We start from the raw sequence: 72,089 nt of genomic DNA on the forward strand, positions 1-72,089 counted from the left end.
CTACATGTTGCATGCAAAATACACACAGATAAGATAACAAAAGAAACTAATCTTGCTCTGACAGAATTCTTAGGTCTATTATTATATTTTTTTTGTTCCCTTGGTATCTTTTGTTAAAAAGCAGGGACATACACTTAGAAGCTTGTCTATTTCTGAACCATAATATGACAGCAGTTTTGCAAGAATGTTATCCATTTGCAAGAACTTTAGAGGGCAGCACTATTTACTGTCAGATAGTGCTCTAGATGCCTACCTAGGAATCTCTTAAACAAAGAATATCATCAACAGAATTTAATTGGAAACTTTTTAAATTTGTGTGCTCTCTCTGAATAACAAAATAACATTTTGGTGTTTCATTTCTCTTTAATGTTAAACTTTTTTCTAGTTGGGTCATTTATAATAATAATTTCAAGCTGACACCATGGAAACGTATTTGGAGTGAAAGCATTACATGCGAGACACATAATCATTTTTAAAGGTACAGCTGATATAAAGAATTTTCCTGATTATTTAAAAAACTGAATTACTACAAACATCAATTAGAATTACGTTGATGATACAAAAATATACTTTACATTTAGTTTGATTACTCTGGTAATGTAGGTTAAAGACAGTTATTATCACTGAATCAGTATTTGGTGGTTTTATATAGCTTTTCAAACATTTGACATTTTTCTAAGAATAATGTTAAACAGAATTCAGGAAAAGGGCGTATTCTTATTTTTGGACTTTGGGGACTTTTTTTATTTAGAGTTTGTTATTCTCTTGACAGAGTATGGTGACATATATGTTTATACTTTAAAGCAATTTAGATTAATAGATCTTTTTTTTTTTCTTTCCGACCGAATTGGTAGGCGAGTTTCTCAAGTGATTATATTGCTATATTGTTTTGTTTGTTAAAGTGACGGTAAACTTTCCCCTTTGTATAAACAGATCTGGAATGTTGGAAAACTTTTACATGGAGTTTAACTGATCAATTTTAGTAAAGATGCACTATAACTTATTTTTTGATGTAACACTGAAATTCAAATACCGTGAGCTCCGACCAACTGATTCAAAAGTTGTTGTTTTTTTTTGTGAGCTAATGGTTTGGACTGTTCTCCAATCGTCTCTCTCTCTCCTTACAAAACAAAAAGTAGTTTGAGTGCCGTATGGCTTGAGTTCCAGTTGGAGAACAGTTCACAAAGGTACCCATAGACATCCACATGCACACAAACACACAGGCATTGCTAGACATTGACACACACCTATCTATTTATTTTTTTAAACTATCAAGCTTGATTTCTTACTACTACATTCGATTTTGTGTGATCTGGTAGTATCGGATGTTAAGAAACCACTGTAACTCCATTGAAATATATTATTTTTAACCTGCAACGTTTCATTGCATAAGGGAAAAAAGTGAATATATATGAAGGAGGGAGAGGGAAGGTGGGATGGAGGGGTGAATAATAAATATTGGTCAAGTGATCTGTGGGGGTAGCTTTATATTTTAGTACTGGTAGACTTTCTACCAGTACTTAAGATGGTTGGGACAATTGTGGGGTTGGGGAGGGAAGAAAGCAAATTGGGAGGGATCAAGGGGTGGGATGTGTCAGGTGGGAGGCTGATCTCTACACTAAAGCTAAAATTAACCATACAAACTCCCTACAAACTACCTAATTAACCCCTTTACTGCTGGGCAAAATAAAAGTGTGGTGCGCAGCGGCATTTAGCGGCCTTCTAATTACCAAAAAGCAATGCCAAAGCAGGGGATCCCAGAGAAGTATTTACAACCATTTGTGCTTGTAAATAATTTCAGTGAGAAACCTAAAATTGTGAAAAAGTTAGCGATTTCTTTTTATTTGATCGCATTTGGCAGTGAAATGGTGGCATGAAATATACCAAAATGGGCCTATATCAATACTTTGGGTTGTCTACTATACTACACTAAAGCTAAAATGAACCCTACAAGCTCTCTAATTAACCCCTTAACTGCTGGGCATAATACATGTGTGGTGCACAGCGGAATTTAGCGGCCTTCTAATTACCAAAAAGCAAGGCCAAAGTCATATAAGTCTACTATTTCTGAACAAAGGGGATCCCAGAGGAGCATTTACAACCATTTGTGCTATAATTGCACAAGCTGTTTGTAAATAATTTCAGTGAGAAACCTAAAGTTTGTGAAAACGTTTCTGAAAAATTAACAATTTTATTTATTTGATCGCATTTGGCAGTGAAATGGTGGCATGAAATATACCAAAATAAGCCTAGATCAATACTTTGGGTTGTCTACTAAAAAAATATATACATGTGAAGGGTTATTCAGGGATTCCTGACAGATATTCGTGTTCCAATGTAACTATTGCTAATTTTGAAAATAAATGGTTTGGAAATAGCAAAGCGCTACTTGTATTTATTGCCCTATAACTTGCAAAGAAAAGCAAAGAACATTTAAACATTAGGTATTTCTAAACTCAGGTTGACATTTTTAAACTATTTAGCATGGTTGTTTTTTGGTGGTTGTAGATGTGTAACAGATTTTGGGGGTCAAAGTTAGAAAAAATTTGTTTTTTTTTTCATTTTTTTCATTATATGTTATATATTTTTTTTATAGTAAATTATAAGATATGATGAAAATAATGGTATCTTTAGAAAGTACATTTAATGGCGAGAACAACGGTATATAATATGTGTGGGAACAGTAAATGAGTAAGAGGAAAATTACAGCTAAACACAAACACTGCAGAAATGTAAAAATAGCCATTCAGAAAATTGAAAAGTGCTATGGTCACTAAGGGGTTAAAGGAATGTTTCCATTTTGGCATGTATTAAAAACAAGATGGCGACTTCTGAATTCTATTGAAAGGACTTATAATCTCTTCGTATTACTAAAACTGTAAAGCTTGAATCTGCTGCCTTGCAACATTGTATCTACCAAAGGACCCTTAAAGGGACACTGTACCCAAATATTTTCTTTCATGGTTCAGATAGAGGCCTCTAGTTATCAAGCCGTGAACCGCAAATACACTGGAATTCCGCAGTGTATTTGTGGCGAATCTGATTCGCCATAGTTATCAAGCCCTACAGCCCGGCAAAAGTAGAATCTAGTGACGTAACATACGATCCGCCAGACTCAGTCCAACACAGATCGATGGTTACGTCAATACAGATGTTCCGAACGCAAGTTCGGCACAATCTGACTACTTTTGGTAGTTATCAAATACCTACCAGGTACGCTCGCCACTATTCCGGGCCAGCGTACCTGGTTTTCAATTGGCGGGGGATCCCATAGGAATCAATGGGAGTCTGACAGCAGCGAGAGCTCATGTTCGCTGCTGCCCTATATCCCATTGATTCCTATGGGAAGTGTCTACACCTAACACCCTAACATATACACCTCTAATCTGCCCCCTGGACCCCGCCGCACCTAAATAAACTTATTACCCCCTAAACCGCCGCTCCCGGACCCCGCCGTCACTATAATAAACTTATTAACCCCTAAACCGCCGCTCCCGGACCCTGCCGCCACCTACATTATACCTATTAACCCCTAATCTGCCACCCCCTATACCGCCGCCACCTACATAAAGTTATTAACCCCTATCCTGCCGATCCCAGACCCCGCCGCAAATAAATTAATTGTTTAACCCATAAACCGCCGCACCCGGAGCCCTCCGCCACCTACATTATACCTATTAACCCCTAATCTGCCACCCCCTATACCGCCGCCACCTACATAAAGTTATTAACCCCTATCCTGCCGATCCCAGACCCCGCCGCAAATAAATTAATTGTTTAACCCATAAACCGCCGCACCCGGAGCCCTCCGCCACCTACATTACATTGATTAACCCCTATCCTGCCCCCCTACACTGCCGCCACTATATTAAATGAATTAACTTCAAAACCTAAGTCTAACCCTAACCCTAACACCCCCCTAACTTAAATATTATTTAAATTTATCTATAAAAATATTCCTATCATAAAATAAATTAATCGTATTTAAAACTAAATACTTACCTATAAAATAAACCCTAAGATAGCTACAATAAAATTAATAATTACATTGTAGCTATTTTAGGACTTATATTTATTTTACAGGCAACTTTGTATTTATTTTAACTAGGTACAATAACTATTAAATAGTTAATAACTACTTAATAGCTACCTAGTTAAAATAATTACAAACTTACCTGTAAAATAAATCCTAACCTAAGTTACAAATACAGCTAACACTACACTATCAATAAATAAATTAAATTAATTAACTACAATTATCTAAACTAAAATACAATTAAATAAACTAAACTATATTACAAAAAACCCCCACTAAATTACAAAAAAAATATTACAAGAATTTTAATCTAATTACACCTAATCTAAGCCCCCTAATAAAATAAAATAGCCCCCCAAAGAAATAAAATTCCCTATCCTAAACTAAATTATAAAAGTAATCAGCTCTTTTACCAGCCCTTAAAAGGGATTTTTCCTACCTTAATTCCGATTGGCTGATAGAATCCTATCAGCCAATCGGAATTCGAGGGACGCCATCTTGGATGACGTCATTTAAAGGACCAGTCATTCGTCGGGTAGTCGTCGGCAGAGATGGATGTTCCGCGCCGGAGGTCTTCAAGATGGAGCCGCTCATCGCCGGAAGGATGAAGATAGAAGATGCCGCTTGGATGAAGACGTCTGCCGGTCCGGATGTCCTCTTCTGCCCAGATAGGATGAAGACTTCTGCCCCTACTGGAGGAACACTTGTGCCCGCATCGGATGAAGAGTTCGGCCCGGTTGGGTGAAGACGGCTCAAGGTAGGGTGATCTTCAATGGGGTAGTGTTAGGTTTATTTAAGGGGGGATCGGGTGGGTTTTAGAGTAGGGGTGTGTGGGTGGTGGGTTGTAATGTTGGGGGGGTATTGTATTGCTGTTTTTTTACATGTAAAAGAGCTGATTACTTTGGGGCAATGCCCCGCAAAAAGCCCTTTTAAGGGCTGGTAAAAGAGCTGATTACTTTTGTAATTTAGTTTAGGGTAGGGAATTTTATTTTTTGGGGGGGCTTTTTATTTTATTAGGGGGCTTAGATTAGGTGTAATTAGATTAAAATCCTTGTAAAAAAAAAATTATTTTTTGTAATTTAGTGTTTTTTTTTTTTTTTGTAATATAGTTTAGTTTATTTAATTGTATTTTAGTTTAGATAATTGTAGTTAATTAATTTAATTTATTTATGTTAGGTGTATTTGTATCTTAGGTTAGGATTTATTTTACAGGTAATTTTGTAATTATTTTAACTAGGTAGCTATTAAATAGTTATTAACTATTTATTAGCTATTGTACCCAGTTAAAATAAATACAAAGTTGCCTGTAAAATAAATATAAATCCTAAAATAGCTACAATGTAATTATTAATTATATTGTAGCTATCTTAGGATTTATTTTATAGGTAAGTATTTAGTTTTAAATAGGATTAATTTATTTAATGATAGGAATATTTTTATAGATAAATTTAAATAATATTTAAGTTAGGGGGGTGTTAGGGTTAGGGTTAGACTTAGGTTTTGGGTTAATTAATTTAATATAGTGGCGGCGGTGTAGGGGGGTAGATTAGGGGTTAATCAATGTACTGTAGGTGGCGGCGGTGTGGGGGGGCAGGATAGGGGTTAATAAATGTAATGTAGGTGGCGGAAGGCTCCAGGTGTGGCGGTTTAGGGGTTAGACAATTTATTTGCGGCGGGGTCCGGGATCGGCAGGATAGGGGTTAATAACTTTATGTAGGTGGCGGCGGTATAGGGGGCGGTAGATTAAGGGTTAATAGGTATAATGTAGGTGGTGGTGGGGTCTGGGAGCGGCAGTTTAGGGGTTCATATATTTATTATATTTGCGGTGGGGTCCGGGAGCGGCAGTTTAGGGGTTAATATATTTATTATAGTTGCGGCGGGGTCCGGGAGCGGCGGTTTAGGGGGTAATAAGTTTATTTAGGTGCGGGGGGCTCCGGGAGTGGCGGTTTAGGGGGGAAACTGTATAGTATAGTGTGGGTGCTTAGTGACAGGCTAGCAAGAAAGCTGCAAAGAAGCCGATGAGCAGTGAGATCGATGAATGTCAGTTAACAACAGTCCATTGCTCATCACACCGTACTTGGTGCGCGGCTTCTTGACAGCTTTCTTGATAACTTTGGCGATCATATTCAGGTCCGCGGCGGCGATGTAAGGCGAGCTTAGGCGAGCGTATTGGGCCGGCGAATGCAGGTAAGTAGACAGCTTGATAACTAGAGGCCAGAGCATGCAATTTTAAGCAACTTTCTACTTTACTCATATTATAATTTTTTCTTCATTCTCTTGCTATGTTTATTTGAAAAGTAAGAATGTAACTTCTTGTTCTTGCTAATTGGCTGACATTTAGCCACCACCAATAAACAGGTACTGTCCAAGGTGCTGAATCTAAAATTGGCTGGCTCTTTAGCTTAGATGCCTTCTTTTTCAAATAAAGATAGCAAGAGAACAAAGAAAATTTGATAATAGGAGTAAATTAGAAAGTTGCTTAAAATTGTATGCTCTATCTGAATCATGAAAGAAAAAAAAAATGGGTTTAGTATCCCTTTAAACAACCACGTCTTTTTGACCGGGTTTTATAAGTCAAAACTCATTAACGAGAGTGCTTTTCAAAGTGCTTGCACCTACATAAATTCAATAATGTAGCTGTGCCTAGCTGTGTTCATTTTAAAGCAAATGATAAAGATCTTATTCTTCTATGTTTTTACATTGATCAGACTGGGAGCTTATTGCATTATGACTGGTATTATTTCTTATGATTTAACCAGCCCTGATGATCAGTATCTGAGTTAAATTAGATTCTGATAGCGAATACACTTGGGTGCTTTATTTGCATTTGCACAACTGAAAGCAACATATAAGAATTTTGCAACTACTGTGTGTATTGAAGCTAGATATTAATCTGGAAGGATCCAGATGTTTTTTCACCTAAAAAAAATAAAAGTGCAGGGTCTGGAAAAATAAATTATTATTATTATTATTGTTTTATGTAAAACTGGATCCAGAAATGTCTTGATGTGTTTCTGTTTCTGTGTGTCTGTCTAAATAAGATATGGATTTAGCTGTTTGTCTGTTCAGATGTTTTTGTGAAAAACGACATTGGATTTGTGTAAACTAGAGTTATATCTATCAATGTCTGTATGTGTTTGTGTTTAAGATACTTTGATTTTTGTGTGTCTGTCTAAATTACAAACTGATCTCTTCTGATTTTTTTCTGTAAAAAAGAGATAGTTCTGGCAGAATTCAAATGTTTCTGTGAAAAACAACATTGGATCCAGTCAGGTCTGGATGTTTTTGTGTGGGAAACACTTGGATTTGTGTGTATCTGATTTTATTGGACATGGATCTAGCTGTTTTTCAGAAAAAAAAAAAAAAAGGTTTTGGTAAGATCCATAGCGCTAAATCCAGCAGTGACTTGATATGTTTGTATGGAAAACATTTGCATTTGTGTGTGTCTTAATTAGAAAAGAGTAGGTTCTGTCAGGATCCAGTTGTTTATGTTTTTGTAAAAGTACATTGGATACCGCAATGTCTGGAAGTGATTGTACTGGAAAAAAAACTTGGATTTGTATGTCTAATATAGATTTGGATCCAGCAGGATCTGGGTGATTTTTCTGTAAAAAGAGTTTGTTCAGACAGGATCCAGATGTATAAAATGTATAAAACTTTAAAGATGAAAATTCTTAAAATTGAACAAAAAAACTTTTACAAAATGTACAACTATAAGGCAGAAACAGCAGTAATTCCTAACTGTTTTAATTAGCAGTCACAGCCTGAAGAATCTTGTGTTTGTAGTGTGCATGTGTGTCTTGCAGTGACTCCAGAACAATCCTACTCCCCTCCTGTGCACCCCACTCTCATTGTCTGTGTTGGGAGCCTCAATTAATTGGAGCATGTAGCAATGAGGTACCTAATCATTGTACAACGTTCAAATCCTTTCTTGAGTAGTGAAATGTTTGTGGCCCCAGCTGGCTACCTTCTCAACTTGTCAGCGATACTACAATTCAGGATTTTATGACAGAGATATTTGGGTAGCGCAGCCTGAGCACAATGATAGAACAACTGGTAAAAATAGTAAAACTTGGGTGGCTAGAAGTTATTCAGGAAGATGGTGCCCCCCCCACCTTGCCCCCTGCATACTGACAGTGAAGGGGCTTGACAAAAATTATTTCTATACAAAGAGGGGTTATTTAGAAATCTGATCCTAAATAGTCTAAAGCATTTCAGTTTAGAAACCCTTGAACAAAGACCTTAAATCAACCTGGGGGACTCATAGCAGTCAGTCTATACATAGGTGTGTGCAGAATATGTACAAACCTAATGCATGATAGTCTTTTATGTATCTATCTATCTATCATCTATCTATCTATTCAAATCATTATACAGAGCTGCATGCATAGTATCATTATTGCTTAATACTGAGTTACCTTTAAGGGGCCCTAAAATAAATGTGCACAAGGGCCCTCTGTTGAGTAGGTCCACTACTGCCTTACATATTACTCTAGCATCAACAAATGATGAAAACTACTGTTCCTTCTCAACCTAGTGCCCGGGAAATCTCCTGGATCAAGGTATACCAACCCTTGGCTGCCAAGAAGCAAGTTAAAACTGTAAAAACCGTCTGGTGCGGTGGTGTGTTTTCTACCGCCACGTTGTAATTAATTACATTCCACCTCAGCAATGGAAATGCTCAAGACTAAAGAACCATGCACTAATACCCGCATTCTAACTGAACTAAGGACCATGCTTCTGCCTAGGCTAGACCAACTCTTATTGTCCTGCACGGACCTATGCACCTTGGTAAAGTTAGAGGATCAGCCCTTCCGACCAAAGAACCCTGTGTCTAATCGACATGACTCTACAGTGCAGACCATGGCATGCAATAACACATCCTATGCATGGGAGACGGACAGCAGCCCCATGACTCTAACTCCTCCATTAAAAAAAAAACAACGATATTGGAGGCCAGCAAATTTCCCTGCTGCCTGAACCTGACAGAATGTAACACAGCATCTCTTCTAGATTTAAAGGAGTGCTCATTGATACCTTCATTGTCTCCTCCAGCGATTACTCCAGCCCTAGACACAGATCCTGGATCAAGATGGGAAGAGAGGGCCGCCTACAACACCTCTAATCCCGCAGTGGTGGCAAAAGTTTTTTTTGTCTAGCAGTGTACGCACACCACTACAAGTGGGGACCTGCATAACCACTGTAAAAATAAATTTGGATACATGCCTGCAAGATTAGTCAACAATTCTGAAACTGACATGATTGTTAATGTGGATATGGGACTAGCACAAAAGAAGAAGCAAGATGCAGAGTTGCAGACACCATTTTGTTACTGTCCCCAAGTAAAGAGAAATTCAGAATTTTATGATACCGGAACCCCACACACGTTTCCAACATAGATCTGCAGTGTGCACATCATTCTACCCCTCGAGGAGACTGATCAATGCTCTATCTGGTGTATCCAATCGCAGCAATATTACAGGGATTACCACTTCCAACAGGTATTGGATGAACATTTGCCTTAGCAGTTTATTTGCCTTCACCCACAATCAGTCATCATATCAGGTGTATAAGATATATTGAATAGATCTGGAGGTACAGAGAAAATTCATGAACCGTTCCCCCCTCCATATTCTTGATCATATAACCGCCACGTTAAGCCACTACTTGCATATCTAAGGCTGTGAATCTATTACATTTCTACCCTTAAAAATGCTGTTTTGGACTGCATGAGACTTTCCTTACATTTAGTGGGAAAAGATAACTTGTTAAAATTTCTAACCTGACTAATTTTTAGTTTTGATATGTTTTCATTTTTTTCATTTCATTGAATTATAGTATATGATTAGGTTTAACCCACTCAGATCACAATACTTCTAATATGGTTTCAATCTCGAATAGCATTATAGGATTAAGTAGATAACACAGTAGTCCTACCTAGAAAGGATGGGAAATGTTTATAACGTATCCTTAGTCTAGTTTAGTTTATTTTTTATATTTTTGTTTTATATTTATTTTTAAGTTAATCGTTTAAAATCATTATAATTCTTGGCACTACTATTAAATACAGTGGTGGCTCTACTGTTGACCCTGTTGGGGGGTAAGGTAATCACACAGAAGTCAAACCTGATGTATACTTTCCTCTCCAGCATGTGGGTTACCATGCAAACTCATGTCATAAATTAAATAACCTCTCAATCCACAGACATGTTTATTTACATACCCGATACATCATAAAGTGTTGCCCAATGCACGAATTGCTATGTTATATCGCTGAAGCTGCATAATGTATTGTTTACTACTAAAATCAATGCTATATCGTATAATAACTAGACTGATTCAGGATGCAGGAAAGATTAGTTTCATACGCACCCTAACTACCAATACTGGGCCAGCACATACTTTTAACACCCGCGTAAAATTATATTCTAACAGGCGTAGTCATTTCCTTTTACCCACTTTACTTTACTGTTGGAACCCTACAAATCCCACAGTAAACCAAAACCATTATTATCATCTACTGTACCCTAAGCCCACTCCTGTGTGCTTGGCTATGCGCCCTTTTTGCTATATTCTTATAATCACCTAGCACACTAATTCCGCCACTCTAAATACAGAGCAAAACATAAAACCTATAAGATCCACTACTCTTTTTCCAATATCTCTGTGCACAATTGAGCATATAAAAAGCAACATAATACTCATTTTGCCACTACACATCTAGTTATCCCGTTTAATTTAATTTAATTTAGTTTATATAGGTGTTTAGTTTAGTTATAATTATAATAATAAAATCCCAATAGTGAGTACACAAATCATATACATTAATTGTTATTTTTATCTGTAATAAAGCTCTGAGTTGTATAAACATCATTGTACTATCAACTGTTTGAACTATCTCTACTTATGTGCCTCTCTGCTCTGACTTTAACCACCCTGTGTGGTGGAATGATGTCCACATTGTGTAACTGTACTCATTGTTGGAAATAAATAAAAGTTTAAAAAAAAATCCAGTTTAACATTTTGTGTCTCTTCAAAAACTGTTAAACGTTCATGCTCTATCTATTTTGACCAGTTGAAAGATATCTTTGGTGTTCATAAAACTGATTGATCATCAGTGGTGTCTGTTTTATTGGTATATCCACTGTCTGGATGCAAAGGAAAAGAATTGTGAAATATTTTATGTACACTCCTATGTACATTGTCTGAACATTACACTCATCGGCGCTTTTACTTCAAGTAAAAAGAAATGTTATTTTATTTAGTTATTTATATTTTTATGGTGTTTAAACACTTCATGCCTTCAAGGAAAAAAAGCTCTTTATGACATGCAGTGGACAAGATTACTCAAGATGTAGAAGCCCAGCTGAAAACGTTAAATTCATTGTAAAAAACAAGACGGGCAAGCATAGTAGATTAAGGGAAAATATAAACAGTGCTTCACCTATACGTAAATATACGATAGCTAGGGGTGTTAATCAATTGGTCAATAATCAATGAATTAAATTAAATGAATGTAAAATACATATGAGTAAAATATCTTAGTATTTAATTTTCAAATCAACACATACATATGCATACTATATTAGTGTTATTTGTACATATAAAAACAATCAGAATAAAAATAATCAGAATAAAAACCATTCATAGATAAATCATTTGTAGGGAAAACATTCATAAATATAAATAACTTTCTAGGTAGAAACACAGAGGAGAGGACGTCTCCACCTCCTCAAACAATAAAAACCTTCAGAGAGCAGTATGCTATACTTGAGAATAGTAGCACTCCACCTTTACAAAGTTGCAAGTCACTTTTTTAATTGCAGTATACTTTACAATGTTGCAATGTGTATTGCTCGCTCCTTGGTGTTTTTTGCCCACCTTTTATCTTAATACAGCTTAGCAATCAATGATGTCAAATTTGTTTATCTTAAAATGTCTGCATTCATATGCATAAGAATAGTTCATGTGCTTAAAAAGAAAGTTAATAGTTGTTTGTAAACAGTTTCTGGTGGCAAGCGAGTAGAAGGGTAGCTCCAAAAAACATATCAATTGTGGTTCCGTGTACAAACTAGTTGCATTTGGAATATATACACTCTCAGTATTGCAAAGTTCAGTGCAGGATAGGTAATTACAAGCAGGTATACTTTACCGGTCACCCTCTGTTTACGATCTCCAGCGTGGATATTATGGTGTCCTTTTGGCCCTGTGTCGACCTGTTGGATAACGCTCTCACCTCTGACCTTGATATAGTAATGTCAACAATTTTCATCCACAACGGGCATTACCACTATGGTCTCTCCAGGTGTCCACTTCGCTGTAGGTGTACCGGTAGCCTGCTTGTATACTTCTTTCTTTAGATGCCGATATTGATCATCCGGATTCTGTTTCTCAAAACTCTGCGCAGGGTATCGAATGAGTTGTAGCCTGCACGGCTAGTAGCTAATATCTAATCCGGGTTCTTTCTTTTAGTAGCTCCTTCGAGGACACGTCTACGCGTTTCACCGTAGTGTAGGCTTTATCAAGACTGATCTTTCGAGGAGCTGTTTGTCAGGTTTAAATACCCCGCCTTTCATTTTAATTGGTTATCGGTTTTCTTCGTTGCATGAGTGTGTATAAGGAGTCGTGATCATTCACATTGTATCTTATTTTGTTTTTGTTTTGCTAGATATCATCATTCCTTCTTCTCTTTTTTCAGGTGAAGTGCATACTTAAGCATACAAATACTTATAACAAATTTGTAGATGGAGCGTGATGCTAATAAGGTAGTAATACAATCGAGTTATAAATTCATTTACGTGGGTTGGATATTTCATAGTTGATCTTGTTTACTGGAATAGTGAAATTATAAATATAATAAATATAAAAAAATATAAAAAATAAAAAATAATAGTAGATGCAAATAGGAGTAAATAGAAATAAATAATAAAAGTTACAGACTAAAAATAAAAATAGAAATAAGTATATGATATAAAATCATATTTTCTTATCTGCCATATATTTTCAATTTCACGATTATATTAGGAATTTAGTATATTTACACTATTTGCTTATATTAAGCTAGACAAGAACATCTATATATATATATAGACACATCAAGCTATATATCCATATATACACATAGATGTGGATGAATATGTTGATACTTATTTCTCATAATCCTATAGATAACCCAAGGAAATTCTACCATAAACAGATGTACATCTAATACGGAATCAAGAGTGTTGTGATTTACTAGTTATATCTTAGAAAATTGTAATGTTATCCTCATTTGGTTTATTTCCATGATTTAATAGTTATATTATCATCATTTTCAATATTTTCATTTCCAATATTTTATGTGTGTTCAGATAGACATAGATATACACCTATATGGTATATATCCATTTCACATAATTCTATTGGTCACCTGGATATCTTTATTCTACCATAAAAGGATTTACATCCAATTAGGAATTTAATCCTTTTGGATATAGAGTGTCCATGTTGTAAATATACTCAGCTTCTTTCTTTAGTATGACTTTTTCAAAGTTCCCTCCTCGCCAAGGTTTCTTCACTTTCTTTATGCCCCAATATAGTAGACCTTTGATACTGTTATTGTGTACTGTCCTAAAGTGTTCGTAGAGGTGTGTATCTAGATGGCCCTTCTCTATATTCCATATATGTTCTCGAATCCTTGTGCGGAGGCATCTAGTTGTCTCGCCTAAATATTGCAATTTGCAACTACATTGAAGTACGTATATAATATTATGGTCACTACATCTGATGGTCTCATTAATTTTTGCTATATAATCATTGTTTGTTGCTTTTACTTCTTTGGTCTTGTTACTATACTTGCATGCTTTGCAACTATAGCATGGAAAAAATCCTACTATTCGTTTCCCTTTTAGATCTCTGTCACCCTTTTTATTTCCTTGTGTGAACTCACTGGGAGCTAGTACACTTTTCATATTTTTCGCCTTCCTGTATATGAAGTTTGGGTTTGATGTTAGTTTCTCTCCTAGAATAGGATCATCCTGTATTAAATGCCAGTGTTTTTTTTACAATTTTTTCTATGGCTTTATGGTCACTGTTATAATTCGTAATGAATGGAACTTTGAGTTTCTCTCCCCCATCTCTCTTCCTTGCCGTACTGCTATTTGATTGTGTATTTGGCTCATTTTTTATGGTGTTTAAACTCTTCATGCCTTCATGGAAAAAAAGCTCTTTATGACATGCAGTGGACAAGATTACTCAAGATGTAGAAGCCCAGCTGAAAACGTTAAATTCATTGTAAAAAACAAGACGGGCAAGCATAGTAGAAGCAGGCCGAGTAGAGGCAGTGGCTGCTGTAAAACAAAATGACACCATAATTCTACAAGCTTTAGGAGAGATTACTTAAAGGGACACTAAACCTATTTTTTTTCTTTCGTGATTCAGACAGAACATGCAATTTTAAGCAACTTTCTAATTTACTCCTATTATCAAATTTTCTTCATTCTCTTGGTATCTTTATTTGAAATGCAAGAATGTAAGTTTAGATGCCGGCCCATTTTTGGTGAATAACCTGGGTTATTCTTGCTGATTGTTGGATAAATTCATCTACCAATAAAAAAGTGCTGTCCAGAGTTCTGAACCAAAAAAGAAGCTTAGATGCCTTTGTTTTCAAATAAAGATAACAAGTGAACGAAGAAAAATTGATAATAGGAGTAAATTAGAAAGTTGCTTAAAATGGCATGCTCTATCTAAATCAGGAAAGCAAAGAATTGGGGTCAGTGTCCCTTTAATCAACTATCATCTAGCTGATGCAAAAATAAAAGACAAGGGCCTCATTGGTGAACTAAATTCATTAAAGTTTGTCTTTGGCATTTAGATGCTGCACCCTATTCTCCAGATGGTTGTAAAAGTCAGTAAAAGGCTTCAGATTTCAACTCACTCACTGCAATGGCAGGTGTGAAGCGCTTTCTTAACTCATTGGCTGCACTGAGAACTGACCAAGAATGTGTTCTGGGATGTTTCCAGGGACAGTGCAAAAAGCTTTAAGGAGTATGATAAATTGATACCTCCTGTGAAGAAGAGAAAAACATCCAGTTGAATTCATGATACATTTGAGTCTTAGGGGTAGATTTATCAAGCAGTGGATGCTCCAATCCACCCCCGAAGTTTCCGGCTCACCGGAAACTTAAGTTAAGAAGCAGCAGTCGGAAGACCACTGCTGCCTAACTCGTCTGCCACCTCTGAAGTGGCGGACTTCAATCATCGCAATCCGATATGATCAGGTTGATTAACACCCTTGCTAGCGGCCAATTGGCCACAAATGTGCAGGGGGTGGCATTGCACAAGCATTTCACAAGAAATGCTTGTGCCATGATAAATGCCGACAGCGTATGCTGTCGGCATTTATCGATGTTGGGTGGACATGATTCTCTACAGCAAATCATGTCCGCCCACAAGTTGATAAATCGGCCCCTTAGTATAATTTTGATTCAAATGAGGAGCAAGTAAGAATAACCTAATTTTATCCACTTTATTAATAAAATATATTGACCAGAGATTAAAACAGGAGACTTGCAAAATTGTGACAGAAATGGGAAAACTGTTGATCTTAGACATTGGAAGGAATAATTTGAGAATAATTGTCAACAAATATACAGGGAGTGCAGAATTATTAGGCAAGTTGTATTTTTGAGGATTAATTTTATTATTGAACAACAAACATGTTCTCAATGAACCCAAAAAACTCATTAATATCAAAGCTGAATATGTTTGGAAGTAGTTTTTAGTTTGTTTTTAGTTTTAGCTATTTTAGGGGGGATATCTGTGTGTGCAGGTGACTATTACTGTGCATAATTATTAGGCAACTTAACAAAAAACAAATATATACCCATTTCAATTATTTATTTTTACCAGTGAAACCAATATAACATCTCAACATTCACAAATATACATTTCTGACATTCAAAAACAAAACAAAAACAAATCAGTGACCAATATAGCCACCTTTCTTTGCAAGGACACTCAAAAGCCTGCCATCCATGGATTCTGTCAGTGTTTTGATCTGTTCACCATCAACATTGCGTGCAGCAGCAACCACAGCCTCCCAGACACTGTTCAGAGAGGTGTACTGTTTTCCCTCCTTGTAAATCTCACATATGATGATGGACCACAGGTTCTCAATGGGGTTCAGATCAGGTGAACAAGGAGGCCATGTCATTAGATTTTCTTCTTTTATACCCTTTCTTGCCAGCCACGCTGTGGAGTACTTGGACGCGTGTGATGGAGCATTGTCCTGCATGAAAATAATGTTTTTCTTGAAGGATGCAGACTTCTTCCTGTACCACTGCTTGAAGAAGGTGTCTTCCAGAAACTGGCAGTAGGACTGGGAGTTGAGCTTGACTCCATCCTCAACCCGAAAAGGCCCCACAAGCTCATCTTTGATGATACCAGCCCAAACCAGTACTCCACCTCCACCTTGCTGGCGTCTGAGTCGGACTGGAGCTCTCTGCCCTTTACCAATCCAGCCACGGGCCCATCCATCTGGCCCATCAAGACTCACTCTCATTTCATCAGTCCATAAAACCTTAGAAAAATCAGTCTTGAGATATTTCTTGGCCCAGTCTTGACGTTTCATCTTGTGTGTCTTGTTCAGTGGTGGTGGTCTTTCAGCCTTTCTTACCTTGGCCATGTCTCTGAGTATTGCACACCTTGTGCTTTTGGGCACTCCAGTGATGTTGCAGCTCTGAAATATGGCCAAACTGGTGGCAAGTGGCATCTTGGCAGCTGCACGCTTGACTTTTCTCAGTTCATGGGCAGTTATTTTGCGCCTTGGTTTTTCCACACGCTTCTTGCGACCCTGTTGACTATTTTGAATGAAACGCTTGATTGTTCGATGATCACGCTTCAGAAGCTTTGCAATTTTAAGAGTGCTGCATCCCTCTGCAAGATATCTCACTATTTTTGACTTTTCTGAGCCTGTCAAGTCCTTCTTTTGACCCATTTTGCCAAAGGAAAGGAAGTTGCCTAATAATTATGCACACCTGATATAGGGTGTTGATGTCATTAGACCACACCCCTTCTCATTACAGAGATGCACATCACCTAATATGCTTAATTGGTAGTAGGCTTTCGAGCCTATACAGCTTGGAGTAAGACAACATGCATAAAGAGGATGATGTGGTCAAAATACTCATTTGCCTAATAATTCTGCACTCCCTGTAAATTGTCTTTGGATGATTTCTAAGCAGAAGTTCGATTAATTTAAGTTTATGATGGATTGGTTTCTAAAGATAGTTCTGCAAACACCATGGAGTGTCTTGCATGGCCAAAGGAATCAAATCAGTCTTCCATGTTCCAGGAATTTTATGAAAGATTCAGTGTTTAACAGTTTTACTTGTTAGAACTTGTTTGTGCAAAAGCGCTTTTTCAAATGGGAAAACTAAGTTAAAGTGAATGTCAAGTTTAGATGAATCAGTGCCCATTTTTTAAAAACCCTATAAAAAACAGGGGCTCTTTCATTCATCAAACTTTACATTTCACTCATTTTGTTAAAATACTTACTTTTTAATCTTGAAAGCCGCTCTAGCGCTTCCCCCGCCCGTTGCAAGCCTCTTCATATGTCAAAAATGACGAATCCGGCTTCCTCCTCTCATGGCGTTATCTCAGGGAATGATTCCCCTGGAGGGGAAGTCGTGATGGGAGTATGCCGTAATTGTCATTGCTGACGTATGAAGTGGCAAGCGGCAATAGGGGGAATCGCTGGAGCGGCTTTCAAGATTAAAAGGTAAGTGATTTAACAAAAACGAGTGAAATGTAAAGTTTGATGAATGAAAGTGTCCCTGTTTTTTATAGGGTTTTTAAAAACCGGGCACTGATTCATCAAACTTGACATTCACTTTAAAATGTTCAGTGTCCAAAGAGCCCATGATTCGTTGATGATTTTGTACAAGAATTGGAATTATCAGTTAGCTACAAGAAGATCATTGAGGTATGTAAGTTCAAGAGGTATCTCATTCCCTAGGGAAGTTGGAGAATTGTGTAAACTGTTTGCATCATTTTGAATTTTCTGGTTATAAATATATATATATATATACATTTTGTGTGCTTGGCTATCACTACTAAAAAATGTTGGTATTTGGTGTCCTATTTGTTGAGTATGTATTTTTTTAAAAATGTTCTTCATTTTAAACTTTGTTTTGTTTGGTTTAATTTTCCTTACGATGAATTCAAATGAATGTTCTTTACTTTCATGTATTTTGTCATGTAAAAAAATCCATGTGTGCAATTAAATCTGCAGCACACACACACCTATGATAAATGTATCATGTTTACTGATTTATCCAGAGTGTAATTGTCTTTTTTTCATTTTGTAATACTGGTTGTTGCTTTTTTTCTCTTACTCTCATTATACATATCACCCATTTACCAAATGTTCGGGTAGATTACGAGTTTTGTCGGTAAGGCTGTGCGGTGCTAACGAGCAGTTTATGCTCACCGCTCACCTACACACAACGCTGGTATTACAGTTTTTTTCAAACCCGGCGTTAGCCGCAGAAAAGTGAGCGGAGAGCAAAATTTTGCTCCACATCTCACCTCAATACCAGCGCTGCTTACGTTAGCGGTGAGCTGGCTAAACGTGCTCGTGCACGATTTCCCCATAGGAATCAATGGGGGAGAGACGGCTGAAAAAAATCCTAACACCTGCAAAAAAGCAGCATTCAGCTTCTAACGCAGCCCCATTGATTCCTATGGGGAAATACATTTTATGTCTACACCTAACACCCTAACATGAACCCTGAGTCTAAACACCCCTAATCTTACACTTATTAACCCCTAATCGCCGCACCTGCATTATATTATTAACCCCTAATCTGCCGCTCCGGACACAGCCGCCGCTTACATTATAGTTATGAACCCCTAATCTGCTGCCCCCAACATCGCTGACACCTACATTATATTTATTAACCCCTAATCTGCCGCCCCCAATGTCGCTGCCACCTACCTACACTTATTAACCCCTAATCTGCCGTCCCCAACGTCGCCGCCACTATATTAAAGTTGTTAATCCCTAAAACTAAGTCTAAACCTAACCCCCCTAACTTAAATATAATTTAAATAAATCTAAATAAAATTAATACAATTAACTAAATTATTCCTATTTAAAACTAAATACATACCTATAAAATAAACCCTAAGATAGCTACAATATAACTAATAGTTACATTGTAGCTATTTTAGGATTAATTTTTATTTTACAGGCAACTTTGTATTTATTTTAACTAGGTAGAATAGTTACTAAATAGTTATTAACTATTTAATAGCTACCTAGTTAAAATAAAGACAAATTTACCTGTAAAATAAGACCTAACCTAAGTTACAATTACACCTAACACTACACTATAATTAAATTAATTCCCTATATTAACTACAATTAAATACAATTAAAAACAATCTAAAGTACGAAAAAAACCCCACTAAATTACAGAAAATAATAAAATAATTACAAGTTTTTTAAACTAATTACACCTAATCTAATCCCCCTAATAAAATAAAAAAGCCCCCCAAATTAATAAAAAGCCCTACCCTACACTAAATTACAAATAGCCCCTAAAAGGGCCTTTTGCGGGGCATTGCCCCAAAGTAATCAGCTCTTTTACCTGAAAATAAAAGTACAATACCCCCCCAACATTAAAACCCACCACGCACACACCCAGCCCTACTCTAAAACCCACCCAATCCCCCCTTAATAAAACCTAACACTAACCCCTTGAAGATCACCCTACCTTGAGAAGTCTTCACCCAACTGGGCCGAAGTCCTCAACAAAGCCGGGCGAAGTGGTCCTCCAGACGGATAGAAGCCTTCATCCAAGCCGGGAAGAAGAGGTCCTCCAGACGGGCAGAAGTCTTCATCCAGACGGCATCTTCTATCTTCATCCATCCGGCGCAGAGCAGCCCTATCTTCAAGACATCCGACGCGGAGCATCCTCTTCATCCGATGGCTTCTTCAACAATGACGGGTCCTTTAAGTGACGTCATCCAAGATGGCGTCCCTTCAATTCCAATTGACTGATAGAATTCTATCAGCCAATTGGAATTAAGGTAGGAAAAATCCTATTGGCTGATTGCATCCGCCAATAGGATTTTTCCTACCTTAATTCCAATTGGCTGATAAAATTCTATCAGCCAATCGTAATTGAAGGGACGCCATATTGGATGACGTCACTTAAAGGACCCGTCATTGTTGAAGAAGCCATCAGATGAAGAGGATGCTCCGCGTCAGATGTCTTGAAGATGGAGCCGCTCTGCGCCGGATGGATGAAGATAGAAAATGCCGTCTGGATGAAGACTTCTGCCCGTCTGGAGGACCTCTTCTTCCCGGCTTGGATGAAGACTTCTGCCCGTCTGGAGGACCACTTCGCCCGGTTGGGTGAAGACTTCTCAAGGTAGGCTGATCTTCAAGGGGTTAGTGTTAGGTTTTATTAAGGGGGGATTGGATGGATTTTAGAGTAGGGTTGGGTGTGTGGGTGGTGGGTTTTAATGTTGGGGGGTATTGTACTTTTATTTTCAGGTAAAAGAGCTGATTACTTTGGGGCAATGCCCTGCAAAAGGCCCCTTTAAGGGCTATTTGTAATTTAGTATAGGGTAGGGCTTTTTATTATTTTGGGGGGATTTTTTATTTTATTAGGGGTTTAGATTAGGTGTAATTAGTTTAAAAAACTTGTAATTATTTGATTATTTTCTGTAATTTAGTGTTTTTTTTCGTACTTTAGATAATTGTATTTAATTGTATTTATTTGTAGTTAATGTAGGGAATTAATTTACTTATAGTGTAGTGTTAGGTGTAATTGTAACTAAGGTTAGGTTTTATTTTACAGGTAAATGTGTCTTTATTTTAAGTAGGTAGCTATTAAATAGTTAATAACTATTTAATAACTATTGTACCTAGTTAAAATAAATACAAAGTTGCCTGTAAAATAAAAATAAACCCTGAGATAGCTACAATGTAACTATTAGTTATATTGTAGCTATTTTAGGGTTTATTTTACAGGTATTACAAGTATTTAGTTTTAAATAGGAATAATTTAGTTAATTGTAGTAATTTTATTTAGATTTATTTAAATTATATTTAACCCCTTAATGACCACAGCACTTTTCCATTTTCTGTCCGTTTGGGACCAAGGCTATTTTTACATTTTTGTGGTGTTTGTGTTTAGCTGTAATTTTCCTGTTACTCATTTACTGTACCCACACATATTATATACCGTTTTTCTCGCCATTAAATGGACTTTCTAAAGATACCATTATTTTCATCATATCTTATAATTTACTATAAAAAAAATTATAAAATATGAGGAAAAAATTGAAAAAAACACACTTTTTCTAACTTTGACCCCCAAAATCTGTTACACATCTACAACCACCAAAAAACACCCATGCTAAATAGTTTCTAAATTTTGTCCTGAGTTTAGAAATACCCAATGTTTACATCTTCTTTGCTTTTTTTGTAAGTTATAGGGCCATAAATACAAGTTGCACTTTGCTATTTCCAAACCATTATTTTTCAAAATTAGCGCTAGTTACATTAGAACACTAATATCTTTCAGGAATCTCTGAATATCCATTGACATGTATATAATTTTTTTTAGTAGACATCCCAAAGTATTGATCTAGGCCCATTTTGGTATATTTCATGCAACCATTTCACCGCCAAATGCGATTAAATACAAAAAATCGTTCACTTTTTTACAAATTTTTTCACAAACTTTTGGTTTCTCACTGAAATTATTTACAAACAGCTTGTGCAATTATGGCTTAAATGGTTGTAAATTCTTCTCTGGGATCCCCTTTGTTCAGAAATAGCAGACATATATGGCTTTGGCGTTGCTTTTTAGTAATTAGAAGGCTGCTAAATGCCACTGCGCACTACACGTATATTATGCCCAGCAGTGAAGGGGTTAATTATGGAGCATGTAGGGAGCTTCTAGGGTTAATTTTAGATTTAGTGTAGTGTAGTAGACAACCCCAAGTATTGATCTAGGCCCATTTTGGTATATTTCATGCCACCATTTCACCGCCAAACGCGATCAAATTAAAAAAAACATTAAATTTTTCACAATTTTAGGTTTCTCACTGAAATCATTTACAAACAGCTTGTGCAATTATGGCACAAATGGTTGTAAATGCTTCTCTGGGATCCCCTTTGTTCAGAAATAGCAGACATATATGGCTTTGGCGTTGCTTTTTGGTAATTAGAAGGCCGCCAAATGCCGCTGCATTTCACACGTGTATTATGGCTAGCAGTGAAGGGGTTAATTATGTAGCTTGTAGGGAGCTTGCAGGGTTAATTTTAGCTTTAGTGTAGAGCTCAGCCTCCCACCTGAAACATGAGACCCCCTGATCTCTCCCAAACAGCTCTCTTCCCTCCCCCACCCCCCAATTGTCCCCGCCATCTTAAGTACTGGCAGAAACTCTGCCAGTACTAAAATAAAAGCTATATTTGGGTTTTTTTAAAAAATTTTTTTAGCATATTTACATATGCTGCTGTGTAGGATCCCCCCTTAGCCCCCAGCCTTACTGATCCCCCACCAAAGAGCTCTCTAACCCTCCCCCTCTGCCTTAATGGGCGCCATCTTGGGTACTGGCAGCTGTCTGCCAGTACCCAGTTTAGTGAATAATGTGCCTTTTTTTTTAAATAAAAACCCTTTTCTGCAGTGTAGCTTCCCCCCCCCCCCCCCCCCCCAAGATCAACCCCCCACCCCTTCCACATCTTTTAGCTGTTATTTACAGCTTTCAAAAAAGTTAATTCAAGTACTTTTTTCTGTAGTGTAGCGGTTCCCTCCCGCTCCCGCCCCGTGCACGCGCCCGCCCGCCGCCCCCCCCGTGCACGCGCGCGCTCCCGTGCGCGCTCCCGCCCCTCCCGCCCCCGATCCCGCCCCCCTCCACTCCACTGGGCACATCGATGGCCGCCCACCCGCCTCCCAGACTTGCTCCCACCCACCAACGATACCGGCCACCGATGTCCGGTGCAGAGAGGGCCACAGAGTGGCTCTCTCTGCATCGGATGGCCAAGGGGGGTTATTGCAGGATGCCTCCATATCGAGGCATCACTGCAATAACCGGAAAGCAGCTGGAAGCGAGCAGGATCGCTTCCAGCTGCTTTCCACACCGAGGACGTGCAGGGTACGTTCTCAGGCATTAACTGCCTTTTTTTTGAGGACGTACCCTGCACGTCCTCGGTCGTTAAGGGGTTAAGTTAGGGGGGTGTTAGGGTTAGATTTAAGGGTTAATACATTTAATATAGTTGCGGCGACATTGGGGGCGGCAGATTAGGGGTTAATAAATGTAGGTATTTGTCGGCGATGTTAGGGACGGCAGATTAGGGGTTAAAAAAATTTAACTAGTGTTTGCGATGCGGGAGTGTGGTGGTTTAGGGGTTAATATATTTATTATAGTGGCGGCAATGTCCGGTTCGGCAGATTAGGGGTTAAAAAATTTATTTTAGTGTTTGCGATGCGGGAGGACCTCGGTTTAGGGGTCAATATGTAGTTTATGGGTGTTAGTGTACTTTTTGCACTTTAGTTAAGAGTTTCATGCTACGGCGTTAGCCCATAAAACTCTTAACTACTGACTTTAAAATGCGGTACCAGGCTTGACAGGAGAGGCTGTTCCGCTCACTTTTTTGAAGACTCATAATACCGGCGTTAGGAAAATCCCATTGAAAATATAGGCTACGCAATTGACATAAGTGGATTTGCTGTATTTTCGAGTCTGCCAAAAAAAGTGAGTGGTGAGCCTATCATTTCAAGACTCGTAATACCAGCGGGCGTTAAAAAGCAGCGGGTCCCAACGCTGCTTTTTAAGGCTAATACAAGACTCATAATCTAGTTGTTTTTTCTGTAACAGCTTGTAAACATATTTTTTTTTTTACCTACTGCTGTTTTTATATATCTATTTGTCTTTAAAAAAAATTGCATTTTTATGCAATAGGGTAATAGGTAAATGTGCGCAAGAGGAAAAGTTAAAATATTGTACCAGCAAAATAAAGTATTACAAATGATAATAAAATGATATATTGTTAGATGCTAATAAATTGTATAGCAAGATACAACTCAAAATAGACAACTCTCTCTCTACTGAACCATAAATGCTCAATAATAAAGCAAAACATGTATAATTGAATTACCAAGTCCGAGTTCATATCAATGGTTATGATGATATACAGTCCTTGTGACTGCCAAAGGGTGCCACCTTTCTTGGATGTCAGCCAAAGTTTTGTAGTGCTGTTTTTTTTTATATTTTTCTGTTGCCCCCTTAAATGTTTCTATCCCATATTTACTTTTTTACCATCTCTCATGCTCCCTTATTTATCAACTCTTAGAACATTTTGTCCCTTATTTTGTACAACATGTAAAATCTGCATTTAAACAATTTAGGTTTAGATTAGGAGTGGCAAAACTGTGCTTACGCGAATGTGATACTAGCGCTCCACTCACAGTACGGCAGAGAACCTAGTGCAGCGAAGGGCAGCAAAGGTTAAATATATATGTATATATTCAAGAGAAAAAAAGGACTTTTATTTCTGTACTGAACAATGGGTTCCTCTATAATCTTTATTATATTTCCCAAAAACCCATATGGTCAATTGGTCATTTTCAGTATTATTTACTAAAATCTAAGAAAAAGTTATACATTTTTTTTTACAATTTTTGCCACTGCTATCTCATATGACATAAATTATAAATCTAATAGTGGTATATTGTGAATCTTCTGGGCCTGCTGAAACAAACAGTATATCATTTGTGTGGGCCACTCACTGAAATTTGACTTACAACAGGTTTTAAATGTAGGTAGCAAATAATCTCAAAACTGTCTCAGCAGTAGGGTGAAATTTGGCTTAGCAGCAAAAGGATTAATGTGTTTGCTCTTACTTTACTTTGAATGAGAAATAAAATGTATGGATTTACAGAGCGTTGTTGAATGTATTAAGATAGACTGTGTGAATGAAAATGATTTGTATGAAGAATTGTGTTGTACCAAACTGTATCAAATTGTAAAATAAAGTGTTTTTTAATTAACTACAGTATAATCTATTTCCGACATGAAATTTGTTGATTCTGTAGTCTCCCGTATTTTATTTATTTATTTTTAAAGTTGGCAACCCTATTGTGAATACATTTAATTTCACAATCAAACGTTTTTACCATATAAAATAAGTGTTTCAGGTTCTATAAATAAAGAATAACATTGTTACATTTTACTTGGGATTACTATTCTTATTTTTTTTTTCCAGTTGTTTTATGATTGTGTAATGTAAATGCTTTAAAATGCAAACAGTCATTTCTGAACAATTGCTGCAACTGCCACAGATAAAAATGAGTACTAACGCTACATGTGACTTACTGTATGTTGTTCTGAAATGTATTTTCAGTTTCCGATTGTGTATCTGTGGTTTTAAAACTTGCGCCTTTCTAGGAATTGTTAAAATAATTCTTACATTTGCTTTGCAAAAATATGTTTAACAAAACACATTATTTAAAGTGGCAGTAAACCTACAAAATAATGTTAAATAATTATGCACATAGTGCAGAATTATATAACATTATCTTAGCGCAAACTTTATGCAAAATAATATTGCAGCTAAAATTTGATTATTAAAGAGGATTTTTCAGACCGCCGCTCTTGCTCTACTGAGCGGGTCTGGTTTTCCCCCGAGCACATCTGGGCAGCTGTCTAGTCACATTTTGGCCTGATCGTGCCATTACACTCAATGTAGCTCGCTCCCGCTATCAGACAGAGCAGGAGAGAGCTACATTGAGTGTAACTGCACGATCGGGCCAGGCTGTGACTAGAAAGCTGCCCAGATGTGCTTGGGGGAAAACCAGACCCGCTCAGTAGAGCAAGAGCGGCGGTCTGAAAAATCCTCTTTTATAATAAATTTTTAGCTGCAATATTATGTTGCATAAAGTTTGTGCTAAGATAATGTTATATAATTCTGCACTATGTGCAGAGTTATATAACATTATTTTGTAGGTTTACTGCCCCTTTAAGAATGTTTAAAATAGTTTTAGATGTTTATACATCAGAGATGTGAATGGGTGAAATGTATTTCTTCGGAAAAAAATTGAGATTTGTTCCAATGTTTAGTTTAGGAACATTTTAATCATGTGGGCAATAGTTTTGATTGAATATTCATTTTAGATTTGTTACCATTATTTCCAACGTGAAAAACTAATATATACAACTAAATTTAACAAAAAATAGAATTCAAACAATCTTTTAAAGCTAATAGAACATACTGTATAACTGACTGACGGCTAGATTTAGAGTTTTGTCGGTAAGGACCCGCGTATCTAACGCTGGCTTTTTTCTGGCCGCACCTTTAAAATAACTCTGGTATTGAGAGTCCGCAGAATGGCTGCGTTAGGCTCCAAAAAAGGAGCGTAGAGCATATTTAACGCCACTGCAACTCTCTATACCACAGTTGCTTACGGACGCGGCCAGCCTCAAAAACGCGCTTGTGCACGATTCCCCCATAGGAAACAATGGGGCTGTTTGAGCTGAAAAAAAACCTAACACCTGCAAAAAAGCCGCGTTCAGCTCCTAACGCAGCCCCATTGTTTGCTATGGGGAAACACTTCCTACGTCTGCACCTAACACTCTAACATGTACCCCGAGTCTAAACACCCCTAGCCTTACACTTATTAACCCCTAATCTGCCGCCCCCGCTATCGCTGACCCCTGCATATTATTATTAACCCCTAATCTGCCGCTCCGTAAACCGTCGCTACTTACATTATCCCTATGTACCCCTAATCTGCTGCCCCTAACACCGCCGACCCCTATATTATATTTATTAACCCCTAATCTGCCCCCCACAACGTCGCCTCCACCTGCCTACACTTATTAACCCCTAATCTGCCGAGCGGACTGCACCGCTATTATTATAAAGTTATTAACCCCTAATCCGCCTCACTAACCCTATAATAAATAGTATTAACCCCTAATCTGCCCTCCCTAACATCGCCGACACCTAACTTCAATTATTAACCCCTAATCTGCCGACTGGAGCTCACCGCTATTCTAATAAATGGATTAACCCCTAAAGCTAAGTCTAACCCTAACACTAACACCCCCTAAATTAAATATAATTTTAATCTAACAAAATTAATTAACTCTTATTAAATAAATTATTCCTATTTAAAGCTAAATACTTACCTATAAAATAAATCCTAATATAGCTACAATATAAATTATAATTATATTATAGCTATTTTAGGATTAATATTTATTTTACAGGTAACTTTGTATTTATTTTAACCAGGTACAATAGCTATTAAATAGTTAAGAACTATTTAATAGCTAAAATAGTTAAAATAATTACAAATTTACCTGTAAAATAAATCCTAACCTAAGATACAATTAAACCTAACACTACACTATCAATAAATAAATTAAATACCTATAATTATCTACAATTAAACCTCACACTACACTATCAATAAATAAAGAACTAAGTTACAAAAAATAAAAAAATATTTACAAACATTAGAAATATATTACAATTTTAAACTAATTACACCTACTCTAAGCCCCCTAATAAAATAACAAAGCCCCCCAAAATAAAAAAATGCCCTACCCTATTCTAAATTACAAAAGTTCAAAGCTCTTTTACCTTACCAGCCCTGAACAGGGCCCTTTGCGGGGCATGCCCCAAGAAGTTCAGCTCTTTTGCCTGTAAAAAAAAACATACAATACCCCCCCCAACATTACAACCCACCACCCACATACCCCTAATCTAACCCAAACCCCCCTTAAATAAACCTAACACTAAGCCCCTGAAGATCTCCCTACCTTGAGTCGTCTTCACCCAGCCGAGCCAAATTCTTCATCCAAGTGGAGCAAGAAGAGGTCCTCCATCCGGTAGAAGTCTTCATCCAAGCGGGGCAGAAGAGGTCTTCCATCCAATTGAAGTCTTCATCCAAGCGGAATCTTCTATCGTCATCCATCTGGAGCGGAGCGGCAGCATCCTGAAGACCTCCGACGCGGAACATCCATCAACTGAACGATGAATGACGGTTCCTTTAAATGACCTCATCCAAGATGGCGTCCCTCGAATTCCGATTGGCTGATAGGATTCTATCAGCCAATCGGAATCAAGGTAGGAATATTCTGATTGGCTGATGGAGTCAGCCAATCAGAATCAAGTTCAATCCGATTGGCTGATCCAATCAGCCAATCAGATTGAGCTCGCATTCTATTGGCTGATCGGAACAGCCAATAGAATGCGAGCTCAATCTGATTGGCTGATTGGATCAGCCAATCGGATTGAACTTGATTCTGATTGGCTGACTCCATCAGCCAATCAGAATATTCCTACCTTAATTCCGATTGGCTGATAGAATCCTATCAGCCAATCGGAATTCGAGGGACAACATCTTGGATGACGTCATTTAAAGGAACCGTCATTCGTCGTCTAGTCGTCGGAGAAGAAGGATGGATCCGCGATGGAGGTCTTCAAGATGGAGCCAGTCCTCATCGGATGAAGATAGAAGATGCCGCTTGGAAGATGATGGTTGCCGGTCCGGATCTCCTCTTCTTCCCGGATAGGATGAAGACTTTGGAGCCTCTTCTGGACTTCTTCAGCCATCGGATGATGGATGTCTAGCCCCCGCTTGGGCTTAGATGAAGATTTTGGAGCCAGGACCGATCGGTGATACCCGGTGAGGTGAAGATAAGGTAGGAAGATCTTCAGGGGCTTAGTGTTAGGTTTATTTAAGGGGGGTTTGGGTTAGATTTGGGGTATGTGGGTGGTGGGTTGTAATGTTGGGGGGGGGTATTGTATGTTTTTTTTTACAGGCAAAAGAGCTGAATTCTTTGGGGCATGCCCCGCAAAGGGCCCTGTTCAGGGCTGGTAAGGTAAAAGAGCTTTGAACTTTTGTAATTTAGAATATTGTAGGGCATTTTTTATTTTGGGGGGGCTTTGTTATTTTATTAGGGGGCTTAGAGTAGGTGTAATTAGTTTAAAATTGTTGTAATATTTTTCTTATGTTTGTAAATATTTTTTTATTTTTTGTAACTTAGTTCTTTTTTATTTTTTGTACTTTAGTTAGTTTATTTCATTGTAGTTATTTGTAGGTATTGTATTTAATTAATGTATTGATAGTGTAGTGTTAGGTTTAATTGTAGGTAATTGTAGGTATTGTATTTAATTAATTTATTGATAGTGTAGTGTTAGGTTTAATTGTAACTTAGGTTAGGATTTGTTTTACAGGTAATTTTGTAATTATTTTAACTATTTTAGCTATTAAATAGTTCTTAACTATTTAATAGCTATTGTACCTGGTTAAAATAAATACAAAGTTACCTGTAAAATAAATATTAATCCTAAAATAGCTATAATATAATTATAATTTTTATTGTAGCTATATTATGATTTATTTTACAGGTAAGTATTTAGCTTTAAATAGGAATAATTTATTTCATAAGAGTTAATTAATTTCGTTAGATTTAAATTATATTTAATTTAGGGGGGTGTTAGGGTTAGACTTAGCTTTAGGGGTTAATACATTTATTAGAATAGCGGTGAGCTCCGGTCGGCAGATTAGGGGTTAATGTTTGAAGTTAGGTGTCGGCGATGTTAGGGAGGGCAGATTAGGGGTTAATACTATTTATTATAGGGTTAGTGAGGCAGATTAGGGGTTAATAACTTTATTATAATAGCGGTGCGGTCCGGTCGGCAGATTAGGGGTTAATAAGTGTAGGCAGGTGGAGGCGACGTTGAGGGTGGCAGATTAGGAGTTAATAAATATAATATAGGGGTCGGCGGTGTTAGGGGCAGCAGATTAAGGGTACATAACTATAATGTAGGTGGCGGCGCTTTGCGGTCGGCAGATTAGGGGTTAATTATTGTAGGTAGCTGGCGGCGACGTTGTGGGGGGCAGGTTAGGGGTTAATAAATATAATTCAGGGGTCGGCGGTGTTAGGGTCAGCAGATTAGGGGTACATAAGTATAACGTAGGTGGCGGTCGGCAGATTAGGGGTTAAAAAAATTGAATCGAGTGGCGGCGATGTGGGGGGACCTCGGTTTAGGGGTACATAGGTAGTTTATGGGTGTTAGTGTACTTTAGAGCACAGTAGTTAAGAGTTTTATGAACCGGCGTTAGCCCAGAAAGCTCTTAACTACTGACTTTTTTTCTGCGGCTGGAGTTTTGTCGTTAGATTTCTAACGCTCACTTCAGACACGACTCTAAATACCGGAGTTAGAAAGATCCCATTGAAAAGATAGGATACGCAAATGACGTAAGGGGATCTGCGGTATGGAAAAGTCGCGGCTGAAAAGTGAGCGTTAGACCCTTTTTTGAGTGACTCCAAATACCGGCGGTAGCCTAAAACCAGCGTTAGGAGCCTCTAACGCTGGTTTTCACGGCTACCGCCAAACTCCAAATCTAGGCCTGATTGAATTTAAAAGGATATAAAATAGTTGCAATATGTACTGTATTATTTTAAAATGATTTTACCTTTTACTTCTTTATTTTTTTTAACTTAATTTGTGGACTGTCTATGACTTCCTGTTAAAGCCTGACAAGGGTTTTCCTTTGACATGTTGCTAGTAGACATCTAATCTAGTCCATTAATGTATTTGGCTGTTCTTGTATCAAAAAAATCGCCAAGGACTAGATTACGAGTGGCCAACTAACTGTTGCGCCCAAGCGATATCGGGTTTGTGCTCCCATTTGTGCACAGGTTAGACAAAGCTTGTATTACAAGTTAAAAGTAATTTCGAAACCCACATGCAATTTACACTGGAATGATTACCGTAACTTGAAAGCTCTGGTTAACTGTTATGTGAGACAAAAAATTTGCACAAAACACATCATAAATACATTTAACAGTACAGTTACACTCATAAGAACACTGTCTGATAAAAAATACTGCACAATTAAATTGCATTAAAAAGTTGTAAGGGCTCAAAGATATGAGGTCTCAGGTATTAGAAAAAAATGCTGCAACGGGCTTTATAATAGAGATATATACATATACATGTCTAAATATGTATATGTATGTGTGAATATATATATATATATATATGTGTGTGTGTGTGTGTGTGTACATATGTATTTATAGGTGTATATGTATATATGTATATACAGATATATATATAAATACATATGTATACATATTTAGACATATATATATATATATATATATATATATATATATATATATATATATATATATATATATATATATATCTATCTATATATATATATATATATATATATATATATATATATATATATATATATATAAAAGTGCATTAGAGCCCTTTGCATTCAAGTAGTTGCAAACATGAAAAAGCATATTTATGCAATATTCATATTAATAAAGTGTTTAACTATGCCCTTGCCTCTCATTGTATTTGTCCATCCTGTTTATTTAACAGTTTCCTCAATCAATAAATGTTAAGTTTTAACTACAACTTTACTGCTATCGCTCATTTCTTCTGACTTGGGTTTGTTTACTGTAAATAATTCACATTACAATGTTCTTCACTTAGGGGAATATGCTCTAAGTATTTCTAAATAGATATTCCTGTATGTATCTGTATATATCTATACCTATATATAATCATCTCTCTGTCTTTTTATATATATATATATATATATATATATATATATATATATATATATATATGTATTTAACCTAAATTCCATCATATATATATATATATATATATATATATATATATATATATATATATATATATATATATATATATATATATATATATATATAACAAAATATAGAACATATTCTGCTAGGTTTAGATCCTTAGAATGTACGCTATGCATTATTTATTTATTTATTGTATACAATGATGGATAATCCTTTTAATAGACATTCCCCACCATTTGTATTTTCTCTATTGTAAAATTAAACAGAGCTTTAGAAACTGGGAGGGACTAGGGAGTTCCCTGGGCTGAACAGGGGAGTTCCTAGTGTATGTCTTAAAGGGACACTAAGCCCAATATTCATGAATCATAATATTCATGAATAAGACAGAGCAGGCAGTTTTCTAATTTACTCTTATTATCAATTTTTCTTTGTTCTCTTGCTAGAAATGTATTTGTTAAAGAGGTTGTTCATTATACATTTTGAAACAAATGCAAAATCAGTGATTTTTTTTTTATTCGTCCTAATTAAAATGCATGTTGATTACTGATAATCACAAAAGATCAATTAAATCTAAAATAGTATAGCTCACGGTTTCCAGGAAGAAATTATGCTTACTCTAAAGCTTGGACATAACAAGCCATATAAAAAAAACTGGTACAGGATCATTGGATTTAGATAGCACATACAATTTTAAACAACTTTCTATTTTACTTCCATTATCAAATTCTCTTTGTTCTCTTGGTATAGTTTATTGAAAAGTAGGAATGTAAGCTCATATATATTTAACCTAAATTCCATCAGCTATATATATATATATATATAGAAATATATATTTAACATAATATAGAACATATTCTGCTAGGTTTAGATCATTAGAATCTACGCTATGAATTATTTTTTTTATTTATTGTTTAAAAGGATGGATAATCCTTTTAATAGCCAATCCCCAGCATTTGTATTTTCTCTATTGTAAAATGAAATAGAGCTTTAGAAAGTGGGAGGGACTAGGGAGTTCCCTGGGCTGAACAGTGGAGTTCCCAGTGTATGTCTTAAAGGGACACTAAAGCCCAATTTTTTTCTTTCATGAATCAGATACAGTAGAGCATGCAATTTTAAGCAATTTTCTATTTTACTCCTATTATCAATTTTTATTTTTTCTTTGACTATCTTTATTTGAAAAGCAGGATTTTAAAGCTTAGGAGTTGGCCCATTTTTGGTTCAGCACCTGGGTTATGCTTGCTGATTTGTGGCTAAATATACCCACCAATCAGCAAGTGCCACCCAGGGTTCTGCACAAAAAATGGTCCGGCTCCTAAGCTTAGATTCCTACTTTTCAAATAAAGATAGCAAGAGAACGAAGAAAAATTGATAAAGGGAGTAAAATAGAAAGTTGCTTAAAATTGAATGCTCTATCTGAATCATGGAAGAAAAAATTTGGGTTTAGTATCACTTTAAGCTCATTCACAATTCTTGTGAAATACTGCAAGCATTTTAAATAAGCTGGTCTCACTAAATTATTTTGCCAGCTGTATGCAGGTGAGGTTTGCTAAAAAAATCACAATACACTTATTTATCTGACAGAAAAGTAATATATACTAAACTAGTAGCAAAAAGTTAAACTGTAGTGAAAAGATTTCAATTTAATTTATATTTGCTGCAAAATTAGACTTTATAACAGCCAGTTAACTTCTCTCTCCCCTGCAAAATTCTGTATACTAAAAACTTTCAGATTCTGACCTTTTTCTGTTAGAATTCAGTGAGTTCAGCCATGATGAAGTCTGCATTATAATTTCCATCCAAACTAGAGAATCAGAATTTGTAAAATGAAATCCTAAATACACTGATCAGTGTATTGAAAAAGCCTTGTGCAGCACAAGAAGCTTCAAAGAATAGTTGTCACCATTTGCAGACTCTCGGTAGGATTTTTGCAAAGCCACACGAAAGGGATATTATTGCTGTGGTGAATCATACATGTGCACAGGCAAAAAATGTGCTTCTGATGAATCATTCTTCATAAAAAAAAAATAGTTTGTTCCAAGGTTAGTTCCTAGGGTCATATGGTTTGGCCGAATTTTAACTACACAATTTGTTCCGTAACTGAAATTCATTAACCCCTTCTTTCCTTTAGCAAACATCTATAGGGCAATAGAAGAACTTCTGGAATCTTTCTTGTCTGAAAGTGTTTTAACTGTATGAATTAAGAAATGTATTTGTTAAAAAGGTCGTTCATTATACATTTTGAAACAAATGCAAAATCAGTGATTTTTTTTTTTAATTCGTCCTAATCCAAATGCATGTTGATTACTGATAATCACAAAAGATAAAGCCATATAAAAAAAAAATTGGTACAGGACCATTGGATTTAGATAGAACATACAATGTTAAACAACTTTCTATTTTACTTCTATTATCAAATTTCCTTCGTTCTCTTGGTATCGTTTATTGAAAAGTAGGAATGTAAGCTCATGTCTGGAGCAGTATATGGCAGCAGTTTTGAGAATGTTATCCATTTGCAAGAGAACTAGATAGCAGCACCATTTACTGTCATGTAGTGCTCCAGACACCTACCTAGGTATCTCTTCAATATAGAATATCATGGGAACACAGCAAATTTGATAATAGAAGTATATTGGAAACTTTTTAAAAATGATCTGCTCTGTCACAAAATATTTTTGTTTGGGTTCCATATCACTTTAATAAAAATATACATTACAATGCAATTGTGTAGGAATCACATACATGCTAGAGCACATCGTCAGTCACACATAAATGTGTTATCTACAATCTCTACACCAGGGGTCTATACTTTTTTCTTTTTTTTTTCTTTTTATTATTTTTATTATACATTTTATTTCACATACAAAGAAAAAGACAAAAATTAAACAAATATTAGAATACACAGGGGCCGATTTCTCCTGCCCCGTATTGGCCCCAATGCATCTAATTCCGCCAAAGCCTTCAGGCTTGCCGGAAACAGGAGTTAAGAAGCAGCGGTCTTAAGACCGCTGCTCCTTAACTCGTCCACTACCTCTGAGGTGGCGGACAGCAATCAGCCCGATCAGATACGATTGGGTTGATTGACACCCCCTGCTAGCGTCCGGTTGTCCGTGAATCTGCAGGGGGCGGCATTGCACAAGCATTTCTTGTGAAATGCTTGTGCAATGATAAATGCAGACAGCATATGCTGTGGGCATTTATCGATGTGTGGCAGACATGATCGCTACAGAAGATCGTGACAATCCGCACATTGATAATTCGGTCCCATAGTATGCCATTGATACAGTTATAAATAGTGCAGTTAATACAGTTTATTATTAATTGACATGCACATTTTTCCCTTATAAAGAGATTTTTCTTCAAGCCTAAGATAACTACATCTCTATTGCTTATATTTGCTATATTGTGTGTATAACCCTTATTCCCCTATTCTCGCCAACCTAATAGATTACACGTTTTTTATCCCTTTTTATATTATTTTTGTGTATTTCTTCTTTCATTATTATAATATATTGTTCCCATTTATCCAAAAAGGATTGTATTCTCCCTATTGGGTCCCATAGTGTATCATATTTCTCTATTATTATTTGTTGCCGTATTGCTTTCTTAAGCAAAGCGATAGATGGATTTTTTTTCCATCCATATTTTTGTAATGGCCCTCCTTGCTACTAATATTACCATTTTAATAAATGGCTTTTTTTGTTTTTCAATTGGTTTTGATATTTGTAATAAAAGTATATCTTGTTTTGTTTATTTCTCTTTAAGTATAACAAGAATAAAATCTGGGCCGAATACTACTGGATTTTTGGGCAGTCGCAAAAATAATGAGAGAAATTTGGTGATATAAAGGAACATTTTGGACAGATGGGGATACAATCTTTTTTCCATTTACTCCAATTTGTTGCTGTTATATAATCATTATGTAATAGCCTAGTCTGTGATTCTCTCAACCCGCTTGCCATTGTAGTTTGTCTTACTATTCTTATACTAATACATCCTTCAGTGCGAAAGATGTAAAGCATACATAAAAACAGGATACCGATGCCTCAGATAAAGGTCTTTACTGCTCAACCAGGAGTCACTATTATGTGTAAAGCATACTAAGAAAATGATATGGGAAAACACATTTGTCTGCAGAGACACTTAGCAAAGAGTAAGAAAATACTAGCAAACATATCCCCTGGTAGGTTTGATAGTGATCTAAGTCAATGGTGGCCAAACCTCCTAATGCATAAGGGCCAAAGATCAATATTTTAGAAGCCTTAGGTACTGCATACAGCTATTAAACATACAGTAAAAAATAAAATTTTTAAAAAGGTCCAGCTAAACAGTGTCAGATTTAAAGGTACGCTCAAGTCAAAACTAAACTTCATGATTCAGATAGAGCATGCAATTTTTAGCACCTTTCTAATTTACTTCCATTAACAAAATGTGCACAGTCTTTTTATATTTACACTTTTTGAGTCACCAACTCCTACTGAGCATGTGCAAGAATTCACAGCATATACGCATATGCATTTATGATTGGCTGATGGCTGTCACATGATACAGGGGGAGTGGAAATAGACATAACTTTGCAATTTATTTAACAAAAATATACTACTCATTTGAAGTTCAGACTAAGTGCTATTGCATTGTCTTCTTATCATGCATTTGTTGATTATACAAATCTACAGTGTTGACTGGTCCTTTAAGTAAGATTGAAGGGCACCCTTTGTCTACTGGTCTCCTCTCCAGATGGCTTTTTAAAGTTGTGGATACCATAAAGCACACATTATTTTTTCCATTTTCTCCCAGGACCACAAACATTTTGGCATACATTTTAGTTCTACCTTTTCCAAGGGGCCACAAATAAATAGTGCAGAGGGCCACATATTGCCCTTGGGGTGTCAGTTGGCCATCACTGGGACTAAGTCACAAGGCTTTGGACAATGTTATTGACATACAAGTGCGAAATACTTGGATTAATCAAGCAGAAAATGAGGAAGATGGGCCTCGGGAATGTGGAAGAAACTTTTATTAAATTAAAAATACTAATTAAATGTTCTTAATGTATTAGATGGATGTATCTACTAACTCCTGTCTGCTCAATAAGGAGGTGGAAGAGGCAACTTATAACATTTAAGAATATCAATGGCTAAATTGAGAAGTTGTTAAAAAAACATTACCCTTTTACTAGATACAGTAATAACACTCAGGTTAATGTCATCAAAGCTTGATATTGAAGCTTCTGAAGTCTGAAGTTTTGTTATTACTAAGGACAAAGTTAAAAGCATGTTTTTTTCTTAAATAAGAGATGATGATCTAGTGTTGGCTCCAAAAAAGCTGGAGATTGCATTGTGCATTGCATTGTTCTCTAGTGTATAATTCATATGAATGCCTTTAAAAAATTTGCTTGGGTTCTTGTTTACTTACTCGTTATACTTATGGTATCATACAAAAGATCCCAACAACATAAAATAACATAAGAACATGAGTATTATACTACTTTGCATGTTAGTTCTTTAAATCTGATCTTTAGATTTATGAAAACCATAGAAAGGAAAGCTTATATAAGAAATTACATTGTTAGTGCCTGATTGTCTAAAGCTCTCTGGGCTGGTAATATTATCTAAGAAGTATTGTCAGTACTTCAAAATCTTCTGAAAGAATTTTAGAAATGCAAAATTTAGCTAGAGCGCTTTGTTCTGGATATGAGGAAGAGAGTAAAGTGCAATATAATGCTGAAAAGGAAATGTTTTTGCGTGATTTCTTTCCATGTTTGGGGGTTTTTGATAATCAGGCCCATAGTCTTCAACTTTCAAAAGTTTATGAAATGAGAAATAAATATTGAGCAGAGCCCATCAATCTTTAGCTTTAGCAAATAATCTCTCTACTATAATATTCACATAAATAATATTAATGAACTCCCTATAATGAGATACACATGAAGTTCTAAAAGAAAAAGTTGCCTTGTTAAACAATCCTGAAACTACCTATTAATACTGACAAGGGATCTTGTAGAATCTGAGCAAAGAAAGCTTTAGAGAATCTGGGCCATAATGCATTGGCATAAATAAATATTATTCCAAAATAAACACAGGTGTGTAATATATTTAGTACCTATCATTAATATTTTAGTAGTTGGCCGATTGCAATATTTTCAATGCTTTGGTTAAATATACTCATAGCTATGTACAATCTTGAAAATGATAAGTCTATATCTATCAGCTTACAGCTGACCGCTGACTTTATCTTTCATACAGATGACAGAATTAAATATGTCTTAATTATTTTTTTTATTACACAGAATTATTTTGTTACTGGTTTACAGTTCAAGAACGTTAATAATAGTGTTGACAAAGTAATATAACACTGGGCAAATTATTTTTCACTAATGCAGTTTGCTTTCGGTTTCATGAAATTTAAATTTTAAAGGGCCATTCTAATGAAAAAAATGACATGTTCAAATTTGTCAGAGGATGTAATTTTACATTAGCTGTGATGTAACTCTTTGTGTTTCCAACGGGGTTAAACACATAGGTAACACACTACCCTGAAGTCTCAGAGCATGTCTGGTCCAGAGCAAACATGGTTGGTGAGCCAATTAGCAGTAGTACTCATATCTGTTATTTTTCAGTAGAATGTCTTTTTTAATGTTTAATGCATTTCTGCAGTTTGTAAACACAATATTGTCGTATGATTATTTTAAAGGAAAACTTACCTCATGATTTTCTCAGTGCCACATTTCTGTCAAGAGACTATTAAATAGACATAATATTGCCAAAAAAATGCTTTAAAGGGATACTAAAGTAGTAAAGAATACTATTTTTTCTTTCGTGATTCAGATAGAGCATGCAATTTTAAGCAACTTTCTAATTTACTCCTATTATCAATTTTTCTTTGTTTTCTTGCTATCTTTATTTGAAAAGGCAGGAATCTAAGCTTAGGAGCCGGCCCATTTTTGATTCAGTACCCTGGGTAGCGATTACTGATTGGTGGTTACATTTAGCTAAAAATCAGCAAGCACTACCCAGGCCGGCTCCAAATGCTTACATTCTTGCTTTTCAAATAAAGATACCAAGAGAATGAAGAAAAAGTGATAATAGGAGTAAATTAGAGAGTTGCTTAAAATTGCATGATCTATCTAAATCATTGAATAATGATTAGAGTGTTTAATTATTCACAAATGCTTCTGGATACATTTTTAACACCTGGAAATCAGATTAAACACATAGGGGCCGAATTATGAAAGTGCGGGCAGACATGAGACAATGTAGAGTATCATGTCCGCCGCACATTGATAAATGCTGACAGCATATGCTGTCGGTATTTATAATTGCACATGCAGTTCTTGTGAACTGCTTGTGCAATGCCACCCCCTGCAGTCAATCAGCCAGATCATATAGGATCGGGCAGATTGATGTCCGCAGCCTCAGAGCAGGCGGACAAGTTATGGAACAGCTGGCTTTAGTCTGCTGTTTCATAACTGCTGTTTACAGCGAGCCTGAAGGCTCGTGCGGAAACCGGGGCATCAAGCTCCATTCGGAGCTTGATAATTCGGTCCCATAGGACTAGATTACAAATTGAACACAAAATATTAGTGCTTTTGAGAATTAACACAGTGCTCTTATTTTTGCACTCAAATCACAAGATGAAAGTGAAAGCTAGCGGTCAAGTGCAAGTTTCAAGTACGCTAACATCTGGAGGTCGGATAGTGCAGCCGTGTTAAATCCCTAGCCTAACAGACATCAGCAGACGTTGGCCAAAAGTATTGGTTCCCTTACACTTTTTTAGGAAGACTTACAATTTTCTCTAAACTAAGTAAAAATTGTCAAAAGTATTTGGTATTCAACATTCTTTATTTCAATTGAAATAGAGCAGAAACTACACTTTTTACTTTTACAAAAATAGTGGTACTTTTAACGTATTCGTTCATAGCACAGTCTTTGGAGAAATAAAACTAAGAAACGCTAAAGCGCTCCTCTATTTTTCTTAGTTTTATTTGGCATAATTTGTAGGTGTTTTTTGGGTAACACCTTCATAGAGGTAGCTTTTAGCTTATCTATTAGGGTTTTTTTTACACGTTTGACAGTCTTTGGAGACAATGGGGCCAATTAAACATGCTGCGAATGCAGCTGTTTCAGCATGAGCCTTAAGGCTCGCAGGAAACATAAGTTAAGAAGCAGCGGTCTTAAGACTGCTGCTCCTTAACTCATCTGCCACCTCTGAGGTGGCAGACAGAAATCATCCTGATTCGATATGATCGGGATGATTGACACCCCCCTTGCTTTTGCAATGTTAAATGCTGACAGCCAGGGGCGTATTAAGGCATAGGCCAACAAAGCCAGTGCCTAGAGTGACAAATCTTGGGGGGCGGCACTTTCCCCAGCCGCTGCACTGACTATGTGGCTATAAAAAATATCAACTTTATTTTGTCTGGGTGGCTTACCGCTGAGCAGTCACGTGACATCAGTCAGTGGCACTGTGGAAGACGGAAGAAAACGGAGATGGGAGAGGAGGCTGATCAGTAGACTGGAGCAAGAGTGAGGAGTTCCTTCATACTATTGAAGCATCCGTATGTTACTGGACTACATAATATTCTGCAAGAGCCTTGCTCAACGGAAACTAGCTGGGATTGCTGTGGAAAACCATGTGTACTTAAGGGAGGGAGAAGTAAATTGGGCCCAGATAACTGTGCTAAGCATGACAACAAATTTCAGAAATATTCACTTTCACCTCTGAATGTCACATAGTTCCTTATCACTGGCAGCACACACCTCACTGTATTCAGTTCCCGTACCAGTTAAGCTATGAGCTTAATATTGAATTGCTATTTTGCAGCAAATGATACAGCTGAATATATGCAGACCATACTGATAATAACACAAAGAAAAAGGGAGGAAAGGGAGACAGGCTGTAATATGGAGAATTTTATAGGCTGATTATATGTACTGTATATTTATACTATAATCAGGTATTATAATTTGCTGTCCAGTAAAAAATAAAAAATGGAGACAACTGATTAAGTCTGACAGGAGCTGCAGTGCAATAGGGTCAGATCTGAGGTTGGTGTGGGCATATAGAGGACAGTCATTAGGGTGGGTTCTAACAGTATCTGTCTGTGTTTGTTTGTGTGTTTGTATGTATGTGTGTGAGTACCTGTGTGTGTGTGTACCCCTGTGTGTGTGTTTACATGTACCTGTCTATGTGTGTACCTGTGTATGCATGTATCTGTGTGTTTATGCTCTGTATATGGATGTGTGTGTATGTATATCTGTTTGTTTGTGTGGCTTAGTGCATTGTACCTTTTTTATTTTATTTGCATTTGTTTTAATATTTTTAGTTCTACGTAGGGGCCCCACACTGTAATTTCACCTAGAGCCATGCAATTGCTAGGGATTTTGTATTTTAATTGTACATGGTTACTTAGTACTGACTGTCTCCTATCAATCTATCTATCTATCTATCTATCTATCTATCTATCTATCTATCTATGTATCTATAATGTGTCCCTGCATATGCATTAGTTATTTTCTCTCCCTGCATATGCATTTAGGTTTAAATCAACCTGACCTGAGTGAATGCAAGCCCTGGTGAACATCTACTTAAAAAGACATAAAAAAAATGTTACATCCTGACCAAAAAATATTATGGCTAAAAAAAGGCTTAAAACCTGGGGGGTAGGGTGCGGGGCAGCAGAATTTTGAGTGCCTAGGGCAGCACGAAACCTAAAAATGCCACTGCTGACAGTGTATGCTACAGCGAATCATGTCCGTCCAACATTTGTTAAATCGCCCCCAATAACTGCAATTAAGAGCTTTCTGTAGCTCTGAATAAGATGTCTACACTTTTTGATTGGGATTTTGTCACACTCTTCTTGAACAAACTGCTCTAGCTCTCTCAGGTTTGATGGGTACCCTTTTTTAACTGCAAATGTAAGGTCTTCCCACAGATGATTGATGGAATTCAAATCAGATCTGGAGTCACAGAAAGCCACTTCAGAACGGTCCCTATTCATTATATGTTTATATATTTGTGCAACACATAACTCATTATGTATAATATAAACAATGATTAGCATGGTTGCGGTCATTATTTTTAACCATGGACTTGTAAGATAATTGTTGCACTATCTGGGCCATAGATAATATTATGACCAGGACTGATGCTAAGCTTTGTAATTAAAAGCTGTGTGCATAGGCTACTGCTGATTAGTTCAGCACCAGTGTGGCAGCATGGCAGCTCCTGAATCAATTTTAGCTACATGTTTAAGGGAACAAAACACATAGTTGTACGTAAACATTAGATCATTTTATAATGGCATCATTATATTCCTTTAACATACTAACACAGACATCCCAACCTGCAAAAACTCATTTCAGGGCGGTGGCTTCACCGGCTACTGCCCCCCACCCCCCCTCCACGGTTATATACTGGATACCTGGCAACCCTTAATAAGATAGAGACTTTTCATTAATGTAGCTTCCCACTAAACTCACATTAAAAAAATGTAGCTGTATTGCACAACCACATATAACAAAACTATCTATTTTCCAGTGATCATATGCTTGATGAATGCTCAAATATTTTAAAATATGAAATTTAATTATCTGTCATAAATAAGGTAGTATTTTTGTATTACTTTATTGAAATCAGTGGGGGATTTTTGGTTACTGATGCATGCTTTGAGGGTCCCAAAGCGTCCAAGCTTGTGAAGTATTTAGTATAGTTGTCCCTGTACGACTTTCAGATTATGGCCCATATTTATCAAGGTCTGGCGGACCTGATCCGACACTGCGGATCAGGTCCACCAGACCTCGCTGAATATGGCGCGCAATACACTCGCCGTATTCAGCATTGCACCAGCAGCTCACAAGAGCTTCTGGTATAGCGCCGCCCCCTGCAGACTCGCGGCCAATAGGCCGCCAGCAGGGGGGTGTCAATCAACCCGATTGTACTCAATCGGGTTGATTTCCGGCGATGTCTGTCCACCTGCTCAGAGCAGGCGGACAGGTTATGGAGCAGCGGTCTTTGTGTACGCTGCTTCATAACTGCTGTTTCTGGCGAGCCTGCAGGCTCGCCAGAAACACGGGGCATCAAGCTCCAATCGGAGCTTGATAAATATGCCCCTTTGTGTCTGGGAGTGTGTGTGATTTTGAGTTGGAGAGGCTATTTGTAATTACATTTTATACTCACAGTAGAGTGAGTTTGATAAGGACCTGACAGCAGGGGTGTCTATCTCCTCTCTCACAGGGGCAATTTCTCTTTGCCTTCTTTCTCAGTTCTCACTCAGCCTATGCTGCAGCCAATGTTTCCTGCTGACAATTCTCCTCCTCCCCCAAGAGCCTTATCGCCGCCTCCAAACAGCAGGAGGGAGGGTGACAGACACGCAATACACTTAAAATAAAGACAGACTTGCTGTGACAATGCCTTCCTGCTCGATGACGTCACTGCAACTAGAGGCATTCTTTAAAGAAACACTGTTTCCAGATTTGGGCAATGCTGGATCATGGTATTTGTAGTTTCGGTGAGATTGCATTTCATTTGCGGGCATCAGGGAGCCACTACTACAATGAGGGAGACTCCCTGAACTTCTGTCTGCTGACATTATCTAAAGTTGCCTTGCTGCTTTAGTCAATATAAAATAAACTAGCACAGGAACATTTATATCACTTTAAATAAATAGCATTGTCAGTAATGAAAGGCTTGATAGAAAAAAAAGCATGGAAAATACAAATAACAGTGTTGATCACATGAGACAAGAGGAAGTTAAGCATAGACACATGACCATGTTTGTGTATCTACTTTATGGAAGCAAACAACCTTTTATTTATTACAAAACATAATCAGACTGTAGTACAAAAGCAAACCTGTTTTAAACACATATATCTGACTAAATCCCATCAGTTCTTCTAACTGCTCTCCAACAATAAAAAGAGATTCATTCCCTAGTGTAAATAATACTAACATGCTAAAACACTATGGGGCATATTTATCGAAACGTCAACTGAAAATATGCTTGAATTCCGCGTCGTAATTGTTCCACCGTAGTTATCAAAGCGTCAACATCGGCAAATGTTGAAATTTGTGATGTAACATACGATCCCGCAATCTCAATCCGACTCAGATCGATGCAAGTTGAAAACCCGTGGAATTCGAGCAGAATCGTGTTCATTCGCCCTCCTGTTCGAGACTGTTTGAAGCTCTCATGAAGTTATCAAAAATTCTACAGTTACGCTTTTCCGACTCAGCGTACCTGGTTTTCATTCCGCCACCCTTCAGGTTGTGGATACCATAGAACTCAATGGGAGTCTGAAAACACGGAAAGTTTATGTTCGATGCTGCAAGAGAATGAAGTATATTACATAATAAAAGCAAATTAGAAACTTTATTACATTTGTATACCCTTTCTAAATCAAACAATATTATTGCTCCACATTTGGTGCACTAGTAGAGATAGGGATAAAAATGAAAAATACATTACTACTTATAGATTATGCTCCAACTTTGTCTCTCATTACAAAGCAAGGGGACAATATTATTTCTACATATTTGGTGCAAAGTTTTGCCCCAAACTTGTCGCACTAATAGATATAGAGATAAAAATGAAATAAATACACAACATAATGTAGCTAACTTCCTTTTTATTTGTTGGAAAAATCTATGTGCACCATGTTTAAGCCATGTAATACAAGTCCCACTCTCCACTTCGCGCCATATATTTGACTCAACACTTTTCCCACCAATTATGACGCAAACTCCTAAATAACCCACACACTAGTGAATTTTTCCACCACTTTTGATTGGAATATGCATAATCACATGATTTATGACATCACCCAATCTGATTCAAATACACATTATAAACTATCACTAACGAATCAAATTGCTCGATAAGTGTGTCATTGATCACTCATCAGAAATTGTAAGTTCCATTTGTTACATTGTGTATTATACTTTGAAACTATGTGTATGTGAAATTAGTATTAAAGATAAACATTGATGCTGACATTAGGACACACAGTGTAATATTTTAGACAAATTTGAATTGATGTTTAATTCAATATAATCTTAAACTGATAGCTCAAAGGGATAGCCCATCTAACTTTAAACTGTCATGATTCAGATACAGCAGAAATTAAAATCACCTCTTTACTGGCATGCTATTTTCAGTGTATTTCTTCTCTTTAATTTATTTTTCAGTAAGAAATGTCATCTTATATGCCAGCCTATTTTATAACACCTGTGAAGGGGTGTTTTTTAAAAAGAGATTGCAATCAGGAGGGGTTAGACAGGTGCAGAGAGAAACCTGGCCCAGCTCTTAAAGGGACAGGAAACCCCAAAATATTATTTCATGATTTGGATAGAACATACAATTTAAAGGAACAGTCAACACCAGAATTTTTGTTGTTTAAAAAGATAGATAATCCCTTAATTACCAATTCCCCAGTTTTGCATAACCAACACAGTTATAATTATATACGTTTTACCTCTGTAATTACCTTGTATCTATGCCTCAGCAGACTGCCCCCTTATTTAAGTTCTTTTGACAGACTTACATTTTAGAGAGCTGTCTCCATGGTAAATTCACATGCATGAGCTCAATGTTATCTATATGAAACACATGAACTAATGCCCTCTATCACTGAAAAACTATCAAAATGCATTTAGATTAGAGGCGGCCTTCAAGGTCTAAGAAATTAGCATATGAACCTCCTAGGTTTAGCTTTCAACTAAGAATACCAAGAGAACAAAGCAAAATTGGTGATAAAAGTAAATTGTAAACTTTCCAATTTCCTTTTATTATCAAATGTGCTTCATTCTCTTGTTATCCTTTGCTGAAGGAACAGCATTGCACTACTGGCAGCTAGCTGAACACATCTATTTAGCCAATCACAAGAGACAAATGTGTGCAGGCACCAATTAGCAGCTAGCTCCCACTAGTGCAACTTAAATTTTTACTTTCCTATCCCTTTAAGATATCCATTTATTGCAAATAAATACATATGATACTCTGATTACATGTTATATTCACAATTATTCCTGCTCAGACTAATAATACATTTACAATAAATACATATAGTGGTAAAAAAACACAGAGATATGACAGACAACATTGTTTAGAAAAAAAAAGGAACTTAGGGACATGTAAATATGTTTGCAATAGAATTCTGACAAAACATATATATATATATATATATATATATGTGTGTGTGTGTGTGTGTGTGTGTGTATATACATACTAAAATATGTGTGTACAATATTAAAAAGAATTAGAATAATTCACTATCCACTTTGCACCAAATATGTTGCTACTTGCTATATTCGCAATAAGTCCTGCTCAGAAAAATAATACATTTACACTATATACAATAATGTGCTAAGGAGAAATGTGCTTGTTCATGGACAGTAATGAAATAATATAAATAAAGTTGGGGAAAACCTGAATAGCCGCGACATTGATAAATGTTAGCTAACAGCAGTCCGATGCTTTTCGCACCGTACTGGACGAGCGTGTTTTTGACGGCTTTTTTGATAAATAAGGAGATCATACTCAGATCCGCGACCAAGATGTTTGGTGAGCGTATTGATGCCCTCGAATGCAACATAGTTGACGCTTTGATAATTATTATCCCCCAAGGGTTTGATTACAAAGAAAAACTTATCAAAAAATGTATCTACAAAAATCCCCATAGGCTTTATCTGTAGAAAAACATTACATACTTTTTTCTAAAGGATTGTGATAGACCCCAAATTAGCTATCAGCTAGATTACGAGTTTCAACGCTGAAAAAAATGCCCATTTCAGCGTAAAACCAGTAACGCAGCCATTACAAGTTGTGTTGGTATAGCTATACCACAAGCATTTTAGCCTGTAATGCAACGTCAATCCCGCACTCCAAAAAAATTGGGAAAAAGGGATTTCCATAGCGCCGGTATTACAAGTTGTGTGGTGAGGCTAAAATGCTTGCGTTACAGCCTATACCAATACGATCTGTTCCGCCATCTGAGAGCAGTAGTTATGAGTTTTGCGCAACAAAAATGTTTCCCAGAACTCATAACTAAAATGTTACAAAGTACACTAACACCCATAAACTACCTATTAACCCCTATTCCGCCGCCCTCCCGCATTGCAAACACTATTTAAAACGTATTAACCCCTAATCTGTTGCTCCCGACATCGCTGCCACTAATAAAAGTTATTAACCCCTATTCCGCTGCTCCCTGACATTGCCACCACTATAATAAAGTTATTAACCCCTATTCCCCCGCACCCCAACATCGCTGACACTATAATAAAGCTAATAACCCCTATTCTGCCGCTTCCAAACATCGCCACCACTAAATAAAGTTATTAACCCCTAAACCTCTGGCCTCCCACATCACCACCACTAAATAAACCTATTAACCCCTAAACTGCCAGCCACATCGCAAAATTTTTTTAAACTATTAACCCCTAAACCTAAAAACCCCAACTTTATATTAAAATTACAATATCCCTATCTTAAAAGAAATAAAAACTTACCTGTGAAATTAAAAAAACCTAAGTTTAAACTAATTAACCTAAAATTATTATATTAAAATGAAAATAACTACTAATTAAATAAATTAAATTACACATAAAAAAAAAACTAACACTACTAAAAAAATGTAAGTCTAAAATTACAAAAAATAAAAAATACTAAATTACATAAAATTAACACTAAATTAAGAGCTACTGAAATTCTATTGGCTGATTTGTTTAGCCAATAGAATTTTAGTAGCTCTCATCCTATTGGCTGATTTGAATAGCCAATATAATTTCAGTAGCTCTCATTCTATTGGCTGATTTGAATTTCAAAAATCAAATCAGCCAATAGGAATGCAAGGGACTCCATTTTGAAAAGGCTCCCTTGCATTGTAGATCCAGTGTATGGCGGTGACCGTATGAAGAGGACGCTCCACGCCGGATGTCTTCAAGGATAGACCCGCTCCGTGGCCAGGATGAAGATAGAAGATGCTGCCGGGATGAAGATAGAAGATGCCGCCGGGATGAAGATAGAAGGCGCCGCCTAGATGGATGAAGACCTCGCTGCCTGGATGAAGACTTCTCGCCGCCTGGATGTCTGGACTTCAGAAACTGTAAGTGGATCGTCGGGGGTTAGTGTTAGGCTTTTTTTTTACTTTTTTTTGGGTGAGTTTTTTTTTTAAATTAGGGTTTGGGCTTTAGGTAAAAAAGCTGAATGCCCTTTTCAGGGCAATGAAAAAGATCTGAATGCCCATTTAAGGGCAATGCCCATACAAATGCCCTTTTCAGGGCAATGGGTAGCTTAGGTTTTTTTTTAGAGTTAGTTTTTTTATTTTGGGGGTTGGTTGGGTGGTGGGTTTTACTGTTGGGGGGTCTTTGTATTTTTTTTACAGGTAAAAGTGCTGATTTCTTTAGGGTAATGCTCTACAAAAGACTCTTTTAAGTGCTATTGGTGGTTTATTGTAGGCTAGGGTTTTTTATATTGGGGGGGGCTTTTTTATTTTTATAGGGCTATTAGATTAGGTGTAATTGTTTTTATTTTTGATAATTTTGTTTGTTATTTTTCGTAATGTAGTGTTTGCTATTTTTTGTAATTTAGGATTTTTTATTTTTTTTATTTTAGACTTAACCCCTTAACGACTTGCACCGTACCCTGTACGACTCTGGTCGTTATGCCCTTAAGAAACAGCAACGTACCCTGTATGTCGCTGCAGTCCTGGGCTTCTCTCTGCCCTATGAGTAGGGCACTGCAGAAATAGACTTGCAGAGTTGTCGATGCAGAGGACCACTCTGTGGCCCTCTCTGCATTGCACAGTGGTGGTGCCGATCGTGGTGGGTGGGAGTGTAAGGGATGTGGGTTGGCGGCCAATCGCTGGAGGAGGCGGGAGAAGGGTGGGAGTGGGTGGGACTGCTCAGCCACGCTACAGGGAAGTAAAAAATGTTTTTTTTAAAAAAAGCGTCATTGAGGAGGTCAGGGAGGGATCAGGGGGTGGGATGTGTCAGGTGGGAGGCTGATCTCTACACTAAAGCTAAAATTAACCCTACAAGCTACCTAATTAACCCCTTCACTGCTGGGCATAATACAAGTATGGTGCGCAGCGGCATTCTAATTACCAAAAAGCAATGCCAAAGCATATATGTCTGCTATTTCTGAACAAAGAGGATCACAGAGAAGCATTTACAACCATTTGTGCCATAATTGCACAAGCTGTTTGTAAATAATTTCAGTGAGAAACCTAAAATTGTGAAAAAGTTAGCGGGGTTTTTTGTTTGATCGCATTTGGGGATGAAATGGCGGCATTAATTTTACCAAAATGGGCCTAGATCAATACTTTGGGTCATCTGCTAATAAAATATTAGTTTTCATAGGTAAATATTAAAAAATGCTCTATTTCTGTTTAAATCTTGTGATGGCACAAATGCTAAAAATGCCCTGGTCTGGGGGCGTGTCCTAACAGCGACTGTGGACGGTCGCATCTTCTTAGTGCTCCTGCAGATTACCCATCAAACTGCCGGTGGAGGGTACTTTTTACAGGGATACAGTAAACAAAAGGATCAGCATTACTGTTACTGTGATCGGGCAGACAACAACTGGACTAATCTCTGTATTTTTGACGCCGGAACACAAGAGTGGACAAAAAAGGCCTGGAGCGGCAGCTCAGGACAGGCAGCGCTACCCCCCTCGGTTTACCGAGGGTAACTGTCAGGACTGGTAATAATAAAATATAAATCTCTCACACCTTTTCAGCTTTCTGGTGCAAAACGAACCTCCCCAGCACTAGATTACTTGAGGTCACCAACTACTGCTGCGCAATAAATATGGCTGCCGAGATGGAAACTAACTATTTGGCCCGCATCAATGTTATTATGGAGAAAATGGAGCAACACTTTATGGATCTACTACAAAAGGCCCCTTGGGACTTCTTCATGCAATCACGTATGAAGCATCTTAATTCAGAACGTGGAGCGAAAGATGAAGTGGTGGCAGTTGTGGATGTGGGAACCGCGGCTAAGAGCGCTCCCGTGGCTTCCCCTCCACGAGACAAAAGAGACATTAAAGTCAACACAGAGTTATCTCTCCAGGCCCCATACCGACAGAAGCTGCCCAAAAAAGCTAAGAAGCCGCAAGCGACTGACAAGCAACAGAGGAACCCTACCTTCAAAAAACCTCTTAGTGTGACTCCACCAACTAAACACAAGAATGGCGCCAAAACAAACGGCACAATGGCCCCTAATCACATCAAGAAACTCAGCACCTTATCCCAAACAGGCTCTTGGTCAAGCGGTCACGACACGGAGACATCTTTTGAGAGGGGTCACAGGGGAGACTCCCGATTTGGGATATATAAAGACAACGCATTATTCTTAAAGGAAATTGCTCTACCGGAGTTACCGGACATATCTCTCTACCCCGGCAGCATTGTCTCTAACAGACGGTCTATAAAGCAGCAATGTTGGGACAAACTAAAGCCAGCCTGAGGACTTCATGGTATCAATATATACTGTTTTATATAGCTGGTTTTAAAAATGCTTTATTAATGTTTATCGATGTTCAGCATTACTGGGACTAACTAAAGCCAGTATGAGGACTTTCTAGTTTCGCTAAATGTTGGTTTACAATGTTGGTTTTAAAAATTGTTATATTCCTGTTTACTGATGCTTACACTTTATTGACTGTATAAGATGTTGCCTTTTTGCATATAATCTCAACTGCCCACATACATTCTCACAAAGTCACACTACATGGAAGCCTTAGATCTAAATAGAGAATCATGAGAGAGTGGAGGCTCAGCGAATGGGCTAGTATCCCTTATCGCTTCTATGTGTTTCTTGCGGGGTTTAGAGGGGGGCCCCAAAGGAGACACGAAAACATATTTGAAAAAAGGGATCAACGGTGCATGCGCTGCCCCAGAGTATATTAAGGGGGGGGGGGGGAAGTGACACTGGTGCCCCTTCTGCGGTCTGCGGCCGAGATCGCGGAGGGTTGCTTACTTATCGATCTCTAATATTAACATGAGCCATGCCCGAGAAATAAGCTAAATAAACCGTTAATAAACCACATCTTATGATTTTGTTTTCAGTCAAGGGCGTGACACCTGATATGTTGTTGAAGGCATGAACACGCAGTTACTCAAAAATGTGTAGTATGTAAACTGGGAACAGGTTTTATGTAGATGCACTACTTTGTGTTTCGTTATGAAGTTATACATGTAGCACATAAAAAGAGTTGCTTATCTCTCTGTGAGCTGTATGTTCAGATAGTATCCAGTCCTGACCGGAGCACCTGCATTAAGTAGAAATGAGTAGTTTCATAGTAACTTTAAATATGGTGCTAGGCGTCAATAAATAATTTTTTTTTTTCTTTATGTTTCACATTTGAAAATACCCCTGAAATATATTCAAGTATAAGAACAGGCCCAAGAGAGGCCTCCATTTCAAATAACGGGGAATAGTAAAAGAGCTCTGATGATACTGATATTCAGCCATAGCCAGATCTGATATAGATACACTGCGGGATAATAATCATCACTTAGTACATACATAGTTGTTTCTCTTATTATTATTCAACGCTAGATATTTCCCTAACACCTTGCAACTTTATTCAACTGTAAGCTCAGGGAACAACACTAAGATCTGCGGAAAGGGGAAACAGGAAGCTATATGATAAATATACGAGATGTGTTAGATGTTTTCTCTCTTTCTTCTCTTTTTCCCACTGATATAGCATTGATGCATGTTTGAGTTATCATTATATGTAACATGATTGATCAATACCATGTACAACCGCTTTTTGATATGTATTCTTATTAGACCATAATAAAGCTCTTTTGGGAAAAAAAAAAAAAAATGCCCTGGTCTTTTAGTTATGTTTTAGTCTGAAATGCCTGGTCCTTAAGGGGTTAAAGGGACACTAAACCTAATTTTTTTTTGTTCATGATTCAGGTAGAGCATGCAGCAGATTTGAATAATCAACAAATGCAAGATAACAAGACAATACAATAGCATTAACTCTGAATTTCAAATGAGTAGTAGATTCTTTTCCAACACATTTTAAAGTTATATATATTTCCACTCCCACTGTACCATGTGATAGCAATCAGCCAATCACAAATGCATATACGTATAGTCTGAGTTCTTGCACATGCTCAGTAGGAGCTGGTGACTCAAAAAAAGTGTAAATATAAAAGACTGTGCACATTTTTTTTAATGGAAGTAAATTGGAAAGTTGTTTAAAATTACATGCTCTATCTGAATCATGAAAATTTAATAAAGCCTGAGTGTCCCTTTAAGCAACTTTCTAATTTACTCCTATTATCAATTTTTCTTTGTTCTCTTGCTATATTTATTTAAAAAGCAGGAATGTGATGCATAGGAGCCGGACCATTTTTGGTTGAGAACCTGGGTTATGCTTGCTTATTGGTGGGTAAATGTAAGCCTCCAATAAGCAAGCGCTATCCATGGTGCTGAACCTAAAATTGGCTGGCTGCTAAGATATACATTCCTGCTTTTAAAATAAAGATAGCAAGAGAATGAAGAAAAATTGATAACAGGAGTAAATTAAAAAGTTAATTAAAATGTCAATCTCTATCTGAATTCTGAAAGAAAAAAATTGGGTTCAGTGTCCCTTTAAATTTTTTTAATGTTTAATTTAGTTTATTTAATGGATAGTTATTTTAATTTTAGTATAATAGTTACGTTAGGTCAAAGGGACACTGAACACAATTTTTTTCTTTCATGATTCAGATAGAGCATGCAGTTTTAAGCAACTTTCTAATTTACTCCTATTACCAATTTTTCTTCATTCACTTGCTATCTTTATTTGAAAAAGAAGGCATCTAAGCTTTTTTTTGTTCATAAACTCTGGACAGCACTTTTTTATTGGTGGATTAATGTATCCACCAATCAGCAAAAATAACCCAGGTTATTCACCAAAAATGGTCCGGCATCTAAACTTACATTCTTGCATTTCAAATAAAGATACCAAGAGAATGAAGAAAATTTGATAATATGAGTAAATTAGAAAGTTGCTTGAAATTGCTTGCTCTATCTGAATCACGAAAGAAAAAAATTGGGTTCAGTGTCCCTTTAATTGTTAGTTTAAACTTAGTTTTTTTTTAATTTCACAGGTAAGTTTTTATTTATTTTAAGATAGGGATGTTGTAATTTTAATATAAAGTTAGGGGGTTGTTAGGTTTAGGGGTTAATAGTTTAATTTAGTTTTTTGTGATGTGGGGGGCTGGTGGTTTAGGGGTTAGTAGGTTTATTTAGTGGTGGAAATGTGGGAGGTCAGAAGATTAGGGGTTAATACCTTTTATTAGTGGTGGCAATGTCAGGGGCAGTAGGTTAGGGGTTAATAACTTTATTACAGTGGCGGCGATGTCGGGGAGTGGCGGAATAGGTGTTAATAGCTTTATTATAGTGGCAGCGATATCGGGGAGCAGCGGAATAGGGGTTAATAACTTTTATTACTAATGGCGATGTCGGGAGCGGCAGATTAGGGGTGTTTAGACTTGGGGTTTATGTTAGGGTGTTAGGTTTAAATGTAACTTTTTTTCCCCATAGACATCAATGGGGTTGCGTTATGGCGATCACTATTCCGCACTTCAGGTGTCTATGGGGAAAGCGTATTCTCAGCCCATGGCTTTTGTGCGGTTTGGAGCTTATCGCCACCATATCGCACACACAAGTAAGCTTTTCTGAAACTTGTAATGGCAGCAATATGGAGAGTAAAATAACGCAACTTTTGTTGCGTTCGTTTCGCAACCCTCTATAGGTTAGCACAAAACTTGTAATCTAGGTGTGAGTATTTAAGGAGCCTTGCTCCAGCTCCGGTTCCTGAGTGTTCTCTTTCAAACAGATTTTAAAATGCAGATTTAAAACCATTTTAAACTTACTTGGCTTCATAACTAGAACTTGTGCAGCCAATTATCAATACCTCGCTTGTATGTCCTGCAGGGCCAGCATGGAGATTCTTCTCAGTTACTCTATTGAGGAAAAAAAGACAAAATCTCTGCCATCCATCAGCATTTTCTAGTCATATGCATTTGGACACAGCAGTTGGGACAATAGAAAATCCTAATCAATACCATCATCCAGAAAATCTGAACTAGTAAGGATGGTGCTGGGTTAAAAAATCAAATATTTTTCTGACCCTCAAGCAGCAGGAGATACAGCTGAACCTGACCCTCAAGCAGCAGAAGATACAACTGAACCTGACCCTCAAACAGCAGAAGATACAGCTGAACCTGACCCTCAAGCAGCAGGAGATACAGCTGAACCTGACCCTCAAGCAGCAGAAGATACAACTGAACCTGACCCTCAAACAGCAGAAGATACAGCTGAACCTGACCCTCAAGCAGCAGGAGATACAGCTGAACCTGACCCTCAAGCAGCAGAAGATACAACTGAACCTGACCCTCAAACAACTGCAGCCCTGTTGCTCAAGAGATTGTGGATGCATTGTATTCTACCCTGGGTCACAAGCACTGACAGCCTACAAAGAGGCCAAGAGAGGTTCTTCGGGAGCCAAGAAAGGTTCATCAGGAACCAAGAGAGGTTCTTCAATGGCCAAGAGAGGTTACACAAACGTAGCAAAGAGCTGTAGAGAGACATGGCAGCAAGTGCAAGTGTTCAAAACCAGTCACAGATGATGCAAATTCTGTCTGATATGCAGATGGACATTAGATGGAGAGAACAAAATTAACTCTTGAGTGTGTTGGTTAAACACTTTACGCACCAGCAGGAAACTGCCTCCAGCCTATCATCTGTGCACAGCACACCAGCAGAAACACTAGAATCTGCTAAAACAAGGAGAACAAGGCAATCCACTACAGGCACCTCAGCTCCCTCATCCAAGAAGCTAATAAATAAATATTTTATAGTTCACCATAAACCTTGTCCTCTGTTATTTACCATGTAATTGGCATACACATCCATGTGAGGTGTGTTCTATTACACTAATATTGTTAAAACATATAATATGACCTGTGTTGAAATGGCAATAAAAACAGATAATATTATCATGTTTATGACATATTCTTGTACTATAACTCACATCCACAATAGTTGTTTCTGAAGGGTACATATAGTAATATTCTCTTCTAAGATGTAAATCAATGTATCTCACATCCAATATAAATTGACACCTGGGTATATATAATACTGATGTTAGTGATAGGGTGTGCATTATCAGGTGTTTTAAGGCTGCAGATGAGAGGTTGTGCTGTTTGTGATTGGTTTGACACAATTGCAGAGGAGGAATATTGATTATAATAAGTGGGCAGCAAGGTTTAAAGGGACATTTTACTCAAAAATGTTCTTCCCTTTAATTTGTTCCCAATGATCCACTTTACCTTATGGAGTGTATTAAACTGTTTACAAGTATTTCCTTTACCCTTATGATTGCATTTGAAATATTTTATTTAGCCTGTGGTATCCCTACCCATCCTTAAAGGGACAGTCAACACCAGAATTTGTGTTGTTTTAAAAGATAAATAATCCCTTTATTACCCATTCCCCAGTTTTGCATAACCCACACTGTTATAATAATATACTTTTTACCTCTGTGATTAACTTGTTTTTAAGCTTCTCACAGCCCCCTGATCACATGACATTTTATTTATTATTTATTGACTTTCATTTTAGCCATTTAGTGCAGTGTCTGCCACAATCCACGGGCATGATCACAATGTTATCTTTAAGGTTTACATGAACTAGCTCTCCCCTGTTGTGAAAAGCAAATGAAAAAGCATGTGATAAGAGGCGGCCTTCAAGGTCTTAGAAATTATTATATGAGCCTTCCTTGGAATACCAAGAGAACAAAGCAAAATTGGTGATAAAATTAAATTGGAAAGTTGTTTAAAATGACACGCCCTATTTGAAAAATGAAATATTTCTTTGAAGTTGACTGTCCCTTTAAATATTTGAGATGCTGGTTAAATGTATGTGTTTGTTAAGGCTTTCAGGGAGTTATGTTTCTTTTTTAGTCAGTGCAAGGGTTGCTGCGGCTGCCATGTGTGGCGTGATGAGTATGGAGTAGATTTTCTAAATTTTGCGCATGTAAATCCTTGCACTTTATATTGGATACCGAATTGCGCGCCAGTTCTATGTTAGTCTAGGGGAGTCAAAAATGTGGGCGACGGGTAAAATATACACGCGTAACTTGTATCCTACACCGTATATGTGACACCAAAACCGCGTAAAAACCGGCAGTGGTGGCTTTTGCGGGAGGTGCCGCATATGTACTGGAGCCCAGTGAGTCTGCATTAAAAATAAATTTTAGACAAAAAAAGTTTGAACAGGATAGCCCCCAAAAGTAGTTATAGTAAACATAGATTTATCCATTATTTAAAAAAAAAAAAAAAACTTCCTTTAAGTTGACTTCAATATGTCTTTAAAGGGACACTGAACCCAATTTTTTCTTTCAGAATTCAGATAGAGCATGAAATTTTAAGCATCTTTCTAATTTACTCCTATTATGCATTTTACTTTGTTCTCTTGCTATCTTTTTTTAAAAGCAGGAATGTAAATCTTAGCAGCCAGACCATTTTAGGTTCAGCACCATGGATAGTGCTTGCTTATTGGAGTCTTACATTTACTCACCAATAAGCAAGCATAACCCAGGTTCTCAACCAAACATGGTCCGGCTCCTATACATCACATTCCTGCTTTTTAAATAAAGATAGCAAGAGAATGAAGAAAAATTGATAATAGGAGTAAATTAGAAAGTTGCTAAAAATTGCATGTTCTATCTGAATCATGAAAGAAAAAAATTGGGTTTAGTGTCCCTTTAAGTGTAAATTAAAAACAACTCTTATGGATAGCAATACTTTTTATTTTCCTTTTGTCCTTCATTCTGGTTCCAGAAAGTAGAAATAACTTCCAATGCATTTTTTTTAATTAAAAATCTGTTCTACTGTCCCTTTTGCTTGTGAGTTTATGAAGATACTGCACCATTTAATCCCTTCACTTAATTTCAGAATAAAACTTGCCTAAAGTACCAGAGCATTTTTAACATTTTTACGCTTCCTTTAAAACAGAAATAGAGCCTCGTTTTTTTTTTTTTGTTGTTTGTTTTTTTTTTTACTTATGAAAACTAGATATACATTTTTATAGTAGACAACCTAAGGTATTGAACTACTGCAGTCATAAGACAAATGGTTGTAAAAGCATCTCTGGGATTCCATTTATTAAAAAACAGCAGGCATGCATGGCTTTTTGATAGTTTTTTTGCAATTAGAAGGGCTCTAAATGCAGCTGCAAACATCTATCTATCTATTGGGTACTTATAGAGCACGAACGAATCACCGTGAGGGTCTCAAGGCGCTAAAGTAAATGGGATAGGGGATAGGAGAAAGGGGGAGGGGGGAGTAGATGGGCATTCAGTCGAAGAGCCAGGTTTTGAGGTCCTTTCTGAACTTTGTAAGGGAGGTGGATTGTCTGAGGTGAAGCGGGAGTGTGTTCCATGTCTTTGCTGCCATGTGGGAGAAGGATCTTCCACCCGCTGTGGATTTGCTGATGTGGGGGATGCCTGCGAGTGCTTGGTCAGCCGATCGGAGTTGTCTGGCGGGGGTGTCGAAATTTACACGGTGAGGTATTCAGGTCCGATGTTGTGAAGGGCCTTGAACGCGTGGGTAAGGAGCTTGAAGGTGATTCTCTTGTTGATGGGGAGCCAGTGAAGGTTCCTTAGGTATTCGGTGATGTGGCATTAGAGGGGGATGTCAAGGATGAGTCTGACTGAGGCGTTCTGGATACGTTGGAGTCTCTTTTGGAGTTTGATGGTGGAGCCGGCATAGAGTGTGTTGCCGTAGTCTAACCTGCTGCTGACGAGGGCGTGGGTGACTGTTTTCTTGGTTTCGGTAGGGATCCACTTGAAGATTTTTCGTAGCAGGTGGAGAATGTGGAAGCATGTTGAGGTGATGGCATTGATTTGTCAGTCCATGGAGAGTGAGGAGTCCAGGATGAAGCCTAGATTTCGCGCATGGTCGGTTGGGGTTGGAGGGTGACCGAGGGTTGTAGGCCACCAGGAGTTGTCCCATGCGGATTTATTGGGTCCGAGGAGGAGGACTTCGGTTTTGTCTGTGTTCAGTTTGAGCCGGTTGTCCTTCATCCAGGCAGTGACTGCTGTCAGGCCTTCGTGGATGTTCTTTTTGTCGGTGGTGGTATCTCAGGTGTCGGCGTAGGAGACGATGTTGAGGTCATGGCGTCAGACAATGGCGGCAAGAGGGACCATGTAGATGTTGAAGAGGGTGGGGCTCATCGAAAAGCCTTGCGGTACACCGCAGTTGACTGGTGTGGGTTTGGAGGAGAAAGGCGGGAGTCTGACTTTCTGGGTCCTGCCCATGAGGAAGGAGGTGATCCATTCCAGGGCTTTGCTGCGGATGCCGGCATCATGTAGGTGGGTGCAGAGGGTGGAGGGTGTTGTGTCGAAAGCTGCTGAGAAGTCTAGGAGGATGAGGGCAGCGGTTTCTCCTCGGTTGAGCATGGCGTGGATGTCGTCTGTGGCAGCTAGGAGGGCGGTCTCGGTGCTGTGATTGCTTCTGAAACCGGATTGGGAGTGGTCCAGGATGTGGTTGGCCTCAATGTGGTCAATAAGTTGCAAGTTGATGGACTTCTCCATGACTTTGGCCGGGAAGGGGAGTAGAGAGATGGGGCAGTAGTTATTCGGGTCCGTGGGGTCTGCCGAGGGTTTCTTCATCAGGGGTTTCAGTTCCATGTGCTTCCAGATATCCGGGAAGGTGCCGGTTTTGATGGAGCAGTTGATGGTGCAGCAGAGTTCAGGGGCGATGATGTTGCTTGCTTTGTTGAATATGTGATGGGGGCATGGGTCCGAGGGTGCACCAGAGTGGATGGATTTCATGATTCTGAGGGTGTCATCTGTGGTGACGGGGCTCCAAATAGTTTGTGTGTGGTGAGGGGGGGCAAATTTGGGAGGGGTGTTGGGTGTAGGGGAGTGGGTGGTGGAGGTTGAGTTATAAGGCGTGAAACTGTCATAGATGTCAAGGATCTTATGGTGGAAGTGTGCAGCAAGGGTACTGCAGAGGTCCTGGGAGGGTGGAATGTTGGTGGTGTCGCTGTTGGGTTTAGAGAATTCCTTGATGACTGAGAACAACTCCTTGCTGTTTTGTGCATTAGAGTTGATTCTTTCTTGGATGTCTGTTTTTTTGGCGTTTTTTATGAGGTGGTGGTGGGTGGTGATTGCTTCCTTAAAGGCAGCTTTATCCAGAAGGGTCTTGCTGGATCTCCAGGTTCTTTCCAGTCGTCTGCAGTGGCGTTTGGAGTCCTGGAGGGCCGGGGTGAACCAGCTAGCTTTGTTGGTGGTTTGGCAGCCAGATGTTTTTTTTGAAGGGGGCGAGGGTGTTGGAGCAGTCTGTAATCAGCGGTGGAGGTTGCAGGCGGAGGAGTTGGTGTCTATGGAGGTAGGTGGGGAGGATTTGTTTAGGGTGCAGTGTAGTTGGTCTTGGGTGATGTTGTTCCAGTTTCTGTGGGGCGAGTGGTACTGTCAGAGGTGGGTGGTGGGTTTGTTGAAGGAGATGTGTATGCAGTGGTGGTCAGTCCAGAGGAGTTCAGTGATGTGGTTGCCTGAGGAGAAGCTTGGGTTGAGGGTGTGGCCGGCTGTGTGGGTTGGGTAGTTGCTTTAGTCCAATAGTTCCGAGGTTTTCCAGGAGGGTGGAGGTGTTGTGATCATTGGGGTTGTCAAGATGGAAGTTGAGGTCACAGAGGAGGATGTAGTTCGTTGAGGTGAGGGCATGGGGTGCGATGTGGTCAGTGATGGAGTCGCAGAAGGCAGGACGAGGTCCTGGAGGTCTGTAGATGAGGGTGCCATGGAGGGTGGTGTTGGGGTTGACCTGGATCTTGAAGTGTAGGTGTTCTAGGCCTGGTGAGTGGTCGTCGGAGCTGGTTGTGACTTGGATGGTGTGTTTGTGGATAATGGCGATGCCTCCTACCGGTCGGTTGCTGCGGTCTTTGTGGCAGATCTTATAGCAGTCAGGTATTGCAGTGGCGATGTCTGGCCCTGATGCAGGGTTTAGCCAGGTCTCAGTGAGTAAGGTGACGTCAGGTGAGGTGGAGTCTAGCAGGTTCCAGATTTCAAGGGCGTGCTTGTGGATGGAGTGGGTGTTGAGGAGGATGCAGTTGAGGTAATTGCGGTTGTTTTTGGGTGGGTTAGTTGGTTTGGTTGTGGTCCAGAGGGAGGGGAAGGAGCAGTTGCGGCAGGTGAAATGTCCGAAGGTGTTGGTCGGGGATGCGTGGTGGCAGGCGGACAATCTACCGGTGTTGAGCACATGGAGGGTGCTGACGTTGTAGTGGCGGCAGTTTCTGGAGCCAAGGTTTGTGGCGTTGGGTGCGGTCGGGGTGCGGAAGGGCGCTGACAGGCTTGCCTTTGGCTCACTTTCGTTGCCCCAGCGGCGCCATTAAATACAGCAGGAAGGTGGGTGGCTGGTTAGCTGGGTAGGGGGTAGCTGTGAAATAATAACAGAGCAAACAAAGTACAGAAAGATACAGCACAAATACATAGGGATAAGGGAGAGAAAACATACTTTAGTGGTGCAGCGATCACCATTAAATACAGCAGGAAGGTGGGCGGGCTGGAAATTCCTAGCAGTGAAGGGGTTAATCAGTTAACTTGTAAGGTAAATACTTGTTGTAGTGTAGAGATAACCCTTCCACCCTACTCCTCCCATCACGTTTCCTTCCAAACAGCACTCTTCCCTTCTCCCCCTCCACTGGTCCCCACCTTCTTAGGTACTGACAGACAGAGTTGCTTATTTTTTAAAACAACTCTCTAGCCTTCCCCCGCCCACTTTTCCCCGCCATGTTTGTTTTATTGTTTTATTTAGTTTATTATATTTATATTTATTATATTTTTTCTGAGGCGTAGGGTCCCCCCCTAGTTCCCTCCTTCTTCCTTCCAAAGCATTTTCCGTAGTGAAAAGAACCCAGCCCCCCTCCTACACTGGTCTGCCTACCCATCTCCATCATTCCCTCCCACCTCTCCCATCCAGCACCAACAGAAGATAATTACACAGAGCGACACAGACAGTGCCCCTCTCTGTAATGATCAATAATCTGGCTTTATATGGTAAGGAAGCACAGTAAGTATACCCTTACCAAATGTAGGCGGAAGATTTCTGCCCCCTGGTTGCAGCTCCTGCTGTCTATGCTGACAGTGGGGACTGCAACATGTGTCCCTGTGCTGGACGAAGACACTACACCAACACAGTATGCTGAGAAGTACTGTGTGATGCAGTACCTATGGTGCAAGGGGTTAAGATGACAAATATTTCTTATAGAACTGTAGCTTAGTCATGGATCATGTTTTATAAACCCACTGTTAAAAAAAAACTGTGCAAGTAGCTACTAGGTCTATTTACAAATAATAGGAGGTGTAGACCCCCTAAAAAGGGATACATGTAAATATACAGCACTCTAGGTCCTTTAATATAATTTTTACACTTAAAGTATGATTATGTTCTTTTATTATGTGGTGTATCAGGTGTTTTAAAACCATAAACTTTATTGATTTCCCATGAAAAAATGGGAAAAGCAAATTAAAATCAATCTCTCATACATCTTGACATTGTGATGATAATAGTGCCCCCTATACTCTATTGCTGCTACTTGAGGAGTGGATTATTAAGATGATCTATCTGGGGCTGATTTAACAAGGGCTGAATGGCCCTGAATGTAACTGTTTCTGTGCGAGCCTTCAGGCTCGCCGGAAACAGGAGTAAAGAAGCAGCGGTCCACCAGCTCTGAGCAGGGGGCGGCATTGCACAAGCAGTTTACCAGAACTGCTTGTGCAATGTTAAATGCCGACAGAGAGCTTGCTTCAATTGAGCCATTAAAAAATGAGCCGAAAGCTACCGAAGCGGCCGACAGCTAAAAGTAATTTACGGCTTCATTTTAGTACCAGGTTTCCATTCAAAAGAATAGCGTGTTGCGTGCAATCGCTCTTTCGGCCTTACATATGTTTGCGCTGCCAACCATTGTCAGATTCAACGAAAAGCACGCCATAACTAGTACTTTGCCATGGTAGCCCGACCTCTGTCTATAAGAATAACGGTTTGCGCCTGTGCTCTTTACCTGTGATCGCCTCGAGAGAGAAAGACACGGGAGCTAGTTGCATTGGTAGGAGTTTGGTGGTTTGGATAGTTTATTGAGAGTTAGTGGAGAGTTGGAGATTTGTTTTTCATATATTCTTATTGTAGGCCTCATATAGTATTAGGAACACACACACACACACATCCATACATTAGTTAATTAACACACATTAGTTTATATACACAAACACACACACACACTTTTATTTGATACAAACACATTCACATATTTTTTTATTTCATTAAAACCCCCATATCCCTATCGTCCTTTATTACCCCTTTCATTAACCCCATCCCACTTCCCATCTCCCCTTTAACTACCCTTCCCTTACCCACTACATAACTTTTTTTTTTTCATTTATACATTGCGCCCATCCCTTTTTTGTTTTACATCCCATATATTTTTTATTTTTTTCTAATCTCATATATTTTCTATTTTTATTTTTTTTAATTTGACTATTTAGCCCATCCCTTTTTTTCATTTACATCCCTTTGTTTATTTTCACCTCCACATTTTATTTTTATTTGCAGGGATATAGAATAGAGATAGTTAGGGTCTAGATAGGTTAGGTAGTTAGTTTTGGGGATATTTAATTTAGGGTTTAGTTAGGTGAATTAGTGTAGTTAGGTAAGCTAGGGACTTTAGTGTTAGGTTAGAGTTATGGAGGAAGGAGAAAGGGATGGATAGGCCTTGTGGAGTTGGGAAGGGGGTGGCTATGGAGTGGGCAGTGGAAAGGGTGGATAGAGGGAGGGGGGAAGTAGGCAGTAGTATGGTCAGGACTAGTAACCGAGGTTTGGGTGGAGGATTTGTCCTTCCTCAAACCCAGGCAAAGGAGGGAAGGAGAGAGAGTGGAAGAGGAGTGGAGGTGGGAGGAGGAGTCAGCCTCAACTAGGCACCCAAAGAAAAGGGAGAGTGGGGCAGACTGTGGCAAGTGGGGGTGGGGCTGGTGGTAGCCTCTCAGAGCCTGCAGGGATAGTGGAGGGAGAGAGGGCTGGTCCCCAGTCACAGGAGGGATAGTCTGTGCCTTCTGGCCCTTCAGGTGTAAAGGGCAGGCTTAGGGAGGAGAAGGAGGCTCTTGTTGAGGCCTACTTGGAGAGGGCACTTTAGCTTGAGAATCCTAACCTGAGGGCGAGTCTCAGGAACAAGTTGTGGGAGGAGATTCGAATGGCAGTCAGCTGCTTAGGACGCAATCGTTCTATTGCCAGCATCAAACACAGGTATCACAACTGCAGTAGGAAAACAAAGGTGAAGATGGCAGAGCAGGCAAAATATGCACGGGGGACAGGTGGTGGTCCCAGTAAGAAGATTCACCTGAAGTCATGGGAGGAGATGCTCTCTAATGTTATCTATGATGAAGCTGTCCTGGGATGCCAAGGGACAATGGACACATCACTGATCAGTGCTAGCTGAAGAGGTACATGAAGGTGAATATTAAATATCATATGTAAAAAATGTTTTTTTTGTAACAAATATATGTTAACATCATAAATATACATAGGCATTGTGTTGGAAATATCAATGTAATCATACACATGTGTAATACAGAATATAGAATGTTCCTATTTTACATATGGTTAGTAATCAATTGTTTTCACGCATCAGTGGAAAACAAACCTAGGTAGGTTGAGGACAAGTAATGTTTTACATGGTGCAAAGTCTGATTTGCACATGTACTTAAAGGGATAGTAAACCCAATGTTTTTCTTTCATGATTCAGATAGAGCAGCAATTTTAATCAAATTTTGAATTTACTCCTATTATCAATCAGCTAGATTACGAGTTTTGCGTTATGAGTGAAAAAGCATCGTTATGGCCCATAACGATGCTTTTTCCCTAATGCCGCTATTACAAGTCTTGTAGGTATAGCTGTACCGCACACCTTTTTGGGTATTATGAGTTTTGCGGTGAGGCCAAAAAGTGAGCGGTACAGCCTAAAATGACAAGATCCGTAACGTCATCTAAAGTCAGTAGTTATGAGTTTTATGCTACAAAGCTGTACCATAAAACTCATAACTAAACTGTCACAGAGTACACTAACACCCATAAACTACCTATAAACCCCTAAACCGAGGCCCTCCCGCATCGCAAACACTAAATTAAAATTATTAACCCCTAATCTGCTGCTCCAGACATCGCCGCCACTTAAAAAAATTATTAACCCCTATTCCGCCGCTTCCCGACATTGTTGCCACTGTAATAAAATTATTAACCCCTAAACCACCGCCCTCCCACATCGCAAACACTATTTAAATATTATTAAGCCCTAATCTGCCATCCGCCCACACCGCCGCTATAATAAACCTATTAATCCTAACCCTAATGTAACCCTAACCCTAACACCCCCTAACTTAAATATAATTAAAATAAATCTAAATAAAACTTACTATTATTAGCTAAATAATTCCTATTTAAAACTAAATACTCACCTGTAAAATAAAACCTAAGCTAGCTACAATAGGTACATTGTAGCTATTTTAAGTTTTATTTTAATTTCACAAGTAAGTTTGTATTTATTTTAACTAGGTAGACTAGTTAGTAAATAGTTATTAGCTATTTACTAGCTACCTAGTTAAAATAAATACAAAGTTACCTGTAAAATAAAACCTAACCTGCCTTACACTACAACCTAACATTACAATAAAATAAAATAAATTAAATTAATCAAATACATTTATCTAAATTACAAAAAAATAATAAACACTAAATTACACAAAATAAAAAAAGGAAATTATCAAAAATAAAAACGAATTACTCCTAATCTAATAGCCCTATCAAAATAAAAGTCCCCCCCCCCAAAAAAAAAACCTAGCCTACATTAAACTGCCAATAGCCCTTAAAGGGACAGTATACTATAAAATAGTTTTTCCTTTAATCTGTTTTCAATTACTTTTTTTTACCAGCTGCAGAGTATAAAATGTATGAGATATGCTTTTTTAAGGTTTATTTGTGTATATGAATTAGCTGTTTTTTTGTTTTGAAGCCACACCCTAATAAAATGGGCTGAGCTTGTAGGTATAATCAGATCTCATTACTTTATCACATTGTGTACATATACCTGCTTTTTTATCTTATATCTGTCCATAAACCAATCACCAATACTTGGAAAGAACAATGGAAAATTAACATTGTATTACCTTATCTCTTCTATAACTCACTGGAAATGTAATTTCTTCTACTGGCTGTGTTAATACAGCTTGGCCTCGTGGCCAAAAACTTTCAGGATGGGTGGGGACACCACAGGCTAAATAAACCAATTCAAATGCCAATATAAGGGTAATGGAAATACTTGTAAACAATTTAATACATACCAGCAGGTAAAGTGGATCATTGGGAACAAATTAAAGGGGAGAATTTTTTTTGAGTAAACTGTCCCTTTAAAAGGGCCTTTAGCGGGGCATTGCCCCATAGAAATCAGCTCTTTTACCTGTAAAAAAAAAACCACCACCCACCCAACCAAATCCTCAAATAAAAACCAAGCTAAGTAAACCTAAGCTAACCGTTGCCCAGAAAGGGGCATTTGCATGGGCATTGCCCTTAAAAGTGTATTTAGCTCTTTTACATTGCCCAAACCCTAATCTAAAAATAAAACCCACCCAATAAACCCTTAAAAAAAACTAACACTAACCCCTGATGATCCACTTACACGTCAAAGCAGCGCTTGTATTTGGGTGAAGCATGGAGCTCAACGCCACCATATCACCCACACAAGCCTACTTTTTGCAAACCTGTAATAGCAGCGCTATAGGGAGGTGAAATAACTCCAAAAATGTTGCAGTCATTAATTTCCCTATAGCACTCAAAACTCCCAACCTGGCTGACAATTTATTCATTCTCTTTCTATCTTTATTTAAAAAGCAAGAATGTGATGCATAGGAGCCGTCCCATTTTTGGTTGAGAACCTGGGTTACTCTTGCTTATTGGTGGGTAAATGTAAGCCTTCAATAAGCAAGTGCTATCCATGGTGCTGAACCTAAAATGGACTGGCTGCTAAGATTTAAATTCATGCTTTTAAAATAAAGATAGCAAGAGAACGAAGAAAAATTGATAACTGGAGTAAATTTGAAAGTTGATTAAAATTGCATGCTCTGTCTGAATCATGAAAGTTTAATTTCAACTTTACTGCCCCTTTAAGTGCATCTTAACATAGTTGTAGTGGATACATTCATCATGATTTCTGGAGAGGCTATCTGCTCAAACAAGCAAGGGTATAGCTTTTAATCTTTCTATCTATATCATATATATGGACTATGCGTAATACAAAGAGTCGCTTGAAGGCACAATCTCTAAATATACACCTCTGGTTAAATATGTTTATTTTTTATAGAAATAATATATATATATATATATATATATATATATATATATATATATATATATATATATATATATATATATATATATATATATATATATATATATATATATATATATATATATATATATGTCTATATGTCTATATATATATATATATAATGTATCTATATATATATATGATTTATTTTCAAAAGTAATATGTTTCATCAGATCAATTAATCATAACAATTTATGTTTCAGAATCGGAACATCAGTATGAGTCCTCCACAAGACCGGAGGCCAGTGATGTTCCTGTATTCAGTGAGGAGGAGGAGGGGGATGTGATATAATCCAGATATTCCTACCTCAGCATGCAGGGGATGAGGAAGAGCCACTGGCACAGGAAGTAGAAAATGTTCCTGCCATATCACCATATCCATCTGCGAGGACATATCACCAGATGTAGCCTCAACCACCTCAACCACCACAGCATTACATGCAGCCACAACATCCCCAGCATCACATGCAGCCGGAACATCCCCACCATCACATGCAGCCAAAACACAGCCAGTATCACATGCAGCCACAACATCTCCAGTAAATGATGCAGCCGCAAAATCTCCAGTATATGATGCAGCCTCCACCGCACATCTGTATTATATGCCACGGCAACAGCAAATACAGCACCCTCCCATGGCACAACAAATTCCACCACCGCCACCACAATCACCACTGCCACCCACCGTCTGTCCTCAATTGATTATTGAGCAACCCTCACAGTCCCCAAGACTGAGTGATGACAACCCCACAGAGGCAGGAATATGTGCCGGAGACACCTATTGAGCCCCAAGTCCCCCCCCCATATATTCAAATATTCCTGCACAGTCCAAGCAGGATGCTCTACTGCAGCTCATTCACCGGGAGATCAGGCTGACCAGGCTCCAGCATCAGCATGACTTCCGGAGGCTACAGAGCCAGATGGACATTCATAATGTCTCATTTGTCCGTCTGGCAGAGGCAGTGGAGAGGCATGCAGAAAGGCCACAAACTCCCTCCTCCCTTGCATCCTCCGTCATCTTCCTGCAGGACCCTGAATCACAGGTTCTAGCCTCCAAGTCAGCTGGTGTGCATCACGCAAGATGCCACACTTTCACCCCAAGTACCTCTCCTCCAAAGCTTAAATCCCGCCGCAAGCATTAAGCTATATTTTTATTTTATTTATTTTTTTCAGATATATGATATCTAATTTTTTGTATGAAGCACTTTTTTAAGTGTGATTTCCATTTCATAAATATGCATATATTTTTCTAATCCAAATTAGAAAATATATTTCAAAATTGTTTTAATAGCTGTTAATTTGTGAAACATTGGTGTTACTATTTTAAGGGTTTTGTGTGGTACCCTTACAGCTTGCACCACCTCGTTATCTTAGTGCTGTACCACTTGGACTGTGTTAATTTGTGAAACATTAACAGCTTTATTCATATTTATTTCACATTATGTCAAATAATATACAAGTTTACATTGTTAATAAATGTATGTGTACTTCTATCGAGAATATTATTCCATTTAAGAATACTTGAGGATACGTGTCTGAAATCAATACAGTATATGCTGAGACTTCCAGTGGGAGGAGCTTGACGGAGGCAGCAGTCTATGTGAGCTCCGTAAAACCGCTCCATAGTACTGTTTAATACAGTGTCTCCTTTGCTCCCAGACACAAGCCTTGCTGAGTTACAGCCTAAGAAGCATCAGGGCAGTAATTTCTGGCCAGCAATCTAGCGTGCAGGCTGTCGCAATCGCCTGTTGCCAAAGTCCCAGGAGGAGAGGATTGGTGCATCGGCGCCATCTTGGATCCGGCCGGAATGCCATGTGGAAACTTTCAACGGCCTTTCAACCCACCAAAACACCAGACTCCACGAGATAACCCTATTCCATTGGCTGGATCATAATTGCAGGGACATCTACTGATTGGCTACTCGACGACAACAGGCACCAGGCGTACATGCTGCAAAACAGACAGAATGGTAATATATATCCACATACCGCTATAAAGCCCCAGCTCACATACCGCAACAGTCACAAGCACATGAGGCACACTCAGCTAGCATAATGCTGCACTAACCATGTTTATTGAGTATCTAATTGTCTGTTTAACCTACCACAATAGCTTTTTCATAAAAAGCACTGTGCGCACCTCTTACATCAGAATATTTTACACTGACAGGTGGGCTGTGAGAGGAAGTGACAAGCGGGTGTTGATTGCGGAGGATCCCTGAATCAGATATAGTGGTTAACCTAATTCCAATCCTTCCCACTAACGGAAAGCATGTGCCTTTCATTTGAAGGCTTTACTCAGTCAAAATTCAATATGGGACTACCTGCAGGTATACTAAAACAAATATTAGTTGTATGGGACTGTATGTTTCACCCCCTCCTCCATGGCAAACAGCTTCCTCTGTGTCTCCAACTAATACCTCTTCTTAAAACAGCAGCTCCATGTATTAGAGGTGTGATTGACATCTCGTAGTCAAACTTCTTTAAACTGCCTCAGATGTTATACACAAACTTGCTTGAGGGAATTTTTCAACATATATACTACTATTTTGCGTATTCAGAAATACTACAATAGCTTTCAAAAGACCACAAACAAAATGGCATCTAAGGGGAGAAACCCGGACAGGAGAGCAAAGCACCAAGCTGATGTCCACCCCATCTCAGACACACCAAGCAATCCTGAAGAGATGGCAACAATTCAAGACTCACATTCGATTGTGGCTCAAATCTTTGCCTTGTTTCTTCATAAAATAGAGCAGCTTCAAATGGGAGTTGAATCTTTATCAACAGAATTTAAACAATATGCCAGAAGGCTCACACACATGGAACACCGTGTTTCTGAGCATGAAGACCGGCACAGAGCAGTATCTTCATCTCAGAATCAACTACAGCAACAAAACACAGAACTAAGGGCATGACTTGGTGATCTTGAAAATATGTCCAGCAGAAATAACCTGCGTATAGTGGGACTCCCGGAGTCAGTTCAAAGTTCATCTCGCAATTGCTTAAAGTAACTGAGGCGAATATCCCTTGTGTCGCAGAGAGAGCACACAGAGTCGGGCAGCCGTGGACAGGACAATCTACTAATGGGGCACCCAGACATGTTCTCATCAAGTACTTAAACTTTAAAGACAAAGTTGAATTACTAAGAGCATACAGAAAATCAGGCCCACTGGTTATTGAAGGAAAGAAAGTGCTGCTATTTCAAGATTACTCCTCAGAGGTTACTAAAAAATGCCATGAATTCTTGCCTTACTGTAAGCACCTGATGGACAAGGGGAGAACAGATGCACTCTTATTCCCTGCTAAGCTTCGCCTTCAAACGTCTACTGGACCGAAGTTTTTTGATTCCCCAAAACAACTCAAGCTTTTTCTGCAGTCAGAAGAGAAAGAATCCGAAGAGATATCTTTTCTCTCTTAGTTAAAGAGCCTAATAGAGTAAATGCTAATCTTATAAATACTGTGATTACCCTGGGTTGTAGCTTGATATTGAAAAATTGGAAGAATAAGAAGGCACCCACATTGACATGCTTTATATACTCTATTTATTTCCAGATAGTTTTTGAACAATTGAATATATCACCTTTACATATTAAAAAGAAATCATGAAGATTTCTTCATGAAATTAGTTATTTTATCTTACCCACTGTCCATTCAATTTCTTCTCATTCATAATTTTTGTAGAACAGAATATTTTGAATCTTTAATCTTACTAAATATGTTTCCATCTGAATGGTATTAGTCCTTGTTATGGGTATGGGAGAGGAGGAGGGTTATGTGTGGGGTGTTTTTTATTTTGTTTTGTTTTTTTGTTTTGCTTTGTTTTTGAGTGTATTGTGTTTGTGTTTGTTCCCCTAACCTCCATAGAGGAGAGAAGGGAAAGAAGGAAAGAAAAAGAAGAGAAAAACCACAACAAGGGTACTAGAATGATTTGTTTCTTGACTCGATAAACATGACTTCTGTAAAATATTATGTTAAGCAAGAAGAAAAGTAGCAGAAATTAATTTTTTATGTATTGATTATTATTTTTATGGTTTATTTTCACAGGCTTTAATGTATAAGTATACTTTAATTTTCTTTTTTGTCTGGTTGTACCCGAAATTGTCTAAATAAAGATTTAAAAAAAAAAGAAGAGAAAGAATCTGAAGAGCACAATCCTTTGGAGATCCAAGCAGCGGAATTGAGACTCTCATGAATTAAAAACACACAGAAATGTGGACTCTTGTCAAAAGTCTATGGACTGCTGCTTGTTTTCTTCAGCACAAGATGGTGAATAGATATAGAAGACAAAAGATGAACACCGGCAATAGCTAATAATATATCCTTTTTCTAAGTATTTTCATAATGGGGGAGGGGGAAATGTTTACAAGGGATGATAATATATAGTGGAGATGCATAATTCTGCACCGTTTTCACGTTACCTGTATTATTGTTGTTTATTATTTAATGTTTTGATTCTGATTTTATATTACATATCCGGTTGCAATTGTGATTCCAGGAAGTTCTACTGCTCTGACATTCTCCTGTAAAGGTTCTTATCTAGAGAAAGAAGCGACAGAACAATGTAGCTACTATCATGGTCCAGACACCTCACATCAAACTTAAGCAGCAAGTACCAAGTCTAACACACTGTATTTATGTTGAGTTTCTGGGACTACATAAACACACTCTCCCTGTGACTAATGGTAATGGCTAATACTAAAATAAATGTGGGTGGAATTACACAACCCCCCCCCAAAAAAAAAGAGTATTTTGTGCACTTTAAAAAATAGGAAAACAGATATTGCTATTTTGACAGAAACTCACCTTACTATAGAAGAGCATTCAAAACTGAAACAGAGTTGGGTACAGGAACTCATTAGCTCCTCATACCTGGGAGGTCGTGCAAGGGGGGTTGCTATCCTGTTCCGTAATGGTCTATCTTACAAAATTTTACATAGCGACATAGATCCTGAAGGTAGATTCGTCATAGTACATATAGAGTTTGGGGATTCCCGAATAGCACTAATAGGGGTTTATGGCCCACTCAATTATAAAGACTGACCAAATGTTTACTAAAGTCTGCCCACCTCCCCATGATAGGGGGTGGGGACTACAACATTGCACCTCATGTACCATTAGATAGATATAGAAATCCGGATTGCATCCCACTTACAATTCAGCCGGTGACATATTCTAAAAGAGACACTAGGACTCTCATCAAATTTCAAAAAGGACTCAGAATGATAGACATTTGGAACAGCTCTATTACCTTACCAGCCCTTAAAAGGGCCTTTTGCGGGGCATGCCCCAAAGAAATCAGCTCTTTTGCCTGAAAAAAAAAATACAATACCCCCCCACAACATTACAACCCACCACCCACATACCCCTAATCTAACCCACCCAAACCCCCCTTAAAAAAACCTAACACTAAGCCCCTGAAGATCTCCCTACCTTGTATTCACCCAGCTGGGTATCACCGATCCGTCCAGAAGAGGGTCCGAAGTCTTTATCCAATCCGGCAAGAAGAGGTCCTCCAGAGGGTCCGAAGTCTTCATCCTATCCGGCAAGAAGAGGTCCTCCAGAGGGTCCAAAGTCTTCATCCAGGCGGCATCTTCTATCTTCTTCCATCCGGAGCGGAGCGGGTCCATCTTGAAGCAGCCGACACGGAGCCATCCTTCCTCACCGACGGACTAACGACGAATGAAGGTTCCTTTAAATGACGTCATCCAAGATGGCGTCCCTCGAATTCCGATTGTCTGATAGGATTCTATCAGCCAATCGGAATTAAAGTAGGAAAAATCTGATTGGCTGATTGAATCAGCCAATCAGTTCAAGTTCAATTTGATCGGAACAGCCAATAGAATGCGAGCTCAATCTGATTGGCTGATTGGATCAGCCAATCGGATTGAACTTGAATCTGATTGGCTGATTCAATCAGCCAATCAGATTTTTCCTACCTTATTTCCGATTGGCTGATAGAATCC

Source organism: Bombina bombina, chromosome 2 (genome assembly GCF_027579735.1).
Source record: "Bombina bombina isolate aBomBom1 chromosome 2, aBomBom1.pri, whole genome shotgun sequence".
Classification (NCBI taxonomy): Eukaryota; Metazoa; Chordata; class Amphibia; order Anura; family Bombinatoridae; genus Bombina; species Bombina bombina.